At 34.5% G+C, this 60948-nt stretch overlaps 4 protein-coding genes across 4 annotated transcripts; 3 read left to right on the top strand and 1 right to left on the bottom strand.

Moving 5' to 3' along the window:
• The first annotated feature begins 5966 nt into the window (after window positions 1–5966).
• On the top strand, window positions 5967–7130 carry LOC131659937 (F-box/kelch-repeat protein At3g23880-like). Its single transcript, XM_058929047.1, has one exon. The coding sequence runs from the start codon at window positions 5967–5969 to the stop codon at window positions 7128–7130; it is 1164 nt and encodes a 387-aa protein (XP_058785030.1).
• Window positions 7131–29412: 22282 nt separating this feature from the next.
• LOC131659936 (uncharacterized) lies at window positions 29413–30232 on the bottom strand. The gene is made up of 2 exons (XM_058929046.1): window positions 30190–30232; window positions 29413–30074 (listed from the first exon to the last, which is right to left on the bottom strand). The coding sequence occupies exons 1-2, from the start codon at window positions 30230–30232 to the stop codon at window positions 29413–29415; spliced, it is 705 nt and encodes a 234-aa protein (XP_058785029.1).
• A 5039-nt stretch (window positions 30233–35271) lies between these two features.
• Window positions 35272–36556, top strand: LOC131657376 (F-box/kelch-repeat protein At3g23880-like). Its single transcript, XM_058926787.1, has one exon. It carries the CDS (start codon window positions 35274–35276, stop codon window positions 36435–36437), a length of 1164 nt encoding a protein of 387 aa, XP_058782770.1. The 5' UTR covers window positions 35272–35273; the 3' UTR covers window positions 36438–36556.
• Window positions 36557–54195: 17639 nt separating this feature from the next.
• LOC131659935 (uncharacterized) lies at window positions 54196–57356 on the top strand. Its single transcript, XM_058929045.1, has 3 exons — window positions 54196–54420; window positions 56181–56484; window positions 57154–57356. The coding sequence occupies exons 1-3, from the start codon at window positions 54196–54198 to the stop codon at window positions 57354–57356; spliced, it is 732 nt and encodes a 243-aa protein (XP_058785028.1).
• Window positions 57357–60948: the final 3592 nt, after the last annotated feature.

Genomic DNA, 60948 nt, shown 5'->3' with positions numbered 1-60948 from the left:
CAAAGCTGTCAAGCGCTTTTCTTCGATAAGATTGAGCTGATCGAGTTGCGTCTGAACCCATTCTGATTCTTCAAGCTCTGCTTCTGCGAGGACTCACAATGATGGAATTTCTACCTCAATAGGAAGTATAGCCTCCATGCTATAGACAAGAAAGTAAGGAGTTGCGCCAGTTGATGTGCACATCGTAGTACGGTAGCCATGTAATGCAAACGAGAGCATTTCATCTACCTGGGTCGCATCGACACATTAGTGAAACAACATATACGTGTTATCGGTTTATCTAGTTTTGATGCTTTTGCTTTTTTATCGTACTTATAATTTCCTCATAGAATGTCTCACATGAAGAAAAAAATCAATTTACATGCATAAAATAAAATTGTTGATTAAAGTCAACTCTTAATGATCCTATTCAAAGGTATTTGTGAATCGATTCATAAAACCTTTATTTCTTGTTCTGCAAGCGGGAGCATATTCAAGATTATTTTAATTTAATTAATGGATTTTTTTTAACTTACTTTTAGTTTCTGTTTGCAGGAACAAATTCACATAATTATTTGAATAGGTTTCGCAAACATTTTGGTGTTGTTTCTATTTGCAGGAACAAACATTTACTGCATGATCTTTAAAATGATTATCTCACTTCACTATCGAAAGTGTATAAACCTGTGTTCACACACTAAAACAGAGACTCAATATTTGCTGAAAGATGAACTCACTTGATATTTTATTCAAAGAAAACTTTTAAATAGCCTTTACAATTGAAAGATACGTTAGGTTTTTCCACTTACTAGAAGTCTAACTAACAGAACTAGCAGGACCTAAATAATAGGTCTCTTTATTGACTAAGCAGAGAGAGAATAACAGCTATTAATTAAAACTAATTTTACTGAAGAATAGGTCCACCAAGAATAAGTCCATCAATCCCTCCTTTAAGCTGAATTCAGTAAGTAAATCAGCTTACTTCTATTGCAAACATCATTCCCAGCATCTCTCGTAGCTTGATAAATTGTTCTTTCTTTAATGGTTTTGTCATAACATCTGCAATTTGATTTTGAGTATTACAGTATTTCAATTTCACAGTTCCTTCATTCACTAAGTCTCTCAAAAAATGAAACTTCACATCTATGTGTTTACTCTTGCCATGGAACACGGAATGCTTTGACAATTGTATTGTTGAACTGTTATCACAGTATATTATGCTGCCTTCTTCTCCTTTATGCCCAAGTTTTTCGAGTAACCTCGTAAGCCAAATGTATTGACATGCGCAAGAAGCCGCGGCAATATACTCAGCTTCAGTGGTAGATAATGTAACCACAGGCTGCTTCTTTGATGCCCAAGAAACTGCACCTCCTGCAAGAAGAAATACAAAACCAGAAGTACTTTTCCTGTCATTAAGATCTCCTGCAAAGTCGCTGTCCGTGTATGCCACCAATTCTGTGACGCTTTCTGCTTTGTAGAGAATTCCCATTTCAATTGTACCATTGATGTATCTTAATATCCTCTTTGCTGCACACCAATGCTCTTCAGTTGGAGATGACATATATCTGCTAATCAAACTCACTCCAAACATAATGTCTGGTCTTGTTGCTGTCAAGTACATCAAGCTTCCAACAACTTGCTTGAACATGGTTGAGTCGATCTTGGTTCCCTTCTCATCCTTGGAAAGCCTTGTGCCTGGCACAATAGGATTTCCAACTGGTTTGCTATCAGACATACCAAACCTTACCAGCACTTCTCTCGCGTACTTTCTTTGACACATGAATATCCCCTTCGAATTCTGTATAATTTCTATGCCAAGAAAATAGCTCATCTTTCCCAAATCAGACATGTCAAATTCATGCATCATTGACATCTTAAATTCCTCACAAATACTTTTATTATTCCCAGTATAAATCAAATCGTCAACGTAAAGACTGACAATTAGATTTTTACCTCCCTCCTTTTCTTTTGTAAAGAGCGTATGTTCAGAAGCACACCTTTCAAAGCCCTCTCGAACGAAGTAGGATTCTATGCGGCTGTACCATGCTCGCGGAGCCTGTTTCAGTCCGTATAAAGCTTTATTTAACTTATATACTTTTTCTTCTTCTCCCTTCTTCTCAAAGCCAGTAGGTTGTTGTACGTACACCTCTTCCTTAAGTTCTCCTTGGAGGAATGCACTCTTGACATCTAACTGGTATACTTCCCACTTGTTTTGAGCTGCAGCTGCCAGAATAAGTCTTATTGTATCAAGACGAGCAACCGGAGCAAACACCTCTGTGTAGTCAATCCCATACTGTTGCGCATATCCTTTGGCTACCAACCTAGCTTTGTGCTTCTCTACATTACCATGCTCGTTAAGTTTGGTTTTAAAAACCCATTTAACTCCAATAGCTTTGACTCCACTCGGCAAAGTTGTGAGTCTCCACGTGCCATTTTTCTCTATCGAATCAATCTCTTTAGCCATCGCATCTCTCCATTTTTTTTCTTTCACAGCTTCATTGTATGTGACTGGATCTTCTTCTGTTATCATCATCATTGCTTCTTCTTCCTCCTCTGAAAGTCCTTCTCCGGTTGTGTATTCTGACATCCATGCGGGAGCTCTTCGAGATCTTCCTTTAGGCGAGTTTGGTTCGCTTCCACCTGATGAGGTTGTGGAGGAGTTTCCTCCTGCTTGCGAGATTGTGTTACTTGTATTGTTAGAATCAGAGTCTTCTTGTAACTCTAACTCTTTGTTAGCATCTGAATTTTTATCTTCCCAGTCCAGTACCTCTGATTGCACTTCTCTTTTGCTTTGTTCCCACTTCCAGCATGCATTTTCTTCAAATTTTACATCTCTGCTGATTGTGACTTTCTTGGTAATAGGATCAAAGAGTTTGTATGCTTTGGACTCCTTGCTCACGCCAAGAAAAATGTGTGCTTTACTTTTGTCATCCAGCTTTATTCTTTTCTGATCTGGAACATGTACATGAGCAATACATCTAAATATTCGGAAGTGATCCACTCTTGGTTTGCAACCAGTCCATGCTTCTTGTGGAGTCATGTTTGCAAGAGCTGTTGTTGGACATCTATTAAGAATGTGAATCGACCAATTTGCCGCTTCAGCCCAGAATTCCTTCGGCATTTGTTTCTCAGACAGCATGGAGCGTACCATATTCATGATTGTCCGGTTCTTCCGCTCAGCAACACCATTTTGTTGGGGAGTGTATGCTGTCGTTAGTTGTCGATTGATCCCATGAGTGCTGCAAAAGTCTGTAAACTCCTTTGAGTTATACTCGCCTCCTCTATCCGTTCTCAAACACTTGATGCTTGTTCCAGCCTCCTTTTCAGCCCATGTTTTGAATCCTTTGAAAGCCTCCAATGCTTCTGATTTTTTATTCAAAAAATATATCCAAGTTTTATGTGTAAAGTCATCAATAAAACTTAGGATATACCTCTTATTGCTATTGGAAATTGGGTTAATAGGACCACAAATGTCTGAGTGAACAAGCTGCAATTTGTGTGTTGCTCTCCAGAGATTTCTTTTAGGAATGGGATCTCGGTGCTGCTTCCCGACGAGACAATGTGTGCACAGCTTCTGTGGAGTTTTCATAGTAGGCAGCCCTTCAACCATTCCTCGATATGCAAGAGTTCTGAGTCCCTTGTAGTTGAGATGTCCAAACCGTGAATGCCATAGTTGTGATTCATCATCAGCTTCAACTTTCATACATTTGGGTAGAGTTGACACCATCTTTGCCAAGAAATAGAACATTCTATTTCCACTCATATCTGAGTGCATAATTAATCCTCTACTAGGATGAAACACCTTGCAGGAGCCATTCTGAATCAATACAGTGAGCCCTTTTTCTTGTAACTGCCCAATACTTAACAAATTATTCTTTAGTTCAGGAATATAATAAACATTGGTGATTACCTGAACGATGTCATCTACACATAGCCGCACACTTCCTATTCCCATCACTGCAATACGACTGTCATTTCCCAATTTCACTGTTTGCTTGAAACCCTCATTCAAGTCTGTAAACCACTCCTTATTTCCACTCATGTGATTGCTGCATCCAGAATCCAAGAACCATATTGCTTCTCTTGTTGCTTTATCTTCTTCAACGTATGCCATGAGTAACAGCTCATCGTCATGCTCTAATTCAGCAAAGTTGGCCCTTCTTTCCCAATCTGGACATTCGTACTGGAAGTGTCCTTTTTTGTGACACTTGAAGCACTCTATTGCTGCTTTGTAAGCTGGTGATGATCTCCCTCGCCCTCGTCCTCGATATCCTCTAAACGTGCTTCTCCCTCTTCCTCTTCCGCTTCTCTCCTCTTGAGTCACTTTAAGCACCTGCTCTTCTTCATTGATCCTTTTTCGGAACTTTTGTTCATGGACAATGAGTGAACTTTGAAGTTCATCGACTGAGAGGCAGTTTATGTCTTTTGATTCCTCTATCGAGACAACTATGTAATTGAACCTCTCGGTGAGAGTTCGCAGAATTTTCTCCACAATTTGAATGTCTTGCATTGCCTCTCCATTATTGCGCATGTTGTTTGCCACCGTCGTGACTCTGGAGAAATATTCGACAATGGTTTCTCCTTCTTTCATTTCCAGGATTTCAAATTCTCTTCTGAGAGCTTGCAATTGGGCTCTTTGTACCCTCTTACTTCCTTGATATTTCCTTCTCATTGATTCCCAAAGTTGTGCAGACGTTTCTTTCTGCAGGATTGTCTTCAGAATGCTCTTATCTATGGCTGCGAATAGATAATTTTTGACTTTCAGATCTTTTAGTTTCAGATCTGCTCTTGCCTTCTTCTCCGCATCACTCTCCACTGCATTTGCGCCCAACTCGACGTATCCTGGATCAATGAGATGCCACCACTCCTTGGAACGAAGTAAGTTCTCCATCAGCATACTCCAGTGATCGTAATCACCATCAAACTTAGGAATACTCAACAAATTTTGTCCTTCATTTGACATTTTTTCTCACTCTCTGGATCAGGCCTCTTGGTGAGGCTCTGATACCAATTGTATAAACCTGTGTTCACACACTAAAACAGAGACTCAATATTTGCTGAAAGATGAACTCACTTGATATTTTATTCAAAGAAAACTTGGCTTAAATAGCCTTTACAATTGAAAGATACGTTAGGTTTTTCCACTTACTAGAAGTCTAACTAAGAGAACTAGCAGGACCTAAATAATAGGTCTCTTTATTGACTAAGCAGAGAGAGAATAACAACTATTAATTAAAACTAATTTTAGTGAAGAATAGGTCCACCAAGAATAAGTCCATCAGAAAGTACATCCATACAAACATGTGCAAGAAAACACTATACATCACTGTTATTTGAGTATTGCTTATGAAACAATTTGTTAAGACCTAGTAGAATCTAATACTATGCTACTGTAAGTACTGTAAGTGTTTACATTATACAGCTACTGCACTTTTTGTTCAATCTCTTAGTTCCTATTTCCTACCCTTGCTCAACTACTTAAATTCCCCTAAATCCCGTTTCCCAATGCTCTTACCCTTTCTTTAGTTAATTAATGAGTATACAACTTAATTAATTGGAAATCTCTTGAAACGAAAAATATGCAACAAATTATGTGAATTTATTATATTAAAAATATTTTAATAAATAAATATTGAGTTTAAAGGTAGTGCACTGACAGTGTAAACAAACTTTACAGATACATCCAATCAAAATCCTTACACTTGCCATGTCATATTAATTTTTTTTAATTAAAATTATGTTTTAATTGGATGCATAGTTGTGATTGGTTGACAGTGTAAGTTAAAAGAATTATTTAATTTTACTAACGAAAGATTTTCAATTTAATATTGAGATATGTTAATAATGAATCAAACAAAAAAAAAATCTTTTTATCTAAAGATTTAGTTTAGAATTGTTACTTATCATTGAAGGAATCTAAAAAAAAACAAAAACTATAAATGAGAAATAGAGAATTTTTTTTGAGAGGAGTAAAGTAACCATCAATCATGTCTACCACCTATCTATCTAACATAAAAAACCGCCGAAAACGGCTGCGTTTAAGCAGAAACCCTAATTTGACGCCGGAGTTAGAATCAGAGATGGCGGCGGCGGAGGATATCAACAATGATTCACTTCCGAATCTTCCTATCGATATCGTCGCCGAAATCTTCTGTAGGCTACCTGTGAAACTCCTGGTACAGCTCCGATGCATGTGCAAGTCATGGAATTCTCTAATCTCCGATCGCAGTTTCACCAGAAAGCACCTCAGCCTCTCAACTACTCACCGTCTCCATTACGCCAAATACAGAAATAAACAGTATTTGATTCACAATTCTTACCCTCTCGAATCGGTTTTATCCACTAAAGTCAAACAACGTCGCCTTTCTTTCAACAGTATTGCTGGTTCTTGTGACGGCATCCTTTGTCTTTACGATAAACCTAAAGGTTGTGTTGTATTGTGGAATCCTTCTATTAGAAAATTCAAGGAATTGCCCCCTTTTCAAAACTGTGAAATTCTTAAGACGGTTTATATTTATATGACCGTCGGCTTCGGCTATGATCACGTTTCTGATAATTACAAAGCCGTTGTTCTTTACTACTCCGGAACTAACTTTTTTGACACAACTAAAGTAAAAGTTCATACTTTGGGCACCGATTTTTGGAAAACCAGTGAGAGCTTTAGTTTTGGTGCTGTCTTTGGTGAGCAGTCCGGAACACTGGTAAGAGATACAATTAATTGGATGGCCTATACGGAATGGCCTCGCAAAGGTCCGATCTTCATTGTTTCTTTTGATTTGGGAAACGACTCTTATCAGAAGCTTTTGCCCCCTGATCATGCAGAGATCAGTACGAATTACTTGAGATTGTCTGTCTTGCGGGACTGCTTGTGCTTAGTTTCTGGTCATCATATTTGGGTCATGAAGGAATATGGAATTCAAGACTCTTGGACTAAACTGTTCTCCTTTTCATGTATACAAGATCCTACTAAGGATTATAGCTTGTCCAATGCGTTGTATATTTTTGAGGATGGCCAACTGCTGCTGGAAATTCTAGACGATTGGAAAACGAAGTGGATTGTTTATGATCCAAAGAATGATACTTTTAAGGTTACTATGTTTAAAAACATCCTAAAACTCTGTCTTGAAACTTTGATTTCACCCTGTTCTTAATTATTACTAATTCCTGCATTCTAGGTCTAATTGTTAGAGGACTTTTAGTAGACTAGGAGTTCTCTGAATAATAAAAAAAAGTGTTTCTATTTATATTTTGGATTCTAATATTAGCGCATTATATTTTCTTGATCAAATGCCCTGTGCATTTTGCTGATGCAAATGTTTGTATGTCCTTGTTTCTACTTTAATATACTTGAGGTGTCTTTAGCCTCTTTGTTATAACTAACCATTTTTGTACCGTTTGATATGATGCTATGATTTTTTAGGCAGTGAGGATAAATTATGGGAATGAAGTTTTTCTTAAAATCTAAATACTTATAATATGTGTAGCATACATAACTTAAGATGAAAGAACCACACGGTAAACCATATTTAGGAAGTCGATTGCAAGTAGGAACGACACTACATGTAACTTGAGATAAGGTCGATATATGTCGGAAATTTAAATATTAAGCTTGCACGACATAGTTTATTCATATTTTGCCATAAAATTAATAATATTGTAGAGAAGGAAATCAAACTACAAGCCAAAAAAAAATGAAAAAGAGAATTATACCTCTCACCCTTTAACGTGTCCCTAAGACTAATTAAGAACGGGTCGGGTCATGGACAAATTTCGCTTTCTCCATATTCAAATTCGAATCTTAGTTAAATATTTGTTTCCCGTCCCAAATTCAAATGGAAATAAATATTTAAATTCAAAAGTCATCACAAATATATTCATGTCAAGGTGTGGAAGAAGATTATTGGGATTCAAAGGAAGTTTCTCATGAGAGGGGTTAAAAAGGACTCTAAGATTTCTTGGGTTAAGTAGGCAGATGTGTGTATGCCTGCGCACAAAGGTGGTTTGGGAATCCAAGATCTTTGTATGGTTAATCTAACTCTTTTGGCCAATTGGAGATGAACGGTCGTTTTAGATGCTTCAGACATCTAGTGTGATATATTAACAATGAGATATGGAACTCAAGTATTCTCCTCCCCTTTGGGAGTAGGTCTGTTGGCTTGCCAAACTGAGTGCTCACATTTTTCACCTTTTCAAAAATTTGATCACCTGTCAAAAAAGGCGGGGTTGTACGTTGTTCGGCCTTTCCATTGAATGCTTTTCTCCACCCACGATAGTGATGATTAGAATTTAAGAATCTACGATGGCCGAGAAAGACATTCTTCTGACAAAGATCCAATCGTGTCGTATCGGTTTCATCTTCACAAACAGGACACGCTTTTTGACCTTTATTGCTGTACCCGAATAGATTTCCGTATGCTGGAAAATCATTAATTGTTCCAAACAACATCGCCCTCAAGTTGAAACTTTATTTCCTATACCATCGTAAACCTCCACACCGTTCTCCCACAAAAACTTTAAATCTTCGATTAAGGGTGCCAAGTATACGTCTATGTCATTCCCTGGTTGTTTAGGCCCAGAAATTAGCATAGATAACATCATGTACTTACGCTTCATACATAGCCACGGAGGTAGGTTATAAATCATAAGAATCACAGGCCAGGTACTATGCGAGATACTTTGAATACCATGCGGGTTCATACCATCAGTAGACAATTACAAGTGAAGGTTTCTTGCTTCTTTTCCAAATTCAGGATATTCACTATCAACTTTCATCCACTGTGGTGAGTCTGCCGGATGTCGCAACTTTCCATCAATAATTCTTTCATCTGCATGCCAAGTCAAGTGTCTTGAATCGGTTTCACTACGATACATGCGTCTAAATCTCGGAATTATAGGAAAATACCATAAGACTTTGGCCGGAGACAACTTTTTCTTATATCGAGGGGCACCGCATTTAGGACACTTATTCAACGCTGCATACTCGTTTGGAAACAAAACGCAATCGTTTGGACATGCATGTATCTTATCATAGCTCATGCCAATAGAGGACAACATCTTTTTGGCTTCATACGTTCGATTGGGAACAACATTATCCTCTGGTAGCATATCTTTCATAAGGGCTAATAACTCTGTGAAACTTTTATCCGACCATCCATTGTCCGCCTTTAAGTTGTACAACTTTAACACTGCAGACAATCTTGTGAATTTTGAACAACCATCATACAACGGTTTCTCTGCATCGCTTACCAACCTCTCGGACATTTTGGGACAATCCTCAAGATCTTCTTCAAGCGCTTCTGCAATCTCTTCGACTCGATCATAATCGTATGTGTCTGTGCAATCGTCGTTTGAAGCAGACTTCGTATTACACCTCGACTCAACATTCCCGTTACTTTTCTCACCATGAAAACTCCAAACTGTATAACTTCTATCAATTCCAAACCGTAGTAAATGTGATGCCAACTGATTCCCGTCAACCTTATCCCCATAACAGCAACCCATGCAAGGTCACGCCATTCGAATCGGGTCTTTGGAGTGCGCAACCGCAAACTTAACGAATTCCCATACCCATTTCTCGTACTCTTTCGACAATCGGTTTGAATTCATCCATGTTTTATCCATGTCTTAATTAAGCTAAACAAATGCTTTTGCTTCTTGGTTTCTCTATCAGGTACTAAGGAATTTTTTCAAGATAAGAAATAGCTATCATCATTATGTCTTGATCAGAATACCTAATGAGATCCTATAAAGTGTGAATAATAGAAATAAATCTTGTCAAACCACTCAAGTCTAGAAATAGAATGTTATGCAACTATAGTACAAAAATATACTACTGTGAATAAGCAACACTTAAGTTAATGTCTCATTTCATTACTTCTTGTCTAGCAAGACGTCATTAGCTAGAAATGTAACATACTTAAACACTATTATGGCTGACTTGGCCATCCTTGATTATAACTGGAAGGTTATATTATGTCATATTGCTATTAGTTATAGCTTTCATATTGGTTAAGTTGGTAGTTAGCTAAAGATAGGAAGTTACAGTTGTCTCGATTGTTTGAGTCTCTAAAAGAAGACAGTACCTTATTTCAGCCTACACCAGATTTCTTAAAGAAGACATTACCTTATTTCAAGGTAATATAAGCCCACAAACCAAAAAACTGATTGAGAGACACTAAATTGAAATTAAATATAACCATAAACAATAAACTATAAGCAGAAAACAACAAACTATAAGCAAGAAGAAATGGCTAGTAACCTGAGTTGGACTTGATGTGGGAGACAGGTAGGTTTGAATCGGCGTTGTACAAGTAGAAACCAGAGGCTTCAAAGTAACTGTAAAATTAAACACACACGATGCAGTTAAATACACCACTACTAACACAATATCAAAAAAAACCCCAATCTAGAACTCAATTATTTAAAATGATATAAAATCAATTATCAATTAGCTAGTAACTACAAACACCCGAATTTACAAAACCGAAATGCTCAAATATGTTCTAGACTCAATTAGCTAGAACTCAATTTTTGAAAAATGCAGTAAGTAGTTCATTTGTTCTAGACTTTTCGAATTTACAAAACCGAAATGCTCAAATATTTGGTTCTAGAAAAGTATGCTTAAAATGATTTTATCACGTGTTATATTGAACATATTAAAGTTAGTTTCTATACTGCAAAATATCTAGATGCTTTGGCTAGAGTTTTTCTTTCAAAATATTATAACCTCCTCCTTAAACTTGAGACCGGTACACAATTGGAACTTAGCAAATTCAAAAAATTCACACTGTTTCATAAACCTTTTATTGCAAATAAAATTCTGAATATGCCTCGGTATGAGACAGCAATTTTGATCCTCACAGACTGTAAAATCTATCAAAACATATCCCACAGACCCTAATATACAAACAAAGCAAAACTTACAAGGCTTTGACTATTTCAACTATTTCAATATTTCAATATTAGAAACTTGTAATACATTTAGTTTTATATTCTAATTTTATACGTTATTTTTTTATTTCAGGTGATTCCGACATCATTAAGTCAATTCCTGAGCATTGAGTAATTTTGTCTATGCAATTTTTGTTTCATTGTGTTGAACAGAGCAAACAAAGCAAAACTCAGCAAAACAATGTATCAAAACATATCCCACAGACCCTAATATACAAACAAAGCAAAACAGGGTTTGAAACCTCACTCTCATCCTTGCTACCTCACTTTCATCTTCAACCTCACATCAGAATTAGGGTTTCAAATAACAACAAAATAGTGAAAGATGATAGAAGATTTACCTCCAAACGAATTCAAAGTTGTTGTTGCTGAGAGGAGATGTTGAGAACGAACGGCGCCGGCTGTGAACGAAGAAGAAAACGAACGGAGACGGCGAACAGAAGGCAAGAAGAACGATGAAGAACGAACGACGACGGCCCTGTGGAGGTTGGCGGCGGCGGCGTCTTGTGAAGAACAGTGACGGCGTCTTTGTGAAGAAAAACAGTGCAGCGAAAAGAAGAAACGATGAAGAATAATGAAAGACAAAACGCGTTTGTTTTAATTTGTTTTAAAAAATTTAATTTTAAAATGAGCTACACCAGCGCTTTTCAAAAGAGCTTTCATAGGTACCCTATACCGGCGCTTTTTCCCTAAAAGCGCTTTCGTACCCTATACCTATACCAGCGCTTTTATAAAGAGCTTTCTTAATGTGCCCTATACCAGCGCTTTTAGAAAGCGCTCTCGTACCCACCCTTTACCAGCGCTTTTTAGAAAGCGCTCTCGTACCCCCCTTTACCAGCGCTTTTTTCCCTTGTTTTTTAGTTTTGTTTTTTGCGCAACCTATAGCAACGTTTTTCCCAAAAGCGCTTTCGTAGATGCGCTGCTAAAAGACAAATTTGTTGTAGTGCTTTAAGGCTTTTTGTTTGTGAGTTTGGAGGGGAGAGAAGGGGAAGACTTTGAAAAATAGAAAGAATTTGGTTAAAAGAATAGAAATATTTTGAATATGAAGGTTTTGGAGAAGCATTCTCATACAAACTTCGAAACACAAGCATGGTATGGTTCTATTTTTTATTAGTTTATGAATATAGTAAAATATATACACTTTCTTCTTACCAGTACCATGAATCGTTTGTGTTTGTTTGTATTTGAGCCTTAAACAATTAAGGATACTTCTATTTTGCAAAATGTTAACCTTGTTGATAAATTAATGAAAAGGTAATGAGAATTAGTTACTTATTTAAACATATTCTACAACTCTGTAGCTATTATAAGTCATTAAATATTGATTGATTTTAAATTTAACAAAAGTGTGCACAATTTTTAATCCATGCTTATGTCGCATCAATTTTTTTCAGGTAACTCTGATTTCTGCATTCTGCGAGAATTGTATAACCATATTCTGGATGCTTTCCGACCTGGCCCTGAACCTAGAATCATTACTCCGTATAAACTTTCAGAAAATTTGCAAATTCTTTCAAAACATTTCAAACTGTGGCGTCAACAAGAAGCGCATGAGTATCTGCTTCCTCTCTTTGAGAAACTTAATGCCTGTGATGCTAATATAGTTAAGCAAATCTTTGTAGGTTTTTTTCTGATCAGGGTAAATATTTTTGATAATTTAATGTTCTTTTTTGATTTTTTTATATTTATTTTGGTGCCTTAATATAATGTTTTTTTTAATACAGAGTCATTATTTTATAATAGAATTTTTAATTTATTTTAAATTTAATTTTCTATTTAATTCGGATCATGGGATGGTGGTAATAATGAATGGTTGAGATTATTCTTGTCTTTCTTGTTTTCACATTTTCTTAACAGTAAAACAATAATGATAATAAAGGAGCTTATAGTTTATTAAGAAAAATTATATATGAGAATAATATTCTTTTAATTAGATAAAAAAATGTTCAACTTTTTAAAATATCATATGAAGTAAATGGAAGATCAATTTTTTCTATTTTTTAGATGAAAGGACAAATTATAAAGCTTTTATAAAAATTTTAATTATCCAAAAAAGAAGAATAGACCCTACATAGTAAGCTCGACTAGCTACTTTAGGAACAAACACACAAAAATAAAAGTATGAAAGAAATAATAACTAGCATAAGAAAATCAAAGAAAAATTCGATAAAGTACTTAATGGAACTCCAAAATCATTAGTATATAATTTATATAAGAGGAAAATCATTAGTATTTGTTGAAGAATGAATGTCATGGCCGTCACAAACACACATAAATAATTTTTCAAAAATAAATAAATGAAACAAACATGAAAGATATTGTTGGCTCATGAGAATGAGGGTGCATTAGTTGCTAAAAATATCATTAAAAATGCATGTTTGAACACATCCAAACTAAATAAAAGGTACTAATTACAGTCACCTGGTTATCATCCACTGGTTTTTATTAGGGTTAGTTTAAAAAATCTAACAACTGAACCGAACTGAAGTTACAATAACTGAACTGTTATGTATGGTTAATAAACCAAGTCATTATGCACAACGTAAACAGTTCTAGAATTGAATTGTAACTGAAATCGAATCGAACTAAAACTGAACACGAAACAACTCAAAATTAAAAATGAAAAATGCTTAAAACAAGTTAACAAAATTTTTTTAAAAAAATTAAAAAATAGCTTAACGGTTCGGTTCTTTGATAAACAGTTTGATTTGGGAAAAATGACCTTCTAACAGTTCGGTACGGTTTGGAATTTTGAAACAGTATACCAAACCAATAATTTTGGTTCAGTTCGGTTCTTAGTAAATTTAAAACGGTTCAGTTCAGTTCGAGTGAAATTTTATTATGATTCGGTTGAATTTTTCTAACGAACCGTACCATGAACACCCCTAGTTTTTATCTCATTAATCGATTAAGAAAAGTATTTTCTCCATGCCATTTGGTGTACCTGATGAAACACTTAATAAAACATTTCTTATTTGAAAATTTAAAATATTTATGAAGCTTAAAAATATATTTACTCTTTGTTTTTTATTTAAAAATATCAACTTTAATAAAAGTTAATATTATCTGCAATGGCACAAACAAATTATAGAAATAAACCAAGTAGAAAAATAATGACACACCATTGTTATCACTATAAAAAGAATGATGAATAACAAATGTAAGAATATTAATGTTGTTTATATGTAAACATCCCGAATCTTTTCAGATGTAAGTTATATATTCATCAGGGATGTTCATAGAGAATTAATTCTCATAACCAATTTATAATCATTTATAATCTATATGTTAGTAATAAGATATTAAAATTAATTGTGATAATTAAATTTTATTTTTTTAGGCTTAATACATGTTTTAGATGTTTTTAGTTGTTTAACTTAATTTAATGTTCCGCTTTAGTCTTTTAACTAAAAAACGTTATAAGTTAACCACTTAACTTTACTTCTATTATTCTATTTGGTCCGTTCCGTCAATTTCTGACAAAAAATTTTAAATTCTGATACTGTGAATGTACAGTAAGACTCAAGGTCCTGTAGCAACCGGCTTAAAATTTTGAGAGAGTCGCCACTATTATTTTTATTCTAATGAAAGAGAATTTAATGGATTACCCTAAGTTCAGAGATTCTACGTTCGTAAGTCGATTAGACGGAGGGAAGGTGTTAGACACCCTTCATTTCCCTTGTATTCAAAGGGACCCCATTTAGATTTAGGTTTTTTTATAGGTTTTAATTGTTTGAAGATACGGTAAATGTAAATTTACCTATATCTCGATTTTTGTAGAAAAGTTATTAGCTTATTGATATTTTTAATTTTTAAGCCGTGTGCCAACGTATCTCCCTATGAAGAACCAGAGTCAATCATAGTCTGTAATTTGTTTGGTTAATATTTTTTATGGATTGTGTAAATATTTTAGAAATCTCCTTTAAATCTTGTCTGATTTTTAAATAGTGTAGTCGTAGACGCAATTAATATTTAACTTAAAAAATAAATCCACAATCCTCTTTGAAATAAATTTTGGATTAATAATTATGTTAGTATAAAAAAAGAGTTTAAATTGATTAATTCAAGTTTCATATGAGAATGTCATTTTTATACGAGAACATGAGAATGAATCTGAACTATTCGATTTTAAAATAAATGGTGGAGATTATATGTCATGCTAAGAGACTAACACACAACAATATCGCAGGTTTGACGCTTCTATCGCAACCTAGGGAATAGGTAGCATAGATACTGATTCTATTTATGTCGAGGACTAAGTCAATAGAGTTTAAACAATTTACTAAAGCCCCTGGACTAATATAGTAGATTGTATCGTAGATTTTGCGTATTCATCACAACCTAGAGGATGAGTAAAGTAGAGTTTTTAAAGGATAACTTAGAAAAGTCTCGGGACCAACATAGCAAGCTATATCCAGAATCACATATTTATCGCGATCTAGAGGATAAATAACACAAGTTTAGATAATTCGTTGTCGCATTGAGACCGACATGACAGATTACTATCGTAGTCACCATGTACCTACTGCAACCTAGAGGGATAAATAACACAGATCAGATAGTTCATTGCTGCACAATAAATTATATCGTAGTCTCCTTTATATCTATCATGGCATAGATGATAGATACCAAGGAAAAGAACTTACTATTGCTAGGAGACTAACATAGTAAGTTATCGTAGATTCTGCCTATCTACCATGACCTAGAGAATAGATAAAGTAATTTTGATGTTGAATTATAACCACAGAGGCCTGGAGATTACTCGTAGAACTCTATGGCTTTCTTAATTTTGGTACCCAATATAATATTGATATGTTTATGCATGATCCCCAATGATAGTTGTTTGTTGATATGTATATGCACCAAGTGTTTATGCGTTTTTGTTTTTGACCATTTCTTCTTTTAAACCATCAGGTTTTTAGAGTTACTGACTTCCCCATATTCGTCTATTGCTTTGTTGTGACATTCTCCAAGATAATTTGAATTTGACATTTTGTGATGAATAATATAAACTTGATAAGTGTATTCCGAACGCAGTCATATATTTCTTTTGACATTTTTCTAACGAAATTGCTTTTTGATGTTTATTAAATGCTTTTTAATTTGTCATGTCCCCAAAGTAGTTTCAAATCAGTGTTCATAATAAATAAACGTTATATATTTCTCCAATGTCTTTTGATAATGAAGGATAGAAAAACACTTAGAAAAGGGGGGTTTGAATAAGTGTAGCTTTAAAAACTTGACAGATAAAAATAAATTGCACAGATATTTTTATCCTGGTTCGTTGTTAACTAAACTACTCCAGTCCACCCCCGCAGAGATGATTTACCTCAACTGAGGATTTAATCCACTAATCGCACGGATTACAATGGTTCTCCACTTAGTCAGCAACTAAGTCTTCCAGAGTCTTCTGATCACACACTGATCACTCCAGGAACAACTGCTTAGATACCCTCTAAGACTTTTCTAGAGTATACTGATCCACACGATCACTCTAGTTACAACCTGCTTAGATAACCTCTAAGACTTCCTAGAGTATTCTGATCCACACGATCACTCTAGTTCCTTACAACTTAATGTAATCAATTCTAAGAGTATTACAAATGCTTCTTAAAAGCGATAATCACAAACTGTGATATTTCTCTTAACGTTTAAGCTTAATCTCACTAATATATTACAACAGCAATGTAGTGAGCTTTGATGAAGATGAAGATTCTGAGCTTTGATTTGAACAGCGTTTCAGCAAGTTGATATTCACAGAATAGATGTAGAATTCGTTAACCTTGCTTCTCATCAGAACTTCATATTTATAGGCGTTGGAGAAGATGACCGTTGAGTGCATTTAATGCTTTGCGTGTTCCGTACAGCATCGCATTTAATGTTATACGCTTTTGTCAACTACCTCGAGCCTTGTTCACGCTGTGTCTACTGACGTAGCCTTTAGTAGCTTTTAACGTTCCTTTTGTCAGTCAGCGTAGCTTGCCACTTATACTTCCTTCTGATCTGATGTTTGTGAATACAGCGTTTGAATATCATCAGAGTCAAACAGCTTGGTGCATAGCATCTTCTGATCTTCTGACCTTGAAGTGCTTCTGAGCGTGATACCATCAGAACTTCAGTGCTTCTGTTCTCTTGTTCTTCTGATGCTTCCATAGACCCATGTTCTGATTCTGCTTCGACCATCTTCTGATGTCTTGCCAGACCATGTTCTGATGTTGCATGCTGAACCCTTTGAGACAAAGCTTCTGAGCGCTGAATTATGCATACTCTTTATATATTTCCTGAAAAGGAAATTGCATTGGATTAGAGTACCATATTATCTTAAGCAAAATTCATATTATTGTTATCATCAAAACTAAGATAATTGATCAGAACAAATCTTGTTCTAACAATCTCCCCCTTTTTGATGATGACAAAAACATATATAAATGATATGAATTTGCGATCAGAAAGAACAGACGGCAAAAGACAAATTACACAGCTATAGCATAAGCATATGAATATGTCTCCCCCTGAGATTAACAATCTCCCCCTGAGATAAATAATCTCCCCCTGAAATAAATACTCGAAGAACTTTAATAAAAGACTTCCCTGATTATTTCGGTAGAGACGATCATATAAGCTTCTGTCTTCAGAGAATTCATAGCTTCTGATTTCTGCTTCCATTGGACAGCTTCAGAACTAGAATTTCTTTAGATCCCTAGAACACTCACAGCTTCTGATTCCTGCTTCCATCTAGGACAGCTTCAGAACTTGAATTTCTTTGATCTTCTGAACATTCACAGCTTCTGATTTCTGCTTCCATTCAGGACAGCTTCAGAACTTGAATTTCTTTGATCTTCAGAACATTCACAGCTTCTGATTTCTGCTTCCATCTAGGACAGCTTCAGAACTTGAGTTTTCTGGATCTTTAGAACATTCACAGCTTTGAATTTCTGCTTCCCTCGGATAGCTTCAGAGCTTTGAATTTCTACCAACATCACTTCATGCTAGATTTGTATCAGAACATTGTTGAATGTACCAGAGCATCATCAGAGCATCTCTACATCCTGAAATGTTACAGAACAAAAACTAAACGACAAAAGTCAGCATGAACGAGTTAGAACATAAAATATATATTCGAACACGTTATATGTATCAGAGCAAATAGAATTTTGTCAGATCAAATAGACAAATATGGATCAAATTCTATTATCAGTGCTTCTGATTCATTCTTCTTTCTTGCTTCTGATCTCTGAAGCTTGATAGCTCTCAGCTTGCTTCAGTTTCCATGGTTTTGCTTCTTGTGTTTGCTTTGAAGATTCTCTTCACTTCTTTATACCTGCAAAACACTTAAACCATATAGAACTTGCAGTTCTTGTTAGTGAATGTGTGGGAGCTTTACCCAGCAACTAATAGATTAATCAAATCATTTATCATTTATCTTCTCCCCCTTTTTGTCATAACATCAAAAAGAATATTTCAAAAGATTCAGATGAATAAAACGACAAATAAAATCACTGGTATTAGGAGAGCCATCCCGAGATATGCAGAGATCTGTCGCCTTTGAGTCATAGATCTTCAACAGGCTTAGGGTGAACGCTAGGTTTGAGCTAGGATTTTTAAAAGAAGGAAAAAACTTGTTTGAGCAAGAGACGAAAACGGAAGAGAGAGAGAGAAAAAACTTGATGAGGAATGCAAAGAGATAGGGAAAGAGAACACAGATAGAGTGTAAAAAAGAGAACATATATGAGGGAAGGAGAAGCGTTTGAAGAGTATTTAAAAAAAATAAAATGAAACGAATGATGAATAGCATTTAATGTTACGTGACATGAGGAGAGATAATAAAGACAAATGAGGTGACTAGCACAGTTACCTATGGTCGGCGTCCCTTCAACTGCACGCGCGCTTATCCATGAATAGTAACGACAGGTTTACCATCCCGAGATAAAACGTTACAGCTGTTTTGCTTTAAAAGAGGTTCTGAATCAACTTAGACAATGAAACGTTAGTAATAACAGAATCATAATTTCTAAAAGATTTCAATCAGAACTTCTGATTAAAAAATAAATCCACATTCATTTCAGAAGATACTCATACGTAAGAACTTCTCATCTTCTCATTCTGGGCATAAATCCATACTGATGTTCTTCAGAATGAACTTAAACCTATCTTCAGCCAGGGGTTTTGTAAAGATATCAGCCCATTGATGGTCTGTATCAACAAAGTTTAAAGATATAACACCCTTCTGAACATAGTCCCTTATGAAATGATGTTTAATCTCAATATGTTTAGCTTTTGAATGAAGAATAGGATTCTTAGATAAACATATAGCAGAAGTATTATCACAGAATATAGGAATGTTACTCTCAAATATCTGATAATCTTCCAGCTGACTCTTCATCCAGAGCATCTGTGTACTGCAACCAGCAGCAGCGACATATTCTGCTTCTGTCGTTGATAGAGCAATAGTTGCTTGCTTCCTGCTATACCAGGAGATCAAATGACTTCCAAGAAATTGGCAACTTCCTGAAGTACTTTTTCTTTCAATTCTGTCTCCAGCATAGTCAGCATCGCAGAATCCTACTAAGTTGTATTCTTTAGATTTTCTGTAAACTAAGCCAACATTAGTAGTACCTTTCAGATACCTTAGAATTCTCTTAACAGCAGTTAAATGAGATTCTCTAGGATCTGATTGGAATCTAGCACACAAACAAACACTGAACAGAATGTCAGGTCTAGAAGCAGTCAGATATAGAAGAGATCCAATCATACCTCTGTATAACTTCTGATCTACCTTCTTACTTACCTCATCCTTACCTAGGATGCATGTTGGATGCATAGGAGTTTTGGCTTCTTTGCAGTCTAGAAGATTAAACTTCTTCAGAAGTTCCTTCACATACTTGGTTTGGTGAACATACGTTCCTTCTGATGTTTGATTTATTTGTATTCCAAGGAAATACTTGAGTTCTCCCATCATGCTCATTTCAAACTCAGCCTGCATAGACTCAGCAAACTCCTTTCCAAGTGTAGCATTAGATGTTCCAAAAATAATATCATCTACATATATTTGACAAATTAAAATATCCCTTTTAAAGGTTTTACAAAAGAGAGTAGTGTCCACTTTTCCTCTAGTGAAACCATTATCCAGAAGGAAAGAACTTAAGCGTTCATACCAAGCTCTGGGAGCTTGTTTCAATCCATATAACGATTTCTTTAATTTAAAAACATGATTAGGAGACATAGAGTCTTCAAAACCAGGAGGTTGATGGACATAAACTTCTTCATCTATATAACCATTTAAGAAGGCACTCTTAACATCCATTTGATAGAGAGTGATGTTATGTTGAGTGGCAAATGAAATTAATAGACGAATAGATTCTAACCTGGCCACTGGTGCAAAGGTTTCTGTATAGTCAATCCCTTCTTGCTGACTATAACCCTGAGCCACCAGTCTGGCTTTGTTCCTTACCACTTCACCTTTCTCACTGAGCTTGTTTCTGAAGACCCATTTTGTGCCGATTATATTGAATCCATCAGGTCTAGGAACAAGATCCCAAACATCATTCCTTGTAAACTGATTTAGTTCTTCTTGCATAGCAATTATCCAGTCTGGATCTTCTAGAGCATGATCAACAGAAGTTGGCTCGATCAAAGATACAAGACCTAATTGACAATCTGCATTGTTCTTAAGGAATGCTCTTGTTCTGATTGGATCATCCTTCTTTCCAAGAATGACATCTTCTGAATGACCAGCGATGAGTCTGGATGATCTTCTGACAGATGGTTCTTCAGAAATGCTTAGATTCTCCAGAGAAGCTGATACTTGATCTTCAGATTCTTTGCTTCTGAGAAGCTCTGCTTCTGATGCGTTGCTTCTTGGCTCAACAACTTCTGATATATCAATATCCCAATCTGCAAAATTATCAAACTGCTTTGGTTTTTCAGAACCAAGCTTATCATCAAACCTGATATTGATTGATTCTTCTACAATCAATGTTTCAGTATTGTATACTCTGTAGCCTTTTGAGCGTTCAGAATATCCAAGAAGGAAACATTTTTGTGCTTTGGAATCAAACTTACCAAGATGATCTTTAGTGTTCAGAATAAAGCATACACATCCAAAAGGATGGAAATATGAAATGTTGGGCTTTCTATTCTTCCACAATTCATAAGGAGTCTTATTTAGAATAGGTCTGATAGAGATTCTATTCTGAATATAGCATGCAGTGTTTATTGCTTCTGCCCAGAAATGCTTAGCCATATTGGTTTCATTGATCATGGTTCTGGCCATTTCTTGCAGAGTCCTATTCTTTCGTTCTACAACCCCATTTTGCTGTGGAGTTCTAGGACAAGAGAAATCATGGGCAATACCATTTTCTTTGAAGAATTCTTCAAAGGATCTGTTCTCAAATTCACCACCATGATCACTTCTAACCTTTATGATTTTACACTCTTTTTCAGATTGAATCTGAATGCAGAAATCAAAGAACACTAAATGAGTCTCATCCTTGTGTTTCAAGAATTTTACCCATGTCCAGCGGCTATAATCATCTACGATGACTAATCCATATTTCTTCCCTCTGACAGATGCTGTTTTGACTGGGCCAAACAGATCAATGTGCAAGAGTTCTAATGGCCTTGAGGTAGAAACAACATTCTTGGACTTGAATGCAGGTTTGGAGAACTTGCCCTTCTGACATGCTTCACAAAGAGCATCCGATTTGAATTTCAGATTAGGGAGTCCTCTGACCAGATTCAGTTTGTTAATCTGAGAAATCTTTCTCAAACTAGCATGACCTAATCTTCTGTGCCAGACCCACTGCTCTTCAGAAACAGACATAAGACAAGTCACCTTCTGACTCATAAGATCTTGCAGATCTGTCTTATAAATGCTGTTCTTCCTCTTGCCTGTAAACAGGATTGAGCCATCCTTCTGATTTACAGCCTTGCAAGACTCTTGATTAAAGATTATATCATAACCATTGTCACTCAATTGACTGATAGATAAGAGGTTATGTGTTAAACCTTCTACAAGAAGTACATTAGAAATGGAAGGAGAGTTACCAGACTTTATAGTTCCAGAGCCAATTATCTTGCCCTTCTGATCTCCTCCAAACTTGACTTCTCCTCCAGACTTAAGCACCAGGTCTTGGAACATAGACCTTCTTCCTGTCATGTGTCGTGAGCATCCAGAGTCCAGGTACCATGACATGTTGTGCTTTGTCCTTTTTGCAGTCAAGGATATCTGCAATAGGAATAATCTTATCCTTAGGTACCCACATTTTCTTGGGTCCTTTCTTGTTAGATTTTCTCAAGTTCTGATTGAACTTGGGTTTAACATTGTAAGCAATAGAAGGAACAGCATGATAATTTTTAATGTGAGTTTCATGATATTTCCTAGGTTGTGTCACATGCCTCTTGGTGTGTGTTATGTGAAAACTTTGAGCATGTGAAGTGTGCCTAATATCATGGGAGTGGCCATACTTGAACTGATCATACAATGGCTTGTATGTGAATTTCATTTCATCAACGGGTTCAAGTTTGTATGGGGTTTCACCCTCAAAACCAATGCCGACTCTTTTGTTTCCAGACACAGCATATATCATAGAAGCTAGCTGACTTCTGCCAATACTTCTAGATAAGAACTTCCTGAAACTTAAATCATATTCTTTCAGAATATGGTTTAGACTAGGAGTGGATTTCTCTGAATCAGAAGGAGATCCAATATTATTGGATAATTTTAAAAGTTTTTCTTTTAATTCAGAATTCTCCAACTCAAGCTTCTTTGTTTCAAATTCAAATAGCTTTTTCAGCTTTTTGTATTTGAGACTGATCTGAGACTTGAGTTCCAGAAGTTCAGTTAGACCGGAAACTAACTCATCTCTAGTAAGTTCAGAAAATACCTCTTCAGAATCTGATTCTGATGTAGATTCTGATCCGTCATCTTCTGTCGCCATCAGCGCACAGTTAGCCTCCTCATCTTCAGAGTCTGAATCATCTTCTGACTCATCCCAGGTTGCCATAAGACCTTTCTTCTTATGAAACTTCTTCTTGGGATTTTCCTTCTGAAGTTTTGGACATTCATTCTTGAAGTGTCCAGGCTCATTGCATTCATAGCACATGACCTTCTTCTTGTCAAATCTTCTGTCATCAGAAGATTCTCCACGTTCAAATTTCTTTGAACTTCTGAAGCCTCTGAACTTCCTTTGCTTGGTCTTCCAGAGTTGATTTAGCCTTCTGGAGATCAAAGACAGTTCATCTTCTTCTTCAGATTCTGATTCTTCAAGATCTTCTTCTCTAGCCTGAAAAGCGTTAGTGCATTTCTTGATATTGGATTTTAATGCAATAGACTTACCTTTCTTTTGAGGCTCATTTGCGTCCAGCTCTATTTCATGACTTCTCAAGGCACTGATAAGCTCTTCCAGAGAAACTTCATTCAGATTCTTTGCAATCTTGAATGCAGTCACCATAGGACCCCATCTTCTGGGTAAGCTTCTGATGATCTTCTTTACATGATCAGCCTTGGTGTATCCCTTGTCAAGAACTCTCAATCCAGCAGTAAGAGTTTGAAATCTTGAAAACATCTTTTCAATGTCTTCATCATCCTCCATCTTGAAGGCTTCATACTTCTGGATTAAAGCTAGAGCTTTAGTCTCCTTGACTTGAGCATTTCCTTCATGAGTCATTTTCAAGGACTCATATATGTCATAGGCCGTTTCCCTGTTAGATATCTTCTCATACTCAGCATGAGAGATAGCATTCAGCAAAACAGTTCTGCATTTATGATGATTCCTGAAAAGCTTCTTCTGATCATCATTCATTTCTTGCCTTGTCAGCTTTACGCCTCTGGCATTTACTGGATGTTTGTAACCATCCATCAGAAGATCCCATAGATCACCATCTAGACCAAGAAAGTAACTTTCCAGTTTATCTTTCCAGTATTCAAAGTTTTCACCATCAAATATCGGTGGTCTAGTATAACCATTGTTACCGTTGTATTGCTCAGCAGAGCCAGATGTAGATGCAGGTGTAGACTTTTCACTTTCATCAACCATCTTTTACTGAAGCGTTTTTCTCTTCCTGAATCTTTTCTAAACACGGTTAAGTGCTTGCACCTTAGAACCGGCGCTCTGATGCCAATTGAAGGATAGAAAAACACTTAGAAAGGGGGGGTTTGAATAAGTGTAGCTTTAAAAACTTGACAGATAAAAATAAATTGCACAGATATTTTTATCCTGGTTCGTTGTTAACTAAACTACTCCAGTCCACCCCCGCAGAGATGATTTACCTCAACTGAGGATTTAATCCACTAATCGCACGGATTACAATGGTTCTCCACTTAGTCAGCAACTAAGTCTTCCAGAGTCTTCTGATCACACACTGATCACTCCAGGAACAACTGCTTAGATACCCTCTAAGACTTTTCTAGAGTATACTGATCCACACGATCACTCTAGTTACAACCTGCTTAGATAACCTCTAAGACTTCCTAGAGTATTCTGATCCACACGATCACTCTAGTTCCTTACAACTTAATGTAATCAATTCTAAGAGTATTACAAATGCTTCTTAAAAGCGATAATCACAAACTGTGATATTTCTCTTAACGTTTAAGCTTAATCTCACTAATATATTACAACAGCAATGTAGTGAGCTTTGATGAAGATGAAGATTCTGAGCTTTGATTTGAACAGCGTTTCAGCAAGTTGATATTCACAGAATAGATGTATAATTCGTTAACCTTGCTTCTCATCAGAACTTCATATTTATAGGAGTTGGAGAAGATGACCGTTGAGTGCATTTAATGCTTTGCGTGTTCCGTACAGCATCGCATTTAATGTTATACGCTTTTGTCAACTACCTCGAGCCTTGTTCACGCTGTGTCTACTGACGTAGCCTTTAGTAGCTTTTAACGTTCCTTTTGTCAGTCAGCGTAGCTTGCCACTTGTACTTCCTTCTGATCTGATGTTTGTGAATACAGCGTTTGAATATCATCAGAGTCAAACAGCTTGGTGCATAGCATCTTCTGATCTTCTGACCTTGAAGTGCTTCTGAGCGTGATACCATCAGAACTTCAGTGCTTCTGTTCTCTTGTTCTTCTGATGCTTCCATAGACCCATGTTCTGATTCTGCTTCGACCATCTTCTGATGTCTTGCCAGACCATGTTCTGATGTTGCATGCTGAACCCTTTGAGACAAAGCTTATGAGCGCTGAATTATGCATACTCTTTATATATTTTCTGAAAAGGAAATTGCATTGGATTAGAGTACCATATTATCTTAAGCAAAATTCATATTATTGTTATCATCAAAACTAAGATAATTGATCAGAACAAATCTTGTTCTAACAGATAACTCCAATGACTTTGCTTCTGAGAATGGTGATTAACTCTAATCCCTTTCCTTTGTAGTAATAGTTGTAGTGAGCCCTCATATCGCAGTCTTTTTGTTCTTTATTGTTATTTGAATATAATCCCTAACTTTTGTCTGAATCGCCCTTTCGGGTTTTCAATCCGCCGGGATGATTTTTTTATATATGTCCCTATTTTTTTCCTGGATCGCCCTTTAGGGTTTTCGATCCACCGGAACGCCCCTTTTTTCCTAAGTCACCCTTTCGAATTTTCGACTTTGCGGGCTTTTCTTATATACATAGTATTTTTTTGACTGCGTTAGAATTTAGTGGGTGTGATCTTTCTTCTCCTTCCATAGTAGTGAGGATAATAGCTTCTCTTCAGAGAGCTATTTTTACCACGTATGGACCTTCATAGTTATGTGTCCATTTCCCACGTGAATCTAGTCGAGGTAGCATAATTTTCTTGAGAACCAAATCTCCTTCATGGAATACTCGAGGGCAGAATTTCTTGTCAAATGCTTTTTTCATCCACTTTTGGTATAGTTGGTCGTGACACAAAGCTGTCAAGCGCTTTTCTTCGATAAGATTGAGCTGATCGAGTTGCGTCTGAACCCATTCTATCAAGTGTAGCTCAATGATGAAGAGAATTGAGCTTTTAGCCATGGAAACATCAAAAAAGGAGAAGAAGAAGATTGAATCTAACAGAAACGTAACTGTATTCTGTTAGTTTGTTTCATCAAAAACTCATCAAAAAGAATACAAATGTCAACCTTCTATTTATTTACATGAGAACCTTATCTCCTAGCACTAAAAGACTATACTACCCTTAATACTCCCCCTCAAGTGGGAAGGTATATATCCAGCATTCCCCACTTGGAAGTTAGATACTCATACAAGGGTCTTGACAGAGCTTTGGTAAGAGGATCTGCTAGTTGTTGTGAAGACTTGACATGAACAAGTCTGAGGAACTGAGATTGCACATGCTGTCGTATAAAGTGACAATCGATGTCAACATGTTTTGAGCGTTCATGACTCAACGGATTCGAAGCTAATTGAATGGCAGACTGGCTATCACAAAACACCATAACAGATTGTAAATTAACTTCAAATGTTCTTAACAATTGCTTGATCCACAGTAATTCAGAAGTGAGAGAGGCAAGGGAACGATACTCCGCTTCTGCTGAAGAGCGAGCCACAGTTGGTTGCTTCTTAGATTTCCACGCTATTAAAGCTTCTCCTAAGAATATGCAAAAACCAGAGGTGGATTTCCTCGACACCTTGCAGCTTCCCCAATCCGCATCTGCAGATGCAGTAAGTCTGAGGGATGACTTGGCTGGAAATAAAAGACCTTTACCTGGTGTGCCTTTCAAGTACTGCAATACATGGTGTACAGCTGCTAAGTGAGTGGTGCGGGGATGTTGCATGAACTGACTCAACCTATTTACAGCAAATGTGATGTCTGGCCTCGAAATGGTGAGATACATGAGCTTCCCAATTAATCTTCATAGCCAGAAATATCATCTAATAGTTCACCATCAGTATCGTTGAAGGAAATTGAGGCATCAAGCGGAACATTTGCAGGTTTAGATGCCGTGTATCCAGTATCTTGAAGTAGTTGCATTGTATACTTTCTTTGACAAAGATGTATACCTCTTTTAGACTTAGCAATCTCTAATCCCAGGAAATAATTCAAGTCCCCCAAAACCTTTAACTTGAAATGTTGTTTCAGCATATCTTCAACTTGTTTTAACCTCTGCATATTGGGACCTGCAAGAACAATGTCATCTACATATACAAGTAGAATGACAAGATTAGAACCAGTTCCACTAAAGAACAATGAATGGTCAGCTGGTGACTGTTCAAAACCTAATGATATGAGTGTGGAACTGAACTTTTGGTACCATTGTCGAGAAGCCTGCCTTAAGCCATATAATGATTTGTTAAGTTTACAAACCAAGTTCTCCCCCTGAATAGGATAACCCTGAGGCAATTTCATGTACACTTCCTCATCAAGATCTCCATTAAGGAAAGCGTTGTTAATGTCCAACTGAATAAACTTCCACTGTTTTTGAGCTACAATAGACAGAAGTATTCTAACAGTTGTTAACTTTGCTACAGGAGAAAAAGTGTCCAGAAAATCCACTCCAGGTTGTTGTGTGAACCCCTGAGCTACTAGGCGTGCCTTGTACCTATCAAGTGATCCATCAGCTCTGTATTTTACCTTATATATCCACCTGCACCCAACAGCTCTTTTACCTTGAGGTAGAGATGCAACCGACCAAGTGTTGTTAGCTTCCAAAGCAGCTATTTCCTCTACCATGGCATGTCTCCATTTAGGGTCTGACACAGCTTGATGAAAGTAGGAGGGTTCATATATTGTGGATACCTGGTTTATGTAATCTTTGTATGAAGGTGTAAGTTTTTCATATGACAAGTGAGCTTGAATAGGGTATTTAACATGGCATTGGTAGTCTTGTAAATAAGATGGAGGTCGATGGTCTCTATTGGATCTTCTATGGTTTTGAGTCTGTGCAGCTGATACAGGCACGTTTGCAACAGGTAAATCATTGTTATCATGTTGATGTTCTTCATGAACTTGAGGTGTGGCAGGTGGTGTGATAGGAAGATTATGAAGAACCAACGGATTTTGGTCAATTTGAGTGGAGTGGTCATGTATAGTGTTAGGTAAAACTGTGTCAGGAAATAGATTAGGCAAAAAAAGTATCATCTTGAAGTGTGTGGAAAGGGAATATAGACTCATGGAAAATCACATCTCTTGTGATGATGATCTTTTTTGTTTCAAGCACTAAAAGCTTATAACCTTTTGTGCCTGGTGGATATCCAAGGAGGATGCACGGTAAGGCACGAGGAGTAAATTTATTTCTATGTGCAGGAATCGTAGACGCAAAGCACAAACAACCAAACACTCTTAAAGAGGCATAGTCAGGTAGCTTACCATGTAATAGCTCATAGGGAGACTTGTTTCTTAAGCCAGGAGAAGGTGTCCTGTTTATTAGGAAAGCACTTGTGGTCACACAATCACCCCAAAACTGGATAGGAACCTTTGATTGAAACAGCAATGCTCTTGCCACATTGAGTAGATGCTGATGTTTCCTCTCCACTACAGAGTTCTGTTGTGGTCTATGAGGACAAGATAATTGATGTAGAACTCCTTCTGCTTGTAGGAACTCAGTTAACTGCAACTCTTTGGCATTGTCACTGCGAATTGCCTTAATACAAGCATTAAATTGAATCTTAACATATTTAAAGAACGATTTAATTAACAAGGTTGCTTCAGATTTATGTTTCATCAAGTGAATCCAAGTATACCGTGTGTTGTCATCCACAATGGTTAAAAAGTAATGTGAGCCATTATATGTAGGTCTTTTAAATGGTCCCCACACATCACAATGTATTAGATCAAAAGCTAAAGCAGCATGATTATTATTGGAATTAAAAGGTAAACGATGCAATTTTGCAAGAGGACAAACATTACAGATCTCTGTATAAGCTGTATCTGAAGGAAACAATTCAGGAATGACATTTTGAATAGTTTTCAACACTTGATTAGATAAATGACCTAATCTAGCATGCCATGTTGAAATGGAAACATTGCTAACTGAATTACAGTTTTGTACATCTAACAAAGGTTTATTATTAAAAGCACTAAAAGATGATGTAGACTCCACTTTGAGGAAGTACAGGTTATGACTTTGATCACCCTTGCCAATCACCTTCCCCTTGTGAATGTCCTGGATAATGAATCCATTATCAGAAAACAGAATGGATAAATTTGAATGTTGTACCAGCTGACTAACAGATAACAGGTTTATATTGAATTGAGGAATGTACAGCACATTATGTAATGTCAAGTTGTTTCCTAAATTGACTGTGCCTATGGCAGATACACAGACTTTGGTGTTATTAGGTAAGGACACATATTTGTTAGACAGAGATTTGTAATAGCTGAACAAATTTAGAGTATGAACAATGTGAGATGTGGCTCCTGAATCTACAATCCAAACATGTTCTGAAGAGTAATTATTGTGATGAGATGAGGAAAATACCATACCTACTGAAGCACACGAGGAAGAGGCTTCTCCAATAGTAGATTGTCTTGCCATTTGTCCTTGAATGTAAGAAATGAGTTATTGATATTGCTTTGTGTTCAAAGGTGCTGTATCATCCAAGATCTCTGTATTAACAGCATTAGCAGCAGATGGTGTAGACGGTATAACCTTGTTTTTTCGATATCCAGGTGGATATCCATGTAATTTGAAGCATTTGTCTTTGATGTGTCCAAGAATCCCATAGTGAGAGCATATAGGCCTATCCTTCTTTCCAATCTTGGACTTAGTACCATGAGAATCATTTACAGCATAAGCTAAAGCTTCAGTATTATCACTGGCAATGGAATTAATCACCTTTTGTTTCTCTTCTTGAATTACAAGCGAAAACACACGAGGAACAGACGGTAAAGGATCCATAAGAAGAATTTGGCTTTGAATGGAATTGAAACTCTCATTCAGACCTAGCAAGAATGTTAAAACGTATTCACGATTGATGTGTTCAATCAAGGGATTAACACCTCCACACACACAATTGTGAATCGGACGAAATTCAGCTAGCTCTTCCCAAAGACCCTTGAGCTTAGAGTAATAGGCACCAACTGAGAGTGTACCTTGAGTGCAGGTGATGAAGTCTTTGCGAAGCTGAAACAGACGCGGTCCATTGTTCTGCAGAAATCGTTCTTGAAGATCATTCCAAATTGTTGCTGCATTGGATGCATAGATCACACTCGCCGTGAGTTCTTTAGACACAGAATTCAAAAGCCAAGATGCAACGACATTGTCGTTGCGTTGCCAGATAGGAAATTAAGGATCATCATCTGGAGGTTGCGGAATCGATCCATCCACAAATCCAACTTTGTTCTTTGCACGAAGAGCTATGAACATTGCGCGACGCCATGACGGATAATTATCTTCCGTCAAGAGATGCGATACCAGAACAAGGCCAGGATGATCCGAGTGATGGATGAAAAATGGATTCTGCTGTTGATCTTCCATGATGATGCAAGAAACGAAGCAAATCTTGATGAAACAGGAAATGCGGAAGCTAGAATACAAATCTTGGAATGAGATTTGATTCAAAAATCTACTGATACCATATCAAGTGTAGCTCAATGATGAAGAGAATTGAGCTTTTAGCCATGGAAACATCAAAAAAGGAGAAGAAGAAGATTGAATCTAACAGAAACGTAACTGTATTCTGTTAGTTTGTTTCATCAAAAACTCATAAAAAAGAATACAAATGTCAGCCTTCTATTTATTTACATGAGAACCTTATCTCCTAGCACTAAAAGACTATACTACCCTTAATACATTCTGATTCTTCAAGCTCTGCTTCTGCGAGGACTCACAATGATGGAATTTCTACCTCAATAGGAAGTATAGCCTCCATGCTATAGACAAGAAAGTAAGGAGTTGCGCCAGTTGATGTGCACATCGTAGTACGGTAGCCATGTAATGCAAACGAGAGCATTTCATCTACCTGGGTCGCATCGACACATTAGTGAAACAACATATACGTGTTATCGGTTTATCTAGTTTTGATGCTTTTGCTTTTTTATCGTACTTTTAATTTCCTCATAGAATGTATCACATGAAGAAAAAAATCAATTTACATGCATAAAATAAAATTGTTGATTAAAGTCAACTCTTAATGATCCTATTCAAAGGTATTTGTGAATCGATTCATAAAACCTTTATTTCTTGTTCTGCAAGCGGGAGCATATTCAAGATTATTTTAATTTAATTAATGGATTTTTTTTAACTTACTTTTAGTTTCTGTTTGCAGGAACAAATTCACATAATTATTTGAATAGGTTTCGCAAACATTTTGGTGTTGTTTCTATTTGCAGGAACAAACATTTACTGCATGATCTTTAAAATGATTATCTCACTTCACTATCGAAAGTACATCCATACAAACATTTGCAAGAAAACATTATACATCACTGTTATTTGAGTATTGCTTATGAAACAATTTGTTAAGACCTAGAATCTAATACTATGCTACTGTAAGCATGGGCGAAGCCAGCGCCCGGCGAGGTTGGGCAGTTGCCCAGGCTCTTGCTCTTCCTTTCCAGCGCAACCACCATTCTCCACAACCTCCGATGCAAGTTGGTGATGGTGAAAACAAAAAGGCATGTTGAAGTGGTTTGGCTTTAGTCGGAATTTATGTCGGCGGTCTTACAGATCTGAAATGGTGAAGATGATGAAATAGATGTAATGAAGAAGGAAAAAAATAGATTTTGTGGAGCAAGAGAGGCTGAGAAAGAGAAATAGAATGAACAAAATTTAGAGGTTGCAGATTAGTTTTGATTTTGGGTGAGTAAACAGTGGTGTTTTGATTTTGGGTGAGTAAACAGTGGTTGACGGTAACATTGAAAAGGGGAAAGAAAATAAACAGTACATGTGACTTGTGGCTTATCTCATACGTGGAAGTGATCAAACGGTTTGATTTTATTTTTAACTATTATTATTATTATTATTATTATTATTATTATTATTATTATTATTATTATTATTGACATATGTCTATCACACATTGATTCTAAATAAAAGACTTTGAAAAAGTTAAAAGACATCCTTTTCTAATATCTTGGATTACCAATTGGTGGAGATCCGCGTAGGGCCGGTTTTTGGAAACCAGTTCTCGATATAGTCAGAAGTAGATTGTTCAGGTGGAACCACAAGCATTTATCAATTGGCGGTAGAATCGTCCTGTTGAAATCTGTCATGTATGCTCTTCTAGTCTACTTTCTTTCATTTTTCAAAGCTCCGTCATGTATAATCTCTAAGCTCGAATCTCTCTTTAAAAACTTTTTGTGGGGTGGGGTATCAGAGGGTAGGAAAATCAATTGGGTCCAATGGGATAAAGTATGTCGTAAAAAGAAGGATGGGGTTCTTGGAATCAAAAACTTAAAGGCCTTCAATCTAGCCTTGCTTGGGAAGTGGGAATGGAGGTTGCGAACGGAAAAAAACAGTTTATGGTATAATGTTTTAGCGAGTAAATACGGAGTAAGCAATGGAGATATTAATAGAACGGGTAGGCTACACTCAAATTGGTGGAAAGATCTCCAAAAATTAGAGAATGGAACGTGGGGCTTTAACACCAACTGGTTCTCAAGGAAATTAAGTTCAAAAGTCCGAAATGGAGAATTAGTTTGGTTATGGGGTAGAAACAAATATTCAGTTAAAGAAGCTTGCGAATCCATCTTGGAAGGAGGTAACCTTGTAAACCATCACTCCTTTGCTACTGCTTGGAACAAATTTATTCCATCTAAGGTCGCGGTCTTAGCATGGAGGCTATTTCAGAATAGGATTCCCTCGAAAGATAACCTCATTAAAAGAGGCATTTTAAGCGATTCCCACTCTGGATTCCCCGCAGCTTGTGGTGCGGATGAAAGTTCGTCTCACCTGTTCTTCGTCTGCCCGTTTTTCTCCGCTGTGTGGCAGAAAATTCTTTCCTGGCTAAAAATTTCTGCTGCCTTGCAAAATTCTGCCTTAGCTCATTTAGATCAATTCACCGGACTGTTAGGAAAAGGTAGAGTGAGGGATGATAGATTCTCCGTTATCTGGTTCGCGTGCATTTGGATATTGTGGAAGAGGCGTAATGATATGATTTTCAGAAACTCTCGTGGGCCGTTGGAAGCTTGGATCGACGAAATTAAGGTGTTGGCTTGGAAATGGATAAAATCTAAGTTTAAAGGCTTTTCCTTTTCCTTAAGCCAATGGATTTCGAATCCTTTGGACTGTTGTTGATGACTTATTAGCATATGTGGTTATGGTGTTATGTTTTTGATAGTCTTGGTGTTTCTACTCTTGCTGCTGGCCCAGTTCCTTTATGTCTTTGCAGGTGATCTGTTTTATTGCTTCAGAGCCTATGCTGTTAACGATAGAGCGTGTCGATCATTTTAGCAATTAGGGGACAAAAGTTGCCATGGTCACCTTAAGAGGTTGCCATCCCGTTAACTCCCAGCTTTGGCCGGCATGGCGGAGAATCGAGCACTGCAGAGTTGATGCACTGTGACTTTTATTGCGAGGAGTTTTCAGCAGTTTGTGTATCGTGCGAACAGACGGCCATATTCGGGTGCTGCAGAGGTGGTGTTCTATGCTGGAAGTTTTTAATTTATCGGTCTTTACATCGGAATTCAGTAGCATATCAGTGGTGGCGTTATGTAGTGGTGTACCTTCTTTCTTTATGTTGGTCTCTACTTCTCAATCTAGCTGCAGCAAAGTGCTTTAGTGTGTATTTAGATTTTGGTGTTCTTTAAATTTAGTATTGGTGCTGTCTTGAACAGGTTTAATTTTGTACTGTATCACCTGCAACTCTAGCATTTCTTGTGCTATATATTTATATATAATATATTTTTGCTTCTTCAAAAAAAAAAACATCCTTTTCTATATCCACATAAAAAATGCAAAAAAAAAATGGATGAATGGTATAAAGGGGGTGTGGAGGATCCACGTTGGTTATTCTTTTTTAAATCAACTCTTTTTTAAGTTTTAGAAAAAATTTAGGTTTTTGTTTTTTTTTCTTTTATTTATATGATCCTATGTATTCTTTTTTTTTGTGTAAGCAGGATTTCATTAAAACGGAGAACTAAATGTTCTCAATATCTGATTACACATAAACGGGAAAGCCCCGCCAAAAAGAAATTACAGACCATTTAGACTTACGAGAGAAATAACAACGGATCCTTGTTAAACTCGTAAAAGCTACAAATGGGGTGGGTAATCTCTCCAATATACGACCATTTCCAAATCAAAGATTTAATCTTCCATATAGTATTATTCACATCCCAAACTTCATTACGGAAACAAATTCCATTCCTACTAATCCAAAGAATCCACAAAGTAGCTAACCACACAACTCCTAATTTAACCGCTTTAACTTTGTTCTTTTTACAAAAAACAAACCAATCCATGAAACACATTTTGCACTCTTCTTCCATTACCTTCCAAGGCTTCCCAATCCAAACCGAAATATCCCTCCAAACCACCTCCACCACTTTGCAATTCAAAAAAGAGTGTTCCCGATTTTCCGGATCGATTCCACAAAAAACACATTTTAAATTATCCGGAGACAAAACTATACCTCTAACCAAAAGTAAATCCTTAAAAGGAAGCCTATTCACAAAAAATCTCCATCCAAAAGCTTTGATTTTGAACGGCACTTCCAACTTCCAAATTAACGTTAGCACCTCATTAAACTTCTCAAAAGGTCCAAAAGGAAGCCGCTTACTAACAAAGAACCGGTAACAAGAAGCCACGGAAAACAAACCGCCCCCCGAATACTTCCACCCGACTTCATCCTTTCCAACCGAAAGAGGGCCGAACCCCACCAAAGAATTCCGGAAAGAATCCCACTTCGATCTCAAAAAAATACTAGATAAATGATTATCCAAGATGCCACAATCTCCCCATTCCCAATTTATTCTTTATTATACTCCTAATTTATTTAGTTTGAATTTTAATTAACTTTTTTTAAATTAATTTTACATTATACATTATACAGCTACTGCACTTTTTGTTCAATCTCTTAGTTCCTACTTCCTACCCTTGCTCAACTACTTAAATTCCCCTAAATCCCGTTTTCCAATGCTCTTACCCTTTCTTTAGTTAATTAATGAGTATACAACTTAATTAATTGTAAAGCTCTTGAAACGAAAAATATGCAACAAATTATGTGAATTTATTATATTAAAAATAATTTAATAAATAAATATTATAAATATGATGTTAAAAGAATTATTTAATTTTACTAACGAAAGATTTTCAATTTAATATTGAGATATGTTAATAATGAATCAAACAAAAAAAATTTTTTATCTAAAGATTTAGTTTAGAATTGTTACTTGTCATTGAAGTAATCTAAAAAAACAAAAACTATAAATGAGAAATAGAGAATTTTTTTTTTGAGAGGAGTAAAGTAACCATCAATCATGTCTACCACCTATCTATCTAACATAAAAAACCCCCGGAAACGGCCACGTTTTAGAAGAAACCCTAATTTGACGCCGGAGTTAGAATCAGAGATGGCGACGGCGGAGGAAATCAACAATGATTCACTTCCCAATCTTCCTATCGATCTCGTCGCCGAAATCTTCTGCAGGCTACCTGTGAAACTCCTGGTACAGCTCCGATGCATGTGCAAGTCATGGAATTCTCTAATCTCCGATCGCAGTTTCACCAGAAAGCACCTCAGCCTCTCAACCACTCACCGTCTCCATTACGCCAAATACAGAAATAAACAGTATTTGATTCACAATTCTTACCCACTCGAATCGGTTTTATCCACTAAAGTCAAACAACGTCGCCTTTCTTTCAACAGTATTGCTGGTTCTTGTGACGGCATCCTTTGTCTTTACGATAAACCTAAAGGCTGTGTTGTATTGTGGAATCCTTCCATTAGAAAATTCAAGGAATTACCCCCTTTTCAAAACTGTGAAATTCTTAAGACGGTTTATATTTATATGACCGTCGGCTTCGGCTATGATCACGTTTCTGATAATTACAAAGCGGTTGTTCTTTACTACTCCGAAACAAACTTTTTTGACACAACTAAAGTAAAATTTCATACTTTGGGCACCGATTTTTGGAAAACCGGTGATAGCTTTAGTTTTGGTGCTGTCTTTGATGAGCAGTCCGGAACACTGGTAAGAGATACAATTAATTGGATGGCCTATACGGAATGGCCTCGCAAAGGTCCGGTCTTCATTGTTTCTTTTGATTTGGGAAACGACTCTTATCAGAAGCTTTTGCCCCCTGATCATGCAGAGATCAGTACGAATTACTTGAGATTGTCTGTCTTGCGGGACTGCTTGTGCTTAGTTTCTGGTCATCATATTTGGGTCATGAAGGAATATGGAATTCAAGACTCTTGGACTAAACTGTTCTCCTTTTCATGCATACAAGATCCTACCAAGGATTATAGTTTGTCCAATGCGTTGTATATTTTTGAGGATGGCCAACTGCTGTTGGAAATTCTAGACGATTGGAAAACGAAGTGGATTGTTTATGATCCAAAGAATGATACTTTTAAGGTTACTGTGTTTAAAAACATCCTAAAACTCTGTCTTGAAACTTTGATTTCACCCTGTTCTTAATGCTAGGATGTATTATATGCATTATGTGCTCAGAACTTACTTGCGGTTTCTAATTATTACTAATTCTTGCAGTCTCTAATTGTTAGAGGACTTTTAGTAGACTAGGAGTTCTCTGAATAATAAAAAAAGTGTTTCTATTTATATTTTGGATTCTAAAATATTAGCGCATTATATTTTCTTCATCAAATGCAAGTGTTTGTATGTCATTGTTTCTACTTTAATATATTTGAGGTGTCTTTAGCCTCCTTGTTATATCTAACCATTTTTGTACCGTTTGATATGATGCTATGATTTTTTAGGCAGTGATGATAAATTATGGGAATGAAGTTTTTCTTAAAAACTTAAATACTAAATGTTAATAGAACTATTACTTATAATATATGGATTTCGACAACCACATTCGCATTTAATGATCGGACGAGTAAAATAAATCATCACTAAATGTACAAATATGTGTAGCATACATAACTTAAGATGAAACTAGGGATGAGATGGCAAGTAAACCTAAATTCACGGGTCCACCCCACCCGAACCCGAGTCAACGGGTGAAAACTCGAATTGATTGAGTTTGGGTGCCACCCGATTTTTCGGGTGCGGATTTGAGTAGTGTGAACCCCACACCCGAAACCCGATATCACACCCGCTTATATATATATATATATATATATATATATATATATATATATATATATATATATATATATATATATATATATATTGAAAAATATTATGAAAATTATATTTTATTTATTTTGTTGCGGGTTCAGGTTTGGGTGAAAAAACCCGAATCCAACGGGTGTGGGCGTGAGTGTCATTTTGCCATCCGAATAACTTTTGGGTTTGGATTCGAGTTCGGATGCCGATTTCGGGTGCGGGTTTGGATAGTGTGAAACCCGCACCCGTTGCCATCCCTAGATGAAAGAACCACACGGTAAACCATATTTAGGAAGTCAAGATTGGAAGTAGGAACGACACTACATGTAACTTGAGATAAGGTCAATATATGTCGGACATTTAAATATTAAACTTGCACGACGTAGCTTATTCATATTTTGCCATAAAATTAATAAAATTGTAGAGAAGGAAATCAAACTACAAGCCACACAAAAATAACAGAGAATTATACCTCTCACCCTTTAACGTGTCCCTAAGACTAAGAACAGACCGGGTCACGGACGGATTTTGCTTTCTCCATATCCAAATTCGAATCTTAGTTAAATACTTGTTCCCCGTCCCAAATTCAAATGGAAATAAATATTTAAATTCAAAAGTCATCACAAATATATTCATGTTAAGGTGTGGAAGAAGATTATTGAGATTCAAAGGAAGTTTCTCATGAGAGGGGTTAAAAAGGACTCTAAAATTTCTTAGGTTAAGTAGGCAGATGTGTGTATACCTGCGCACAAGGGTGGTTTGGGAATCCAAGATCTTTGTATGGTTAATCTAACTCATTTGGCCAATTGGAGATGAAGGGTCATTTTAGGTGCTTCAGACATCTAGTGTGATATATTAACAATGAGATATGGAACTCAAGTATTCTCCTCCCCTTTGGGAGTAAGGTATGCGGGGTTTCACAATGCCTCATCGGAAGTGTGTGTCTCTCATGATATCAATGGGTGTTTGCACCCACAATGTCAACACTCAACCACTAATTAGGAATGTGTCTCTAAATAGCTATTGATATCGATCCATGAAAATTCCCATAAAATGGATGACAACACTCTGTCATTACATATATTCAATCGAAGAAACAGAGAAAATCGAGCCAAATATCTCTTAACTTGATGAAGAATAGCCCAAGAACAGAGCAAAACGGATAAAGTATGAAGAAATAAGAGACTTGGGAAAAATCTTGCTAAAAAGGAGCAAAAGTGTGTCATTACAAGAAAAATCACGCAAGCATCATGCGCGCGATGCAGCCTATCGTGCGTGCGATGGACATTTTTCTTGACACATTTCTGACGCGTTTTGGACGGTATCTTTGTTAAATCTTTGAGTAGGGAGGATAGTCTATCACTTGAGGTCCCTTTCTTGGAGGAGGAGATAAAGGAAGGGTGTGGAGTTGCGATGGTTCGAAAAGTATGGGTCTAGATGGTATGTCTCTTCTCTTTATCAAGAATTATTGGTCTTTTTTAAAAGAAAATGTCTTCTCGTGTTTGAACTTTTTTTTCCGGGCGGTCTTATCTAAATCTATTACATCATCATTTTTCACTCTTATCCCGAAGAATTCTAATCCGATGAGTCTTGATGAGTATCACTCTATTTGTTTAGTGGGATGTATTTACAATATCATGTCTAAATTATTGGCTAGTAGGATTAAAAAGGTCCTTTCTCCGATAATTTATTATTGCCAAAGCGCCTCCGTTCCGGGTAGGCAAATGATCGACGGGATTCTTATTGCTAATGAGTTGGTAGATTATGCTAATAAGGAAGGGAATGAGTTCCTTCTTTTTAAAGTGGATTTTGAAAAATCTTATGATAAAGTTAGTAGGAACTTCCTTAGATACATGATGAGGAGGATTGGTTTCGGGACTATGTGGATGAAGTGGATGGAGTCTTTAGTTTTTCCGAGTAAAATGTCGGTCCTTGTTAATGGTAGTCCTACTAAGGAATTCGAAGTGGAAATGGGATTACGTTAAGGTGATCCTATTTCTCCTTTTCTTTTTGTCATTGTGGCAGAAGGCTTATGGGTTTTGGTTGGTAAAGCGGTAGAAAACAGTGATTTTGCGGGTTGCAATGTGAATGGTAGATGTTTCACAGACATGCTACAATTTGCAGATGACACTTTATTGGTAGGAGATGGGAGTTAGAAACATCTTTGGGCCATTAAGGTGCTTTTGAAGGTTTTGAATTGGTGTTTCTAAAAAGCCCCTAAGAAGATAATAGAAGAAATTAATAAAATGCAAACCAATTTCTTGTGGGGAGGTTTAAAGGAGAAAATGAAAATGCATTGGGCTAGTTGGAATGATATTTGTCTCCCGGTTGAGAAGGGTGGTCTCAGTTTTTGGAGATTGGAATATTTCAACAACGCTCTTCTTTTGAAGTGGAATTAGAGAATCTTATGAGCCTCTAATTCTTTGTGGTTTCGGATGTTGAAGGCGAGGTATGTTGATGTTAAATTAAGGGCAGCGTTTGGAGTTAAGAATAATGTTATTAACAGTTCTCGTTCGGTTTGGTGGTCGAATATCTCTTTGTTTGGGAAAAAGCTTCCGGAAGAATTTTTTTGCTAAGAATTGCAAGTTTCCTGTTGGCCTTGGACATTCCATTTCTTTTTGGCTTGTTATTTGGTTGGATAAGGAAATTATTAAGGAACTTCTTCCGGATTTGTATTCTTTAACTCTTTTGCAGGATGCTTCTATTGGAGGTATGAGAGATTGGATAGATGGAGTTTGGCATTGGGAGATTTTGAAATTCCTAACCCGTATTCATCTGGATGTTCAGCTGTCGTTGACAGCCTTCTTGAGGTTTTTTTCGCGGTTGTTTTCTCTGCAGAACAGACGGATTCTATTTCTTGGCAGCATTCAGACGATGGCATTTTCTCCGTGTCTTCTTGCTATGGTTCCTTGTGTAAACAGTATGTTTCGTTAGGCCCGGTAAATCGCTACGACTCGGTTTTCTCCACTATTTGGAAGGTGGAAGTTCCTCTCAAAGTGAATGCTTTTGGATGAAGGTGTTTTATCAACAAAATTTCAACTACAGATTCGCTTTTTATTAGAGGTATTATTAATTCTTCTTCGAATATATCTTGTGTTTTCTGTGATGACTTTGGTGAATCTTTGTCTCATTCCTTTTTGTGTTGTCGGAATGTCGTAGTCATGTGGAAGGAGATGTTTGAGTGGATAGGTTTGATATTTCACATCAAGTTAGATTTTAAAGAGAATTTTTGGCTTTAGAGTTCCTTTTATCGTTTTAAGCATGTCAATAAAAGGAAATTAAAGAGGAAATTGTTTGGTTGGTTATCGTTTGGAGTCTTTGGTTGTATAGGAATAATATTATTTTTAACAATTCTACATGGAATGCGAGGGATGTGGTTTGGAGTTGTAAAGCGCTTATTTGGAGGTGGTCGTATATTGGGAAAATTACTCAATCCAATTGTAACTTTTATGAGTTTAGCAATAACCAATTATTTTACTTAAGTTAGGTTTCAATCGGTGTGTAATTTTCTCCTTTTAGGCTTTTACGTCTTTTTTGTAATCGTGTTTCTAAAATTTTTGTTCTTTTTCAATACAACTTGTTCTCTAAAAAAAAATCAATAATAAATATATAAAAAATTAAATATACATATTTATCTATCTATCTATCTATATCTATATATATATATATATATATATATATATATATATATATATATATATATATATATATATATCTAAAAAATCAAGATTAAAAATAATAAGATTTTTTTCCCAATTTTTTGTAATGACGTCCCCTGATGATAATGATAAACTATAGCTTACATTGATTGGCTCCTTTGTCTCGCGGTGGACGTACCTCCGGTTCTTCTTCTTCCGGACATCCACCTCCTCCGTCATATGTTCCGGCCCCGGTTACACCTCCTCCGTCATTTGTTACTTATAGTAGTACGTATTTTTATTAAAAGAATAAAAAAACCTTTTGAAATTTGGAAGCCTTTTTTTCTCCCCACCACTCTCTCATCCCCACCTACCCGTGTTCAACAATATGTAACTTTAATTTTATGTAATATTATCGTTGTAATCTTTACCCGATTAAATAAAGCGAATTGTTGTTGTTTTTCATTTTATTCTGTCCAGACATATTTTCGGAGGTTCATTTCCGAATTCTCCAAGGGGGGTGCGTTCAGAGATGAACTTCCGAAACACCACATTTTCTGAAAAGTAACTTTATTTCGGAGATGCATCTCCGAAATCAATATTTTATATTAAAAAAAACACGTTTTCGGAGATACATTTCCGAAAACACATTTTTTAAGAAAAAAAATACAGTTTCGGAAATGAACTTCCGAAACAAGGGGTATTGTGGTAAATTCACCAGGGGTGGGCAAGAAGGTTAGGAGGTGGGTGAAGAAATTTTCTTAAGAAATTTATTTTCAAAAATATAAAGAAAAAAATCTATTTTTTAAAAGCTGAAACAAACATGCCAATAATCTTAGATTTACAATAATCTATTAGTACTTCTATGCATTCTTTCTCCCACTTTCTCTCTTTTACTCTATGCTTACTAACATTTTATCGTTTTTCAACTTCATTCTGCCATTTGTTTCTAACTATATACCTTTTGTTAAATTTTCATTTTGGTTGAACTTATCCTTACTTTTAGGTGGATGGAAGGAGTATACCACAATGTATAGGACAAAGAAGAAGATAAGAAAATTGAATGGGTTGGTTTCAAAGGAAAGCCTATGTGACTTATGATGCGAGTTGCAGTTTTAAAGACTTCAAAAATATTAGTATTTATTATGCCTTTGCACTTTTTTCTTGCTTGAATTTAGAGTGTTATGGATGCAGGTCAACTCACGAATCCGCTTATCTAAATCGAACTAACTTATAAATTATCCGAACTCATTCATTTACGGGTATATTTATTTAAAACGGCATGTTTTTTATATGTTTCAACAAACAAATTGAAGTTTTTTTTTTCACTTTCTTTAATCATTTTTCTAAAGAATTCTTTTTTAGCCAAATTTATAGTTTTTGTCGAGTTTGGAATTAATAGTTTATAAATTAAAATTATGGAAAGAGCATATAGATGAATTTCAAAGGGGGTCTTGGAGTGAAGAATATTGGTTTTTTTAATTTAGCCCTTCTTAATAAATGGAGATGGAGAATTGTTCAAGGTCAAAACTCTTTGTGGTATAATGTTTTGAAATCGCGTTATGGAGATTTAGCTACAAAGGTTTTGTGTGTTGATAAAAGCTCTAATTTTTCTTCTTCTTGTTTCTATTGGTGGAAGGATATTTTAAAGATTGGTGGTTGTTTTTTGTTGGATCCTTTGGTTGAGAATTGTAGGTTTACCATTCATGATGGCTTTAAAACTCCTTTTTGGTATGCTAGGTGGTTGGAGAATATGGTGTTGAAAGAGTCTTTTCCGGATTTATTTAATGTCTCTTGTTTGAAAAATGTTTCGGTGGCGGCTATGGGAGGTTGGAGAGAGGGTAGATGGAATTGGAGTAATCTTGGTATTTCTAATGTTATCTTGGAGTGTAGCGGGTTAACGGAGATTAGGGATGGCAACGGGTGCCCGCGGGTGCGGGTTTCATACTACCCAAACCCGAACCCGAAATTACCACCCAAACCCAAACCCAAACCCAAAAGCTATTCGGGTGATAAAATAACACCCACACCCGTATCCGTTGGGTTCGGGTTTTTTCACCCAAACCCGTACCCGCAACAAAATACATAAATATATTTTTCCTACAATTTTCTTACAACTTTCCACAAATATATATATATATATATATATATATATATATATATATATATATATATATATATATATATATATATATAAATATATATATATATATATATATATATATATATATATATATTTATATATATATATAATATTATATATATATATATAATATATATTATATATATATTATATATATAATATTATATATATATATAATATATATTATATATATATATATATATAATATATTATATATATGATTATATATAAATATATATATAATCGGGTGTGATTTTGGGTTTCGAGCGTGGGTTTCACACTACCCAAACCCGCACCCGAAATATCGGGTGGCACCCGAACCCGAACCCAAACCCAGTCAACTTGGGTTTTCACCCGTTGACTCGGGTTCGGGTGCGGGCGGGCCCCGCGGGTTTAGGTCTCTTTGCCATCCCTAACGGAGATCTTTGGTGCTTTAAAGGATAGGTTGGAGAATTTTGAGGGATGGTCGGAGGGAAAAGATGAAGTGGCGTAGCTTGCCGATCCGAGTTGGGTTTTTTCGGTAGCTTCTTGTTACAATTTTTATGAAAAAATGCGTCTTCCGTTTGGTCCTAAAAATAAGTGTGATGATGCTTTTGGCTTGTTATGGAAATTGGAAGTACCATTTAAAATAAAAGCTTTTGGTTGGAGACTTTTTCTCAACAAGCTTCCAACAAAGGATCTTTTGGCGTATAGAGGTTTGTCTATATCCAATGATAATTTATTTTGTTGTTTGTGTGGTTGTTGTTTGGAGGATAGAGATCATTTATTTTTTAGGTGCCCGGTGGTGAAAAGGATTTGGCGGGAAGTAGCTTTTTGGGTCGGTAAAGAGGAAAATAGGGAGGTAGATTGTTTAGCCAACTTTATGGATTGGTATGATTTCTTTGATAGCATGAAGGTGAGGCATAGAAAGGAGGGCGTTGTGTGGCTTGCGACAACATGACACTTGTGGCTATTAAGGAATGAGGTTTGTTTTAGGAGATATAATTGGAGTGTTAATAATGCCGTTTGGAATATTAAGTTGCTTTGTTGGAGGTGGTCTTTTTGTGGGAATATTACCCATTCCAAATACTCCTTTTATGAGTTCATCAAGGATCCTATGTTATTCATCTCATAAATGGTATTTGGTTGGTAATTTTTTCTTTGGTCGGCTATTTCCGACTTTTGTAAGCGGGTTGAAGAACCCCTAGTTCTTCCATTAATGAATTTTGCTTTCTAAAAAAAAAATTATGGAGGAGAAATTGGGAACGATGAATCATTACAAAAGAATTTTTTTTTAAAGCAAATTTTAACACCAATCTATGATATTACCGTATACGATGAACAGTAAAATATTATAATAGTAAATATTTAAAAAAAACGTAAAATTAACTTTTTTTTTCTTTTTAAATTAAAAGGTATTGATGTAAAAAAAATATTTTACGTTTTATTAATCAATTTTGTTTTACTATAAAAAAAATAAAATTTAATATAATTGAACACTTATTAACCAATTATTTCCTAACGTTATTTACCAACATTTTACATTTTATTAACCAATTTTATTTTACTATTAAACTATTTTTAATATCCGAGCGTTTAATAACCAACTTCATTAACCAACATTTACTTTTTAATATTTGGGCATTTATTAACCAACTTCATTATTTTATTACCCAATTTTTTTTACTTTTCTTTAACCAATTTTATTTTACTACTAAATTATTTTTAATATCTTTACATTTATTAACGAACTTGATCACTTCATTAACCATCTTTTTATATTTCATTAACCAACTTTATTTTACCATTAAAAGTTATTGTTCATAAATATATATTTATTGGTTAAATATATTTTTAGTCCCTATAAATATGTTACCCTGCAATTTTAGTCCTTCTAAAATTTTTCTTCAATAAATGGTTCTCGCAAACTTTTCCGTCCCCAATATTGTTCCCTCCCGTTAGTTTCAACTAACAAAGGCTGACGTGGCACACCACGTGAAGACATTTTGACAAAAATCTGAAAACGTTTGAAAGTGCGGAGTTTTTTTAACTTCCTTTAAACTAACCCAGGAAAAAAACAAAAACAAAAAAATTGGTTGTGAACTTTTCTCAAACACCTTGCAAGCAAGTTTAGCAACACATAAGTTGTGAACTATTCTTGAAGAAACTATACAAGTCAGAAATAATACCCATTAATAAATGTTGATACATACAAGTCACTGCAACATCAAACAAGTCAGATTCATACAATAATAATAGATGTTTTATCCCTATGAAATTTTTTGCCTACACAAAATGCAGTCAAGATTTGAATAAGGTATAAGATTGTGTCATGGAAGGATTTCTGAACATACTTACATTGAAACCAAAATGACCAATATGAAAACAGTCCTATGTGTTACCTGTCATCAAACATGTTGCTTATATAGCTTCCAAGAATAACATTTATAGGAAGAACTGTCAAACCAAGGCCAGCAAGAAAAATGGCAATTGTGTTTGTTGACCACTTAAAGTAGTATGTTGGTATGACACTAGATTCTGCTAGTAAAATCTCTATTACATATTTAAGCATGAAATATATCAATAGCTGAACTTGAAGATGTAAAATAAACCTAGTCAGAACCATTTTACCTTGCCTTCAATTGGAACTTTGTGAATTGTAGGATCAAACAACTAGAACATAAATAACTCGCAACGAAATTATCGATGATAATACTTAATAAGATGGATAAGGAACTCCATAATCTCCAGAGCTATGAAGCGCCGACACGCTATTTAGAAAGTGTGTCGCCGCGTCGGACACAGATACTCGTACGACACGTATCTGATACGTTTTTACAGTATCCAACGAAAAAAATTATTTAGAAATTGTGTCACCGCGTCGGACACAGATACTCGTTGAAATGGATCACTTCGGGTAGATTTTCCTCATCCCACTATTGTAGTCTTTACGACTGGTACACTGTGCCTTTATTTTTGTCTTCCTAAAAGTGTTTCCTCGGAGTTTTTGTAATCGGGTTAGAGTACCCCTTGTGCTCTCTTTTATTGATATCCTTTGCCTATTAAAAATAAATAAAGGACACACCCAACTCAAAAAATTTTAAATGTTTTTTCATAAAAAAAAGGCCCAACACAATAATTATCAGATTTTTATTTATAAAAATAATAGAGTTTTTTTTATATTTCACTTCTCCACTATAAAAATAACACAATTAGAATTCCTTATTTTTTTCTTATTCCACGGTTTAGAAGTTAGTTTTATCAATATGGAGTGATTATGATATAATTTGTATTATTTTATTTTGGTGGATTTATGTCTTTTTTTTTGTTGATTGAAAGTAATAAGTTTAAATATATATAAATTTTGCTTCTCGTTTTAAACTCTTTATATTACATTATTATATTAAAATAAAAATATATATAACCGTATTCGTGTACTATGTTTTTTAATATGTTAATAACAAATTATTCTTAACCATAATTTTAACATATACTTAATACTATTTTCTTTCTTATTTTAACACACACTTATATTAATATCTATTTTCTTATTTAATAAAAAACAAAAAATATAAGATTAATACCATTTTTTCTTATATATTTGATTAAAAAATTAAGGTTATTTCATTAATATATTATCTTAGTCTTTTTGAAATCTTAACAAAACCTGATATAGTTGAAAAAAATCATTTAAATAAAATTTATATTCACTTAAATTCACTTTATATGAATTTTATTATATGCGATTCACTTTGATTTTTTCTTTACCCACCTCCCTATGGGGTCACCCCCAGCGAAAACCCCATTTTACCCTGCTTCGGAAATGCATTTTCGAAATTTTTTTTTTCTAAATTTTTCCAGACTTCGGAAGTGCATTTCCGAAAAAATCCCAAAAATTGGAATTTTGATTAATTCGGAGATGCATCTCCGAAAAAAACAAAAAAAAAAATCTAAAAATCCCAAAAATTAATTTTAGGATATTAATTAATTCATATATCATAAATTTGATATAATTTATGAGTAATAAATAATAATAATTATATATTTTGATATAATTTATAAGTTATGAATAATAATTATTATATATTTATATTCTGATTCATATTTTAAAATTTAAAATAATTTTAATTAAAAAAATTAAAATAATTTCACTTATAAAATGAGTTATAATTTTTTATTTATATATTTATAATAATTATTATATATTTATAAAAAAAATTAAAAAAATGAGTGTTTTAATTTATATATTTATATAATAATTATTATATATTTATAAAAATTATTATATATTTATAAATTTATATAATAGTTATTATATATTAATTATAAATATATTTATATATTTATATAATAATTAAAAAAATAGTGTTTTAATTTATAATAATTATTATATATTTATATATTATATATTTATATATTTCACTTACAAAATTAATAATTATTATTATATATTTATATATTTTTATTCTGATTCATAATTAAAAATGAGTTATAATTTTTAATTTAGTTTAAAAAAATTAAAAAAAGATTTTGTCTTAATTTTATTTAATGAATAAATTTTATATTTAACTCTATATAATTCAAAATTTACTTATGAAATTAAAATGTTTTTGATTTATATAAGTTAGTAAAATAATTTTTAACTTTAAAATTATTTAGGAAATTTTGATTCACCTTGATTTTATTGATTCACTTTGATTTTATTGATTCACCTTGATTTTATACCTATTAATTGTATTGATTCACCTTGATTTTAATTTTTTAATAATTATTGAATTCTTTCGGATGTGTATATCCGAAACATTCCAAGACCAATTTGGTCTTGGAATATTTCGGAAATGCATCTCCGAAAACTCAAAAAAGGGGTTTTTCGGAAATGTATCTCCGAAAACTCAAAAAGGGGTGTTTTCGGAAATGCATCTCCGAAAACATATTTTTTTCGTGTTTTCGGAAGTGCATTTCCGAAAACACATTTTTTTTCAATAAAAAGTACGTTTTCGAAAATTCATTTCTGAAATAAGGGGTATTTTGGTAAATTCGCCAGAGGTGTTTAAAAAAGATAGGAGGTGGGTAAAGAAATTTCCTTCACTTTAATGTAAGAATGGTAAAAATAGTATTAACCTTATATTTTTTTATTTTCTTATTAAATAAGAAAATAGTTATTAAAAATTAAATATTTATTAATTAATACACATGCTTATTATTTTTGAATTGAGAATGTTCAAAATGTATTAATAAATATTTAATTTTTTATAAGTATTTATTTATACCTACGTAAATTTATTAAGCATGTGTTAAAATTATGATTAAGAATAATTTGTTATTAACATATCAAAAAAGTAAGACGGTGTGTTATTAACATATCAATTGGTAATAGGCTTGCCCTGCAGCCTTAAGGGGACAGGTTTGATTCTTGGCTGTGGCAAAAAAAAAATTACATAGATATATAGTTCTTAGCTCTAAAAACAGTAATAAATTATGAATGACACATTGACACAATTATCCTTCTGGGGAAATTGGTGCAACTTGAGTCTTGAGCCTTAAGCATCTTTAATTAGTCATATAATCAAATTTCAGCAAATAGAGATATACCAATTGAAATACCAAACCATAATACAAGACAAATTAACTAAGTTAAGGGAACAATTCATGCTTAAACAAACTTGAGATATCTACAAAATTTATTATTACTATTGAGATTCCAAAAGGAGATCCTCCACCACAGGTACTTTACTACTATTGAGGGTGAATGAATGAAACATGTAACATTTTCATGGCAGGGAAGATAATAGCATCTAGATTCTAGCATTAGTCCTACAAGTTTCATGCTATATACTAAATAAATAAGTTATTGCTTTTGACAGATGGATTCTGTTAGGTTCTAAATTGTGTTAATATTTGCTCTTTTATTTGGTACCTTTCGACTATTTTTATCGCATATTCTTGGATCCCCGTTTATTTTGAAGTAAATAATAGTAGTTTATTTAATCAAGCTTTCATTTTTTGTTAATCTATTTTCTAGTGATTTTTGTGCAGGTTTTCTTTTTTTTGGATGGAACTTGAGGATTGGATTGATGAAAGAATTGCAAAGAAAAAGTTTCAAAGTCATTCTCAAGGGCGCGTCGCGAGCTGAAGCGCGCGCCGCGCGCTCTAAGAAAAAAAGAAGATTTAATTCCAGGGGCTTCCGCGCGCCGCGAGCATAGGAGTGCGCGCCGCGCGTTTTAGGGCAGTTTGATCATTAATGAAGGGGCGCGACGCGAGCTAGGGCGCGCGACGCGAGCTAGGGCGCGCGACGCGAGCTAGGGCGCGCGACGCGCGCTTGACAGAATCTGAATTTTCTATTTAAGGGCCAGTTCTGTTTTTGAGAGGGTTACACCATTTTGAGAGCCAAGAAACCCTAATACGACTGTAGCAACATAGAGTCAAAGAATCAGAGCATTAATCGTCGAGAAATCACCGTTGATGCTTGCTATTCTTCCTTTCTTCCTTCTTGTGCAAGCTACCATGTCAATGGATAGCTAAACACTTTTGGTGTCAAGGCTTTGATGTAATCTTCCTTACCTTTTGTATGTTTTTCTTATGAATATTGTGTATGAACAAGTTATTAATCAATATAGACGATCTAGTTTATTTTATCTTGAATTTCTATGGTTTAAACGTTTGTGAAATATAATATTTCAATCTTGACCTAACTCTATCATCTATCAAACATTAAGTCTAGACATGGAATTAATGGTTGATAATCACTTTGTATCGGTTTATAAATGCTATTTGTATTGTTCAATCGGTTGAGAAATCGTTGGTTGAACAATAAGGTAACTCTTGCGATAACGCTGCGGAAACGAACGGTATAGACGAACGATACGTGAAGTGTTGATTGATAAAGAATTCATACGCATGTTCTTAGAAAGACATACAATTTTAGGTCGATTAAATCAAGTCTTGATACTTTTCTTTAAACTTAGAACTTTCCAAATTTTAATCTTTGCTACTAAACTTGTGAATGATCTTTTACCAAACCAAACCCAAAGTAACTTTAACTCGAAACAATATAAACTATAGAACGGCGGTGATATCGCACCAATCCCTGTGGAAACGATAAACTAAAAGTACTCCAATATACTTTCAACAGATTCTTCATGCATTACAAATAACCAATAGTCTAGTACACGAAAAACAATCTGGCTTCACACATGCTGCTAGAAGGAGCAGGTTGTTTCTGAAGCCAAATTAAATTGTACAACACATTTCTAAAGAGGAAAGTTCATTTGCAGACTCTAAACTACCTCGGCTCACGTTCAACTTTACTACATTCAACCTTGGAAATAGGGGGAAAATTAAAATCAAACCAATACTAAAAAATTAGAAACAAAGTGTCAAAATGCTCAACAGAAGTGTCAAAAATTAGAAACAAAGTGTCAAAATACTCAACAGAAGTGTCAAAATGTGAGACAAATACATCCAATCATACATAAAAAAAAAATCTAAACACATTCAAATAGAAGATAAGACTTCAGTATCAACATAAACAATCCTCGATATCTTCGTTACCATCTCTCACATAGAATAACAAGTAAGCTTGTACAAGCTTCCGAATCTCAGCTTCGGAGACCATAGAAACCTGGAATGTTGTTTAAACACACTGTCAATAAAATCTTCAAAAAACTTGGCAGAAAATATTAGAAGGAAAGGATGAAATTTCATGTGCGTCTGATTGTTTTATCGCCGAAATATCGTCAGAAAAATCTGTTGAAGGCGAGTCATTGAACACGGTTTACAACGGAATAACGCAATTAAAAAAAGAAAAAGGAAAAGAGCTTGAGAGAAAGAAAATACAGCTAAGGTTTGTAGAAAACCAGGAAGGCACAATTGTGTTAGGATGGGGAAGAAATGATTGGTGTTTATGGGCTCGCATAGCGCATATCAGACAAAACCCAAGAACTTGGCCTGAAAATCAAAAATCATAATCAAAATGGATGCAATTGTATAGATTACAATATATTCAATATAATCACACAAGAGTATGTTAGTACCTAGTCCCAAAAGAAAAGAGAACCAAAAACAGATTACAATATATTCAATATAATCACACAAGAAAACAGAATACAATATATTAAATATAATCACACAAGAAAACAGATTACAATATATTCAATATAATCACACAAGAAAACAAAACACAAAACAGATTACAATATATTCAATATAATCAAAAGAGAACCATAGCTAGATTACAATATATTCAATATAATCATATAAGAAAAGAGATTACAATATATTCAATATAATCAGACAAGAAAAGAGAACCAAAAATAGATTACAATATATTTAATATAATCAAAAGAGAACCAAAAATAGATTACAATATATTCAATATAATCACCCAAGAAAATAGAACCAAGAATAGAGAAAAAATTAAAAAAACTTACAAGGTTGTTGGTGATTGAGATCCTTAAGTCCAATGAAAAGTTGTTGGGAGTGTGTGAGTGCTTGTAAAATTGCAGCCATGTAATGATTTTCTCCCATATTGAATATACCAGCACCCTGTATGAAACAAGAACATGAAAATTATTAACAGTAACCCCTATATGAAACAAAAACTAAACATGAAGATTAATAATAGTAACCCCTGACCACAACTTGTGTGATGGAAGATGAAGAGGATGGTGGCGGTGATGAAGAAAGTGGTAGTGATGATGAAGAGGGTGAGGGTGGTGGTCGTGGTTGTTCAGATGATGAAGAGGGTGGTGGTGGTGGTGATGAAGAAGAGGGTTGTGGTAGTGGTGATGAAGAAGAAGGTCATGGTGGTGGTGGTTCAGTGATCGCAGTGTTGGTGGTGGTGGTGGTGGTAGTTGGTCAATCGAAGGCAATGGTAAGCACGAACAATTTCCCATGGTATCTGTTTTCTAAAATGAATGTGAAACTTGAAGTGGTTTCTGTTTTCAAAAATGACTTGAAGTGGTTTTTGTTTTCTGAAATGAATGTGAAACTTGAAGTGGTTTCTGTTTTCTGAAATGAATGTGAAACTCGAAGTGGTTTCTGTTTTCTGAAATGACTTGAAGTGGTTTCTGTTTTCTGAAAGGAATGTGAAACTTGAAGTGGTTTCTGTTTTCTGAAAGGAATTTGAAACTTGAAGTGGTTTCTATTTTCTGAAATGAATGTGAAACTTGAAGTTGTTTCTATTTTTTGAAATGAATGTGAAACTTGAAGTGGTTTATGTTTTTTGAAATGACTTGAAGTGGTTGTAAGGCTTTGATGTAATCTTCCTTACCTTTTGTATGTGTTTCTTATGAATATTGTGTATGAACAAGTTATTAATCAATATAGATGATCTAGTTTGTTTTATCTGGAATTTCGATGGTTTAAATGTTTGTGAAATACAATATTTCAATCTTGACCTAACTCTATCATCTATCAAACATTAAGTCTAAACATGGAATTAATGGTTGATAATCACTTTGCATCGGTTTATAAATGTTATTGGTATTGTTCAATCGGTTGAGAAATCGTTGGTTTAACAATAAGGTAACTCTTGCTATAACGTTGCGGAAATGAACGATATAGACGAACGATACGTGAAGTGTTGATTGATAACGAGTTCATACGCATGTTCTTAGGAAGACATACAATTTTAGGTCGATTAAATCAAGTCTTGATACTTTTCTTTAAACTTAGAACTTTCCAAATTTTATTCTTTGCTACTAAACTTGTGAATGATCTTTTACCAAACCAAACCCAAAGTAACTTTAACACGAAACAATATAAACTATAGAACACCGGTGATATCGCACCAATCCTTGTGGAAACGATAAACTAAAAGTACTCCAATATACTTTCAACAGATTCCTCATGCATTACAAATAACCAATAGTCTAGTACACGAAAAACAATCTGGCTTCACATATGCTGCTAGAAGGAGCAGGTTGTTTCTGAAGCCAAATTAAATTGTACAACACATTTCTAAAGAGGAAAGTTCATTTGCAGACTCTAAACTACCTCGACTCACATTCAACTTTACTACATTCAACCTTGGAAATAGGGGGAAAATTAAAATCAAACCAATACTAAAAATTAGAAACAAAGTGTCAAAATGCTCAACAGAAGTGTCAAAAATTAGAAACAAAGTGTCAAAATACTCAACAGAAGTGTCAAAATGTGAGACAAATACATCCAATCATACATAAAAAAATCTAAATACATTCAAACAGAAGATAAGACTTCAGTATCAACATCAACAATCCTCGATATCCTCGGTACCATCTCTCACGTAGAATAATAAGTAAGCTTGTACAAGCTTCCGAATCTCAGCTTCGGAGACCATAGAAACCTGGAATGTTGTTTAAACACACTGTCAATAAAATCTTCAAAAAATTTGGCAGAAAATATTAGAAGGAAAGGATGAAATTTCATGTGCGTCTGATTGTTTTATCGCCGAAAAATCGCAGAAAAATTTGTTGAAGGCGAGTCATTGAACACGGTTTACAACGGAATAACATAATTAAAAAAAGAAAAAGGAAAAGAGCTTGAGAGAATGAAATTACAGCTAAGGTTTGTAGAAAACCGGGAAGGCACAATTGTGTTAGGATGGGGAAGAAATGATTGGTGGTTATGGGCTCCCATAGCGCATATCAGACAAAACCCAAGAACTTGGCCTGAAAATCAAAATCAAAATGGATGCAATTGTATAGATTACAATATATTCAATATAATCACACAAGAGTATGTTAGTACCTAGTCACAAAAGAAAAGAGAACCAAAAACAGATTACAATATATTCAATATAATCACACAAGAAAACAAAATACAATATATTCAATATAATCACACAAGAAAATAGATTACAATATATTCAATATAATCACACAAGAAAACAAAACACAAAACAGATTACAATATATTCAATATAATCAAAAGAGAACCAAAGCTAGATTACAATATATTCAATATAATCATACAAGAAAAGAGATTACAATATATTCAATATAATCAGACAAGAAAAGAGAACCAAAAACAGATTACAATATATTCACTATAATCAAAAGAGAACCGAAAACAGATTACAATATATTCAATATAATCACCCAAGAAAACAGAACCAAAAATAGAGAAAAAATTAAAAAACTTACAAGGTTGTTGGTGATTGAGATCCTTAAGTCCAATGAAAAGTTGTTGGGAGTGTGTGAGTGCTTGTAAAATTGCAGCCATGTAATGAGTTTCTCCCATATTGAATATACCAGCACCCTGTATGAAACAAGAACATGAAAATTAATAACAGTAACCCCTATATAAAACAAAAACTAAACATGAAGATTAATAACAGTAACCCCTGACCACAACTTGTGTGATGGAAGATGAAGAGGATGGTGGCGGTGATGAAGAAAGTGGTAGTGATGATGAAGAGGGTGAGGGTGGTGGTCGTGGTTGTTCAGATGATGAAGAGGGTGGTGGTGGTGGTGATGAAGAAGAGGGTTGTGGTAGTGGTGATGAAGAAGAAGGTCATGGTGGTGGTGGTTCAGTGATCGCAGTGTTGGTGGTGGTGGTGGTGGTAGTTGGTCAGTCGAAGGCAATGGTAAGCACGAACAATTTCCCATGGTATCTGTTTTCTAAAATGAATGTGAAACTTGAAGTGGTTTTTGTTTTCAAAAATGACTTGAAGTGGTTTCTGTTTTCTGAAATGAATGTGAAACTTGAAGTGGTTTTTGTTTTCTGAAATGAATGTAAAACTTGAAGTGGTTTCTGTTTTCTGAAATGAATGTGAAACTTGAAGTGGTTTGTGAAATTTGAATGGGCGGAAACTTGGAGAGAAAGTTTTTGTTTTCTGAAATGAATGTGAAACTTGATGTGGTTTCTGTTTTCTGAAATGACTTGAAGTGATTTTTGTTTTCTAAAAGGAATGTGAAACCTGAAGTGGTTTCTGTTTTCTGAAATGAATGTGAAACTTGAAGTGGTTTCTGTTTTCTGAAATGAATGTGAAACTCGAAGTGGTTTATGTTTTCTGAAGTGACTTGAAGTGGTTTCTGTTTTCTGAAAGGAATGTGAAACTTGATGTGGTTTCTGTTTTCTGAAAGGAATTTGAAACTTGAAGTGGTTTCTATTTTCTGAAATGAATGTGAAACTTGAAGTTGTTTCTGTTTTTTGAAATGAATGTGAAACTTGAAGTGGTTTATGTCTTCTGAAATGACTTGAAGTGGTTGTAAGGCTTTGATGTAATCTTCCTTACCTTTTGTATGTTTTTCTTATGAATATTGTGTATGAACAAGTTATTAATCAAAATAGATGATCTACTTTGTTTTATCTGGAATTTCTATGGTTTAAATGTTTGTGAAATACAATATTTCAATCTTGACCTAACTCTATCATCTATCAAACATTAAGTCTAGACATGGAATTAATGGTTGATAATCACTTTGCATCGGTTTATAAATGTTATTGGTATTGTTCAATCGGTTGAGAAATCGTTGGTTTAACAATAAGGTAACTCTTGCTATAACGTTGCGGAAATGAACGATATAGACGAACGATACGTGAAATGTTGATTGATAACGAGTTCATACGCATGTTCTTAGGGAAGACATACAATTTTAGGTCGATTAAATCAAGTCTTGATACTTTTCTTTAAACTTAGAACTTTCCAAATTTTATTCTTTGCTACTAAACTTGTGAATGATCTTTTACCAAACCAAACCCAAAGTAACTTTAACACGAAACAATATAAACTATAGAACACCGGTGATATCGCACCAATCCTTGTGGAAACGATAAACTAAAAGTACTCCAATATACTTTCAACAGATTCCTCATGCATTACAAATAACCAATAGTCTAGTACACGAAAAACAATCTGGCTTCACACATGCTGCTAGAAGGAGCAGGTTGTTTCTGAAGCCAAATTAAATTGTACAACACATTTCTAAAGAGGAAAATTCATTTGCAGACTCTAAACTACCTCGACTCACATTCAACTTTACTACATTCATCCTTGGAAATAGGGGGAAAATTAAAATCAAACCAATACTAAAAATTAGAAACAAAGTGTCAAAATGCTCAACAGAAGTGTCAAAAATTAGAAACAAAGTGTCAAAATACTCAACAGAAGTGTCAAAATGTGAGACAAATACATCCAATCATACATAAAAAAATCTAAACACATTCAAACAGAAGATAAGACTTCAGTATCAACATCAACAATCCTCGATATCCTCGGTACCATCTCTCACGTAGAATAATAAGTAAGCTTGTACAAGCTTCCGAATCTCAGCTTCGGAGACCATAGAAACCTGGAATGTTGTTTAAACACACTGTCAATAAAATCTTCAAAAAATTTGGCAGAAAATATTAGAAGGAAAGGATGAAATTTCATGTGCGTCTGATTGTTTTATCGCCGAAAAATCGTCAGAAAAAATTGTTGAAGGCGAGTCATTGAACACGGTTTACAACGGAATAACACAATTAAAAAAAGAAAAAGGAAAAGAGCTTGAGAGAATGAAAATACAGCTAAGGTTTGTAGAAAACCGGGAAGGCATAATTGTGTTAGGATGGGGAAGAAATGATTGGTGGTTATGGGCTCCCATAGCGCATATCAGACAAAACCCAAGAACTTGGCCTGAAAATCAAAATCAAAATGGATGCAATTGTATAGATTACAATATATTCAATATAATCACACAAGAGTATGTTAGTACCTAGTCACAAAAGAAAAGAGAACCAAAAACAGATTACAATATATTCAATATAATCACACAAGAAAACAAAATACAATATATTCAATATAATCACACAAGAAAATAGATTACAATATATTCAATATAATCACACAAGAAAACAAAACACAAAACAGATTACAATATATTCAATATAATCAAAAGAGAACCAAAGCTAGATTACAATATATTCAATATAATCATACAAGAAAAGAGATTACAATATATTCAATATAATCAGACAAGAAAAGAGAACCAAAAACAGATTACAATATATTCAATATAATCAAAAGAGAACCGAAAACAGATTACAATATATTCAATATAATCACCCAAGAAAACAGAACCAAAAATAGAGAAAAAATTAAAAAACTTACAAGGTTGTTGGTGATTGAGATCCTTAAGTCCAATGAAAAGTTGTTGGGAGTGTGTGAGTGCTTGTAAAATTGCAGCCATGTAATGAGTTTCTCCCATATTAAATATACCAGCACCCTGTATGAAACAAGAACATGAAAATTAATAACAGTAACCCCTATATGAAACAAAAACAAAACATGAAGATTAATAACAGTAACCCCTGACCATAACTTGTGTGGTGGAAGATGAAGAGGATGGTGGCGGTGATGAAGAAAGTGGTAGTGATGATGAAGAGGGTGAGGGTGGTGGTCGTGGTTGTTCAGATGATGAAGAGGGTGGTGGTGGTGGTGATGAAGAAGAGGGTTGTGGTAGTGGTGATGAAGAAGAGGGTCATGGTGGTGGTGTTTCAGTGATCGCAGTGTTGGTGGTGGTGGTGGTAGTTGGTTAGTCGAAGGCAATGGTAAGCACGAACAATTTCCCATGGTATCTGTTTTCTGAAATGAATGTGAAACTTGAAGTGGTTTCTGTTTTCAAAAATGACTTAAAGTGGTTTCTGTTTTCTGAAATGAATGTGAAACTTGAAGTGGTTTTTGTTTTCTGAAATGAATGTAAAACATGAAGTGGTTTCTGTTTTCTGAAATGAATGTGAAACTTGAAGTGGTTTGTGAAATTTGAAAGGGCGGAAACTTGGAGAGAAAATTTCTGTTTTTTTAAATGAATGTGAAACTTGATGTGGTTTCTGTTTTCTGAAATGACTTGAAGTGATTTTTGTTTTCTGAAAGGAATGTGAAACTTGAAGTGGTTTCTGTTTTATGAAATGAATGTGAAACTTGAAGTGGTTTCTTTTTTCTGAAATGAATGTGAAACTTGAAGTGGCTTATGTTTTTTGAAATGAATGTGAAACTTGAAGTGGTTTCTGTTTTCTGAAATGACTTGAAGAGGTTTCTGTTTTCTGAAAGGAATGTGAAACTTGAAGTGGTTTCTGTTTTCTGAAAGGAATGTGAAACTTGAAGTGGTTTCTATTTTCTGAAATGAATGTGAAACTTGAAGTTGTTTCTGTTTTTTGAAATGAATGTGAAACTTGAAGTGGTTTATGTTTTCTGAAATGTCTTGAAGTGGTGTCATGGATTTGATGTAATCTTCCTCACCTTTTGTATGTTTTTCTTATGAATATTGTGTATGAACAAGTTATTAATCAATATAGATGATCTAGTTTGTTTTATCTGGAATTTCTTTGGTTTAAATGTTCGTGAAATACAATATTTCAATCTTGACCTAACTCTATCATCTATCAAAAATTAAGTCTAGACATGGAATTAATGGTTGATAATCACTTTGTATCGGTTTATAAATGTTATTTGTATTGTTCAATCGGTTGAGAAATCGTTGGTTGAACAATAAGGTAACTCTTGTTATAACGTTGCGGAAACGAACGGTATAGACGAACGATATGTGAAGTGTTGATTGATAACGAGTTCATACGCATGTTCTTAGGAAGACATACAATTTTAGGTCGATTAAATCAAGTCTTGATACTTTTCTTTATACTTAGAACTTTCCAAATTTTAATCTTTGCTACTAAACTTGTGAATGATCTTTTACCAAACCAAACCCAAAGTAACTTTAACTCGAAACAATATAAACTATAGAACGGCGGTGATATCACACCAATCCCTGTGGAAGCGATAAACTAAAAGTACTCCAATATACTTTCAACAGATTCCTCATGCATTACAAATAACCAAAAGTCTAGTACACGACAATCAATCTGGCTTCACACATGCTGCTAGAAGGAGCAGGTTGTTTCTGAAGCCAAATTAAATTGTACAACACATTTCTAAAGAGGAAAGTTCATTTGCAGACTCTAAACTACCTCGTCTCACATTCAACTTTACTACATTCAACCTTGGAAATAGGGGGAAAATTAAAATCAAACCAATACTAAAAAATTAGAAACAAAGTGTCAAAATGCTCAACAGAAGTGTCAAAAATTAGAAACAAAGTGTCAAAATACTCAACAGAAGTGTCAAAATGTGAGACAAATACATCCAATCATACATAAAAAAATCTAAACACATTCAAACAGAAGATAAGACTTCAGTATCAATATCAACAATCCTAGATATCTTCGGTACCATCTCTCACGTAGAATAATAAGTAAGCTTGTACAAGCTTCCGAATCTCAGCTTCGGAGACCATAGAAACCTGGAATGTTGTTTAAACACACTGTCAATAAAATCTTCAAAAAACTTGGCAGAAAATATTAGAAGGAAATGATGAAATTTCATGTGCGTCTAATTGTTTTATCGCCGAATAAGTGTTTGGTTCAAAATAAGAGAGGGGAGGGGAGGGGAGGGGTTTTAATTAAAAATATGTTTGGTTCAGGAGGGGAGGGGAGGGGTTTTATAAATAAATTACATTTTTACCCTTATGATCTTATATAAGTGATATAATATTCAAATATAAAAATTTCATAAATGTTATTTTGGTAATAATTTTTTTAATATTGACGGATTAAAACGTTATAATTTACCATAACGTTAATAAACTGAGTACACTTGATTCATATTATAACTCTCTGACACAAATGAAACTATATGCTGATAATAATTTTTAAATAGTGATGAATCATCTAACGAAACAAATACATAAAATAAGTTATTATTAAAACTAATAATTTAAATTTCTAATAAAATGAATAAACAAAAAATAAAATAAAGTAAATGATTTAAAATTTGATATAAAGAAAATGTAATAGGATAAATAACAAAACTAGAAGAAAAAATAACATAAATAAATATTAAAAAAATTATAAAAATAATGTAATGATTATGATTTGTATTAAGTTAAAAAAAATTGAAAAAAATTTGAAGGTGGATAATAGTTTATAATAAGTTGATGGAAATAATCGAGAAAACTCATATAGAAGAGAAGCATTAACACGAAAAAAAATTGAAATATTAAAATTAAACTGAGGATATTTTAGTAAATATAATAATTTTTTACGTTTTAAAATTCAGATTCCCTCCCCTCCCCTCCAAATCCTCCCAATTCGGAGGAACGCAAAAAGTGAGGTTTGGAGGGATTTTGCTCCCCTTCCCTCCCTTCCCCTCCTTAAATTTGAACCAAACATATTTAACTAAAAATTTCCCCTCCCCTCCATCTACTTCGAACCAAACACACCCTTAAGTAGATAAAAAATGTTCAACTTTTTAAAATATCATATGAAGTAAATGGAAGATCAATTTTTTCTATGTTTTTAGATGAAAGGACAAATTATAAAGCTTTTATAAAAAAATTAATTATCCAAAAAAGAAGAATAGACCCTACATAGTAAGCTCGACTAGCTACTTTAGGAACAAACACACAAAAATAAAAGTATGAAAGAAATAATAACAGCATAAGAAAATCAAAGAAAAATTCGATAAAGCACTTAATGGAACTCCAAAATCATTAGTATATAATTTATATAAGAGGAAAATCATTAGTATTTGTTGAAGAATGAATGTCATGGCCGTCACAAACACACATAAATAGTTTTTCAAAAATAAATAAATGAAACAAACATGAAAGATATTGTTGGCTCATGAGAATGAGGGTGCATTAGTTGCTAAAAATATCATTAAAAATGCATGTTTGAACACATCCAAACTAAATAAAAGGTACTAATTACAGTCACCTGGTTATCATCCACTGGTTTTTATTAAGGTTAGTTTAAAAAAATCTAACAACTGAACCGAACTGAAGTTACAATAACTGAACTGTTATGTATGATTTATGAATCAAGTCATTATGCACAAACAGTTCTAGAATTGAATTGTAACTAAAACCGAATCGAACTAAAACTGAACACAAAATGAACCAAAATTAAAAATGAAAAGCTTAAAACAAGTTAACAATTTTTTTTTAAAAAAATTAAAAAATAACTTAACGGTTCGGTTCTTTGATAAACAGTTTGATTTGGGAAAAATGACCTTCTAACAGTTCGGTACGGTTCGGAATTTTGATACGGTATACCAAACCAATAATTTTGGTTCAGT

This window comes from Vicia villosa, linkage group LG3, assembly GCF_029867415.1.
Source record: "Vicia villosa cultivar HV-30 ecotype Madison, WI linkage group LG3, Vvil1.0, whole genome shotgun sequence".
Lineage (NCBI taxonomy): Eukaryota > Viridiplantae > Streptophyta > Magnoliopsida > Fabales > Fabaceae > Vicia > Vicia villosa.
The sequence above is the reverse complement of the archived record's forward strand: the minus strand, read 5'-3'. Positions and strand labels throughout refer to the sequence as shown.

Bases quoted from the DNA above. Each gene is read 5' to 3' on its own strand.
- LOC131657376 (XM_058926787.1), top strand. From the start codon at position 35,274: ATGTCTACCACCTATCTATCTAACATAAAAAACCCCCGGAAACGGCCA.
- LOC131659937 (XM_058929047.1), top strand. From the start codon at position 5,967: ATGTCTACCACCTATCTATCTAACATAAAAAACCGCCGAAAACGGCTG.
- LOC131659936 (XM_058929046.1), bottom strand. From the start codon at position 30,232: ATGGCGTCGCGCAATGTTCATAGCTCTTCGTGCAAAGAACAAA. The intron at 30,075-30,189 runs GTTGGATTTGTG...CTGTGTCTAAAG, and splicing joins CTCTTCGTGCAAAGAACAAA to AACTCACGGCGAGTGTGATC.
- LOC131659935 (XM_058929045.1), top strand. From the start codon at position 54,196: ATGGAAGATGAAGAGGATGGTGGCGGTGATGAAGAAAGTGGTAGTGAT. The intron at 54,421-56,180 runs GTAAGCACGAAC...AAAATTTGGCAG, and splicing joins TTGGTCAGTCGAAGGCAATG to AAAATATTAGAAGGAAAGGA. The intron at 56,485-57,153 runs GTATAGATTACA...GTGTGGTGGAAG, and splicing joins AAATCAAAATGGATGCAATT to ATGAAGAGGATGGTGGCGGT.